The 72,089-nt window shown below is 39.1% G+C and overlaps 1 protein-coding gene across 1 annotated transcript; it reads left to right on the forward strand.

Moving 5' to 3' along the window:
* The first annotated feature begins 1,238 nt into the window (after positions 1-1,238).
* MDFIC (MyoD family inhibitor domain containing) lies at positions 1,239-31,124 on the forward strand. The gene is made up of 3 exons (XM_032221841.1): positions 1,239-1,446; positions 7,829-8,095; positions 30,318-31,124. The coding sequence occupies exons 1-3, from the start codon at positions 1,239-1,241 to the stop codon at positions 30,557-30,559; spliced, it is 717 nt and encodes a 238-aa protein (XP_032077732.1). The 3' UTR covers positions 30,560-31,124.
* Positions 31,125-72,089: the final 40,965 nt, after the last annotated feature.

Here is a 72,089-nt window from a genome sequence, read left to right on the forward strand (position 1 = left end):
AAAAAGATATTGAGACTTTGGAAAAAATATAAAGAAGAGCAACTATGATGATTAAGGGCCTGGAGACAAAAACATATGAAGAACAGTTGGGAATGGCCAGTCTAGAGAAAAGAAGGACTAAGGTGACATGATAGCAGTATTCCAGTATTTGAGGACTGCAACAAAGAAGAGGGAGTCAACTTATTTTCCAAAGCAACAAAAAGAAAGTCAAGAAACAATGGATGGAAACTAATCAAGAAGAAAAGCAACTTGGAATTAAGGAGAAACTTCCCAACAATGAGGGCAATTAACCAGTGGAACAGCTTGCCTTCTTTCAAAAAGAGAGACCGGAAGCGCCGCCACGGGAACAGTTGGGAAATAGCAGAGCTCTGATGGGCTTCGTGAAAATCCCAGCTGGACGCTCACTGTCAGGAACTCTCGGGTTGCAGCCTGTTCTGGAGGAAGAGGTGCAAAATATCTTGCAAACCAAAGAGCAAGTTCCTCGAAAGGTCCAAGGTAAAGCTCTTCAAACTGGCAGCGGAAGCAGCAGCAGCTTTAATGGGCGCTTTAACATCGGGGCCTTCGGACCAAGCTATCTGAGCAGGAGAGGTGTTGGAACAAAGTGCTGGACCTGGGAGAAACAGTGATCAACCCAAGGTAAAGAAACTTTAAATTTGGATTAAAAAGAGACCCAGAGCGGAATTTAGTGGCTATTTGACAGATGGGGGATTTAACAGAGAGCGAGAGAGCGAGAGTCCTAGAAAACTTTTATTCCCAAAAAGTGGACCTGGAAACATTAAAAACAATAAAATCACTCGGGGAGTATTTTCCTTTCTTTCTTTTGCTACCTTTTCATATATATCTTTTTGGAATAAAACGGATTTTGACAGCTTTTGGCAGCTAGAACACATTTGCCTTAAGCGGAGAGGGAGACATCTAGTGGTGAAAAGAGGATACTACAAGAACTAACAAAATTTGTCTGAAGACACATCTGCACAACCTTTGAATGTAACAAAAAAAGAGTGACTTTGAAGCTGTTAGAACTAGCAAGGAGGATTTATTTTTGCAACAGTGTTTGGACTGGACTTACTGTTTTGGTGGAAGATAAAATGCAAATAAAAAGTGGAAGTCGATTCAGAAATTGAAAATAATTGCAAATAAGAAAAAGGAAATAAGAACTCTGATATAATAGAGAAAGCTTAAAAATTTGGATGTATAATGAAATACTTGATATGTTAAAAATGCACATGAAACACTACATGGGAAAAATAGTGGAAACTCAGAGGGAACATTTAGAACAAGAAAGAGAAAAGGAGAAAGAAAAGGGATTATATGAAGATCAGGAAGATATCATAGAAGAAAAAGAGATTGAAAAAGAAAATAATTTAGATGATTATACTGGGATTTACAGTTATATACCCAAAGGAGACAAGGGAGAAGTGGCCCCCCAAAAGGAAAATAGCGAAGGTGGAATCAACGGGGAAAGAAGGGGAGGAAATTGGTGAGAGATACTGAAATAACACAAAAGGAGAAAAAAGATTGGAAAGGGAAAATACAGGAATTTTAAGATCAAGAAAAAGAAAAAAACTAGGCAAATGGCTGGAGAGAAGAGAATATGAGAGAAATGAAGTTCCTGAGAGAGTAAGAGAAAATGGTTGAAAGAAGGAATGAAAGAAAAGGATTTACTAATAGAATAGAATGAAACTTAGTAAATATAGCCAAAGGTATATATTCAATAAAATGTGTGGAATATAGATTAAAATTACTACTTGTGGATAACTAATTAATTGCAATGTTTACTATATCAAATTAAACTTGAGAATATGTATTATTAGTAAAACAGAATAATAGATGGAATTGGTATGTTAAATTTGATTAATTTTGAGAGGCAAAAGGATATTGTTTATATATGAAGAAAAAATAAATGAAGTGGGAGAATATGGAATAAAAATAAGATGACTGAAATATAAAATGGAAATGTGATGTAAAATATAATATGCATAATAGAAGATGTAAAGGGGGGGAGCAGGACAACACTTGTTCATAAAATAAATTAAAATATGTAACAAAAAATAAATAAAAAACTTTGTTAAAAAGTTGTAGGTGCTTTATCACAGAAGATTTTAAAGAAAAGACTGGACAGCCACATAACTGAAATGGTATAGAGTTTCCTGCTTGAGCAGGAGGTTAAACTAAAAGACCTCCAAGTTCCTTCCTGCTCAATTATTACATTGGCTTGCAGGGATGTACAATTTAGCTCCTACCCAGTCTAAATTGTTTTGCATCATGCATTCATTTCTATGATTTTGGAACCACTTGTCACTTTCTAGTGCTGCCTTTAGGGTTGTTTCTACATCCTTCCCTATTTGAGGCTTCATTTTGTCTTGTGCACAGGTGGTGACTGGTACAGCAAGTTGGTGGGATGGAATTACTGGTCAGATTACCTCCAGTTTGGTGCTGTTGTATTATGGTATCCTAGACAGGACATCTGCCAAGAATTTTTTTTCTTCCCAGGATGTACGGCAAAGTAAAATTAAAACAGTTAAAGTATTGAACCCAATGGACTTATTTGGGTGACAAGGTTGTTTTGCCTCCTCCTAGGAAATGCCAACAAGTTAGGAGCATGCAGCACATTGTGTAAGCCTCCTTTTCCCAGGCCTCCCACTACTGCTCAGTTTTGGTGAGTTTTCTGGAAATATTTGCACACGGTTGTGAGGCGCTTGCTTATTTTTCTGTAAGAGGTACTGCCCTTACAGCTACATCATTGGCATCTGCCTGAATGAGGAATGGAGTTGTCAGGTCCCATTTATCTGTACAAATGTTCAATCTGTTGGAAGGGGGGGTTGGGTTACGCTTGCATGGGGTTTTCTTTGTTCTTTTTCTCGACTTTGATGTATCAACTTTATCATCCCAAAGGTACAGGAGGGAATTAGAAGAAAAGCTATACTGTACCTAATTCTTACTAATAGAGAAAAAGTGATAGAGGGAGTTGAAGTTGCTGGAACTTTGGGCAAGAATGACTATGTCATATTGGAATTCAATATAATGCAACACAAGCAATAGAATATAATCTAACCAGCATCTTAAAATGTTGTGGCCCAGCAGGAGCCATTGAGCTGCCACCAGACTCCGACAGTGAGGGGCCCTATGAGTCGGCTCTGGAGGATGTGGAGGACCCTGGACAGGGTGCCGTCTCTGAGCAGGGCGCAGAGAGGCTGGTTGGCCACTAGGAGGCTCCTGAGCCTTGGACCAGTGGAGAGGAGAAAGGGAGTCTGATCCCGATGTCATGCATTGGAGCAGTGGGGAGGAGCCAAGGGAGTTGTTCCTGGATGCCCGGCAATGCCGGGCAGATCGACGTAGAAAGCAGCTACACAGTTACCAAAGATAATTGGACCCAGGTGATTGTAATTAGGCTTCTCTCAAGCTAGTATTTAAAGAGAGACTGGGAGGAGCCTGGTTTTGCAGGATTCAATGTCATTCCTAACGCTGGAGAAGCTGTTATCTGTCAAAGTCTGAGTTGCTGCCAAGGTTCTTATCTGTTTGTTATGCTTGGCTTTCAGCCCCTGAGGTTTTGGTTTCTTGCTAATAAAGTGCTGTGACATTCTAGTTAAGCTTGTCTCGGCATTCGTTACTGAACGGAGGAGGGGGTCAGAACATTAAACTAAAAGAGCTGATTTTAACAAACTCAGAGACAGCCTAAGAAAAATTCCATGGATGACAATCCTAAAGGGAAAACAACTCAAGAAGCATGGAAAACTCTGAAAAACATCATCATAAAATAAAGTAAGCACAAGGTTCTTCCTTTAGGCCCACTGTCACACCTGGAAGCCATCTTTTACAGCCAGTACTCTTCAATATCTTCATAAATGATTTAGATGAGGGAATAGAAGGGGAACTCATCACATTTGCAGATGACACTGTTGGAAGGCATAGCCAAACCTCAGAAGACAAGCTCAGGATCCAATAAAATCTTGACGGACTTGAACAATGGGCCCTATACAACAAAATGAAATTTAATGTGGGGAAAAAGCAAGCAGTTAGGCAGGAAAAACCAAAGGTACAAATACAGAAACCTCCCTAAAAAAATTAACTGTGAGAGGGATCTTGGAATCCAAGTGGACAATGACTTACATATAAGTCAGTAGTGTGCAGCAGCAGGCAAAAAAGATAATACAATTCTTAGTTGTATAAACAGAGGCATAGAATCAAAATCACATGAAGTATTACTGCCGATATATAAAGTCTTAGTAAGAACATGGAATACTGCATCCAGTTTTGGTCACCACATTACAAAAATGTATTGAGACTTTGGAAAAAGTGCAAAGCAGAGCAACTAAGAAGATTAAAGGCCTGGAGACAAAAACATGAACAGTTGCAGGATTTGGGTTTGGCTAGTTTGGAGGGAGGAGAGGGGGGACATGATAGTAGTATTCCAGTATTTGAGAGGTTGCCGCAAAGAGGAAGGGGTCAGCTTATTTTGGATAAGAGGGCATCAGAGGGCAGGACAAGAAACCATGGATGGAAACTAATGAAGGAGAGAAGCAACCAATGGAATTAAGTAGAAACTTCCTAACAGTGAGGACAATTAATCAGTGGAATTGCTTGTCATCAGATGTTGTGGCTGCTTCATCACTAGAAATTTTTGAGAAGAGACTGGATAGTCATTTGTCTGAAATGATATAGGCAGTGATGGCGAACCTAGGGCACGCATGCCACAGGTGGCACATGGATGCATTTGTCAGGGGAAGCGAGGCGCTGCCCTGTCAGCTGGCCAGTGCGCATGTGCACACTGGCCAACTGAGTTCACCCTTTTTTAAAGCCATTTTTCACCCTCCCCAGGCTCCTATAAAGCCTCTGGAGCCTGAGGAGGACGAAAAAAAGCATGCAAAAAATGGGGTGTGTGAGTACCTATAGTGCATGTATACGCACTGGGGGGGTTCGTGTGTTGCATTATGGGTGTGGCACACCTGCACACAACACCCCCCTGCACTCCCCCCACTTATGGCACGCGACCCAAAAAAGGTTTGCCATCGCTGGTATAGGGTCTCCTGCTTAAGCAGAAAACCTTGAAGGTCCCTTCCATCTCTATTCTGATTGATTGAAATTCTTGCCTACCTTTGTCCCTAGATGTTATCAGAGGTTCATTCAGGTCCTACTGAGATAAAAAGAGTCTCAGTGAAGAGACCATATTTTGGTGCTTGTTTAATTTATTTAATAAAGTTAATCAATGTTAATATACCAGTGTGTAAAATTTCATTTAGTTCAAAAGACTGATTGTAGGGGTACTTTTAAAAAAACCAGGGATGATTTGAACCAGCCCAACCCAACCTCTCAATATTTTTGCCTTTCTTCTCCACAATGAAGTTCTTACTATTCAGTTCTAGACATGCCTCACTTAAATACATTTCTGAATAACTCCATAGAAAGAATATTAAACCCTCAAAAAGAATGCAAAACTCCCCCCCCAGCAATTAATAGAAAGAGGTTTCTAATCTTGTCCTGTCATTTACTTTTTAGTAACTTGGAGGTACATCTGTAATATATGCAAGGATTACTTTGTGTATAATCCAGAAATTAGTGAATATATTCCACTACTATATGAAATATTTTAAAATATTTTCATCAGAACCTGTTTTCTTATTGAAAGCCCAAAGGATTTCTATCCTAGTTGTTTTAGGACGTGTATTTTATGAGGTCCACATGCATAAACCAATATAAAAACATTCCTAACGTAGATTTTCTATAATAAAAAATAGGTATGGTGGTTTCAAAGTTCTGCCTTGGTATTTTTTTCAAAGGCAACCAAAATATATTTTTTCTGGATTACCAGTATTTTTGGAGTATAAGACCCTCCGAAGTATAAGTGCCTAGCTTTTGGGGAGAAAAACAAGGGAAAAATATCTTCCTCTGCCTCCCAGCAATTTGCCTCCCTGCAACAAACAGCAAACAGTATAGACAATATACATTGTTTGTAGTGTTATGTTTCAGACTATAGTTGTACAGATGCTGTTAAAATTGATGTGCTTTCTGGAAGTATAGTTATTTTCTGCTATTTAAAAGAATAGCACTTTTTAAAACAATAGTACTGGGCCTCTTCAGATCAAGCATTTATTTCAAAAAGCTTATTCATTTTGTTAAGTTGTCTAGAATAATAAAGCAGTCTTTAAAAAATAAGTGTAATGATTTGAACATTCTATAGGCATTTATAGCAATTGACTTACCTCCTTGCAGCCAACAGCCTGATTAGCTGAGGAAAAAAAAATCTGCCTCTGCCTCCCAGCAATTTGCCTGGTGGAGCAAACAGCAAGTTTCACTTTCAATTTTTCCTGATCATCAGCTGTTTCAAGCTGCAGGGATTGCTATAGCCTATTGAAGCTCCCATTTGCTGCAAAGAGGTAAATTGCTGGGAGGCAGAGGCCAAAAGGTTCGGGCTGGTGGGTGGGTGGGGTTACATTCGGTGTATAAGGTGCACCCAAATTTTCACCCTCTTTTAGGGGAAAAAAAGGTGTGTCTTATACTCTGAGGTACTTCTGGAAATGTATATAATTATGTATGGTGTATTATATAAAGAGAGGGAGGGAGAGAGTCTCATTTATTTTGTTTTAGTTTTTATATTCTGCCTTTATAAACTCTTTTTTTGCACTTTTAGCAATATTGTCTTAATGGTTTTTTAAAATTCTAATTTTAGTTTAACAGTCATGGGAACTTGTTGCCTACAGATAAGTTAATTTTTAATCTATGCTAAGAGAAACTTGGTTTGACTCAGAATATTTAACAATCTCTGAGGTTTTAAATCCTTAAAGTATTAATTTCTTACACTAAATAAGTAAATCTCTTACCATGGTTTCACTTGGAGACCAAAATTAAATCCATAGTTACTGTTTAAAGCAGTGTTTCTCAAACATGGTAACTTAAGATGTGTGGAATGAATTACCCTGCGGATTTGGGGGCATTGAAGTCCATACAACTGAAAACTGGAATATCATCACTGATATATAGTAGCAATTGACCTCAAACTCCAGCCAGTATTATACCTAAATATATTTGTGTAATATGGCAGACCATTTGCTCCAATATCAAATGAAAAATAAAAAAGATTTGAGGAACTTCCTGGATGAGTCCTGGACACTCCTTATAGAAGAAAATTCCATTTGTAGTAAGTCCAACAGAAGGTATATTAGACATACTGATCCAATTAAAGTAGGAGAAAAACATATTTATAGAAAGCTTGATCGAGAAATTTTCACTGCACTGTATAAAATATTTTTCTCTGCATTCAGTGACACTGCTACAGTGATCTCAAGTTTTTTAAATATATATTCAGATCATTCATTAGTAATCAAATATGAGCAGACACTTGATGACTTTATCAGTCCTGAATAATGTGATTTTATAATCAAAGATAGCAATAGCAGTAGACTTATATACCGCTTCATAGGGCTTTCAGCCCTCTCTAAGCGGTTTACAGAGAGTCAGCATATTGCCCCCAACAATCCGGGTCCTCATTTTACCCACCTCAGAAGGATGGAAGGCTGAGTCAACCCTGAGCCGGTGAGATTTGAACCGCTGAACTGCTGATCTAGCAGTAGCCTGCAGTGCTGCATTTAACCACTGCGCCACCTCGGCTCTAATATAACTTATAATAAAAACCCCAAATGTATTAGTTAAAGCAATTTATAATCTAATCTATTGCAATCAGTATTTTTAATCTGATGAACTTTCATAGTCAGCAAGGTCTTTACTAGTGTTCTAGGTCATAGTTATGTAAACGTGGCTGAATGTTGGAAAACTTTGTTTAAACAGGTATCATTACAGCAGTTAACTGCCCTAATTCTTTCTTTTTTTAAAGCACAACCTCAGCGTTTGCCTCAGCCAAATGCTTTGCCGCTTGACAAGTATAAGGAAGGAACCAGCAAAAAACAAAATAGCCCAAGAAGTCTGAATAGTGAAAGTGGATTTTGCAGTGGAGTCAAAGTTGATGCACCAGATAACCGAATATTTTCTGCACCTGTTTCCCAAAAGATACACAGAAAAATTCAGTCCAGCCTGTCAGTCAACATTGATAGCAGTAAGAAAAGCCCTGCTTGTTCTCATAAACCAGGTCCTTCTCCTGAAGGTAAGTTGATAACAAAGCCCTGATAATAATTAAGCAATCGTCTAAAAATAATTGAAGAGTCTTGAGTCATGTTTCAGAAGGAAGTAGAAATCATTACTGTAAAACAACTTATTTTACCAAAGGAAAATGTTTGGTGGGAAATTGCAGCAAGTATTTGAAAGAAATGAAAAGTATTTCCTGCTTTCAGATATTTGTTCATCTCACTACTGATCTTGGAGTTTTCTTTAAATTGCTAACTGGCAGTATCTTTACAGAGACAAGAAATGCTTTGTATTTAGGAGATAGGCAAATATTTTAAAATGTGTAATAACTTGTATTTTTGTTATTGACAAGGGCTTAGTACATCCCCAAAAGTCCATATGCTGTATAGAAACCTAATCCTGGGTATGTATGTATTGTGTGTTTGTGTGTTTGTATTATATATATTATATATTATAGTATATATAAAAAAATCACACACACACACACACACACAGATGGAGAGAGAGACAGTTGTAAGTACAGACCAGTTGTAAATGACTTTTTTCAGCATCATTGTAATTGTGAACTTTCACTAAATGAATAGTTCTTAGTGGAGGACCATACAGTTCACAGTTACAATGGTGCTGAAAAAAGTCATTTACAACTGGTTGGTACTTACAACTGTTTCAGCCTGCCTATGTCACATGATTAACATTTGGGTGCTTGGCAACTGGCATGTATTTATGATGGTTGCAGTGTCTCAGGGTCATATGATTGTGATTTGTGACTTTTCTAGCTGGATTCTAAGAACCAAAGTCAATAGGGGAAGTTGGATTCACTTAACAACCATATCATTTGCTTAACTGCCTCACCAAAAATTTGGTCACGACTTACTTAGCAATTTAACGATGAACGTTCCAGACTCAGTTGTGATTGTAAATCAAGGATTACCTGTAAATGCTTATTTATTTCCATACCCTCAATATATAAATACATTTTATTCTTGCTTCTTTGGAACCTGTGAATAAACCATTAATCCAACTACAGTAGAAAGAACATCAGAAGTTAAAAAAGAAAAGGAAAACAAGACAAAATATCATTTTATCCCCTTTCATAATCTTCTCTCAACATTATTGTAAATATGCCAGAAACAATTGTTCTGGAAGATTGATCATCTTGGCAATTTCCTCTATTCCCTCCATTTCAAATGTACATTGCTTAACTTTATAAACCTCCTTTTATAGATTACTAGTTGAAGCAGTTTTTATTAATTGACTTGAGCACAGAATCCACACAATTTTCATTATAATGAGAGAAAAAACATTTCTTTCTCTCTCTCTCTCTCACACACACACACTCCCACTCTCACACACACAGACACACACAGACACACACCTCTCTATGTATTGAGAACCAATTTAGTGTACTGGTTAAGGCATCAAGCTACAAAACAGAAGCCATGAATTCTACTTCTTCCTTAGGCACAAAGCTGAGCTGGATAAATTACCCAGTTTAAGTAATTTTGACTAATCTCTCTCAGCCCTAGGAAGCAGGCAATGGCAAACCATCCCTGGAAATTGCAGAGACTAATCTAGGCAGTTGCTAGGAGCCAACACTGACCTGAAGGCACAAAATAAATAAATAAAAAGCTGTACTGTATACTATAGAATCATGTTATATAAATACCTTTAAATTGGCTTCCTAACAATTAGTTGGTTAAATCTTGATATATGGAACAATATCTTATGGAATTATTCAATACTGTAGTGAGAGAAGGGTTTGTCCTTTAAAATATTAGGAAAAACTAACCTAAGAAAGAGTAGAATAAATATTATGCAAATTATAAATGTAATGCAAATGATTTTCAAAACATTATCAATAAACAGTAATAAATCACAGGGAATGTTTCAAGGAATTAAAAAACAAACATGCATATACAATTGCATATGCATGATCACCAAATGTATGTAGCATCTTGTTTGTTTAGAAATGCATGTTTTCAGCTCTTGACATCGTGTCAAGAGGAGCTCTTGTTTGCTTGTGAGAATTATGTCACCTCACATCTCCTGTCTCCTTTTTCTGATCCTTCAGGTTCTGTATGTAGCTTTTATGATATGCCAATGTCTGAACCACTTGCTTTCAGCCTCTGCAAATTTGTACTTTCCTTCTTTCTTTTAGATACTCTGGTGCTTCCCATCATTCACTGAAGTAATTTAAATGTCACTTTTCTGCTTCTCTCACAGTATTCTCACAGTCTCACATCAGGTTTGTATCACTGCACCTCCTGCTGCTATAGTGCAATAATCATGTCTGATTTAAATTGAAAAATATAGGGTACAATGCATTTTCTAAAACAAAAAGAACATGTTGTTGACTTCTTGTATTCCTTAGGAATGGCAATTCCTGTATTCCCAATTGTCCTCGTTAACTGAATCCCACTGTTGTTAGGCAAAGCAAGTTCTTGCTGGCTTTCCACAACCAAAGTTAATGAGGAATCTGGCAGGAAGTTGCAAGTCCCAGGCCTCTAGGTAAGGGAGTGACTACTGCTAATGGGGGAGGGAGTGAAGGGGTATGGAGGAAGTCAAGGAGGGAGCACAAGAATTTCTACACAAATCGAGGAGTGAGTGGGAGAGTATAAGGAAGTATGCATTAGGAGGATCATTGTGGGTTGAACAAGTCATGGTGCAGATGTTGGGGAGGATGCACAAGAGGCACATTGTGAGTCAGGGAGGGTTCACAAGTAACATGAGTCATAGAGGGTGCATAAGGGAGTGAGGATTTACAATCGAAGTGTCGAGAAGGCTCCTCCCCTCTCAGAGCAGGTTCCTTTTTCTTGCCGGGAGGCTTCTCAGTTTTTTTCTCCCTCCGGGGGGGCGAACCAGAGTGGGTCAGCTTGACTCGGCAATTCACAGCACGGTGCCCCTCTTTCCCACAGCGGAAGCAAGCGGAAGGTTTGGGCTTTCCTGTGAAACCTCCCCTTCCCCCTTTCTGCACTTTTGAGAGGGGAGATTTAGTGGGGGGAGGGGAATCCTCAACTTCTCCCTCTTCCTTGTAATAGAGTCTAGCCAAATCAAGCTCAATATCTGCAGCGTGTTCTTACCAAGGCTCTAAACAGTGTGGAATTCATCTGTTTACCCTTTCCACGGCACTCTCTCGAGCCCGGCGTTCGCCCCATGCCTCTTCTAGGAGTTTCATGTCTTGGGACATCTTGTAGTCTTCATCCTTAGAGCCACACCAGTCAGCAGCTGGTTTCCTGGGCCTCCTCCTCATGACTCCATTTAGGGCTCATCAGGTTCCTCTTTCTGTCCCACTCCCCAAGTCCACCTGGGTCGAACAGTAGGTTCCTCCACTCTCAGATCGGCCAGCATTTCTGTTAATGATGGTGCTGCCGTTGCACCCATTTCTTCTTCCTGGTCGCTGTCGTGTAAAGACATCTTTTTTTTTTCTTCTGAGAGGGCACCCCCCTCGGAAGGTGTTCGCTCCGGGTTGGGTGCGAGGTGAGACTCAGCTTATTGTCAGGTGCTGCTTCATTTAATAATCAGGAAAGAAACCACTCAACTCCATTCTTGAAATTAAGTGTACTTTTACTAATTATAAACGATAAGTAGCAGAGCAAAGCTGAGTCTGGGTAAATTGGCGCGAAAGCAATAGATATCACGTATAGTTCACTCCCCTTCCCTTGGTACCCCATTCCATAGTCCAATAATAATTCACCCAACTGTCAGGTGGGAGATATCTTCAAAAAGCATCATCAGGGTGGAATGCTGGACAATTAGTCTTGGCGGGAAACTCCCTTTCTCCACATGCACAAAGAGATGGTCAGGACAGCTTCTAGAACACTCCACCAGTATTTTCAGTATTTCAGTATTTTATTGTCACTTATAGGCCGCCCTTTTCCCTGAGGGGACTCAGGGCGGCTTACAACTCATGGGAAGGGGGTGCAAGACAGAACGTAAAATAATATGTGAGTACAAATAAAAATAGCAATAAAACACAACATTCATTCAACATTCGGGTGGGGTGTATGAAGATCTTATCCCCAGGCCTGACGGGATAGCCAGATCTTAAGGGCTGTGCGGAAGCTCTGGACTGTGGTGAGGGTGCGAATCTCTACGGGGAGATCGTTCCAAAGGGTCGGAGCTGCTACTGAGAAGGCTCTCCTCCGCGTAGTCGCCAGTCGGCACTGACTGGCGGATGGAACTCGGAGGAGGCCCACTCTGTGCGATCTGATGGGACGAAGGGAGGTAATCGGCAGAAGGCGGTCTCTCAAGTACTCAGATCCACTACCATGAAGGGCTTTATGGGTGATAAGTAGCACCTTGAAGCGCACCCGGAGATCAACAGGTAGCCAGCGCAGCTCGCGGAGGATGGGTGTTATGTGGGCGTACCGAGGTGCGCCCACTATCACTCGCGTGGCCGCATTCTGGACTAGCTGAAGTTGCCGGATGCTCTTCAAGGGCAGCCCCATGTAGAGCACTTTGCAGTATTCCAGCCTAGAAATCACAAGGGCTCGAGTGACTGTTGTGAGAGCCTCCCGGTTCAGGTAGGGTCGCAACTGGCGTACCAGGCGAACCTGGGCAAATGCCCCCCTGGTCACAGCCGACAGATGGTGGTCAAAAGTCAGCTGTGGGTCCAGGAGGACTCCCAAGTTGCGAACCCTATCTGAGGGGTGTAGAATTTGACCTCCCAGCCTGAGCGATGGAACACTGGCCAAATTATTGGGAGGGAAACACAACAGCCATTCGGTCTTGTCCGGGTTGAGTACCAATTTGTTAGCTCTCATCCAGTTCTTAACGGCCTCAAGACCCTGGTTCATCACGTCCACCGCTTCATTGAGTTGGCACGGGGCGGACAGATACAACTGCGTATCGTCCGCGTATTGATGGTGTTTTATCCCGTGCCTCCGAATGATCTCGCCCAGCGGTTTCATGTATATGTTAAATAGTAGGGGGGATAAGACCGAACCCTGCGGCACCCCACAAGTTAGGGGCCTCAGGGACGATCTCTGCCCCCCAACCAACACCGACTGCGACCTGTCCGAGAGGTAGGAGGAGAACCACCGCAGAACAGTGCCTCCCACTCCCACCTCCCGCAGTTGTCGCAGAAGGATACCACGGTCGATGGTATTGAAAGCCGCCGAGAGGTCAAGGACAACCAGGATGGATGCATGGCCTCCATCCCTGGCTCTCCAGAGATCATCGGTCAATGCGACCAAAGCGGTTTCTGTGCTGTAACCAGGTCTGAAGCCGGACTGGAAGGGGTCAAGATAACTTGCTTCCTCCAAGGTCCGTTGGAGCTGGAAGGCCACCACCTTCTCAACAACCTTCCCAAGAAAGGGGAGGTTGGAGACTGGACGGTAGTTGTTAAGAACGGCTGGATCCAAAGATGGTTTCTTCAGGAGGGGTCTCACCACCGCCGCTTTAAGTGCGGCGGGGAAGTGCCCCTCCCGAAGGGAGGCGGTTACAACCACCTGGATCCAGCCTCGTGTCACCTCACTGCTGTTGGTAATCAGCCAGGAGGGACACGGGTCCAGTATACAGGTGGAGGCACTCACAGCTCGTATGGCCTTGTCCACATCCCACCAGCACACAATGATTCCCCTCCCAAATAACATGCCCCCCCTCCCCGTTTCAATGGCAGCCGAAGCAGCAGCAAAGCAGAGGCTGACAGCCGGATTTGGCATTGATTACTAGTCGGGCCCCACCCAGGGGCCTAGGACGTCATAATGTATTTTCGTAATATGCATGCAGTTCCAAGCAGTGCAGCTTTTTGCATTTGACTGATGGTGATTTTGTCAATTTTTAACTGTTTTAATGTAATTCCAGTGCTTTTGGAATAGGACTCTGTGTGCCAATTACCACTGGAATTACCACTGTTGGTTTGTGCCATAATTGTTGAATTTCGATTTTTAAGTCCTGGTATTTCGCAATTTTTTCATATTCCTTCTCATCAACCCTGCTATCACCTGGTATTGCAATGTCTATGATTGTAACCTTATTTTTCTCAACCAGTGTGATGTCTGGTGTATTATGCATCAGTATTTTGTCTGTTTGTATGCGAAAATCCCACAAGATCTTGACCATCTGAGTTTCAGTGACTTTTTCAGGCTTATGTTCCCACCAGTTTGTTGCTGTTTTAATATTATAATTTTTGCACAAATTCCAATGGATCATTTGTGCTACTGAATTGTGCCGCAATTTATAATCAGTCTGCGCAATTTTTTTTACAGCAGCTGAGTATATGATCAACAGTTTCATCAGCTTCTTTGCAAAGTCTGCATTTGGCATCATCAGAGGATTTTTCGATTTTGGCCTTAATGGCATTTGTGCGGATAGCTTGTTCTTGCGTAACCAGGATTAGTGACTCTGTTTCTTTTTTTAATGTACCTGTTGTTAACCATAACCAAGTTTATCTTTTATTTTTTCCAGAAATTGGCCATGCAATGCTTTGTTCTGCCAGCTTTCCATTCTTGATTTTATCACATCTTTTATGTATTCTTATCTGTTGGACCTTCAATAGATTTTTGTTCTTTACTTCGATTAATAGATGTTCTTGACTTTCTTTTAAATAATCAGCCAGTGCATGTTTTTCTTCTTCAACTATTTGCTTCACTTGTAATAATCCTCTGCCACCTGATTTTTGGGGCAGATATAGTCTATCAGTATCACCACGTGCATTGTCATTAGTTTCCTGGTTTTTAGGTCCAAAATGTCCAAATCAGCTTGTGTCCAGTTAACTATGCTAGCTGTGTATCTTATAATTGGTATTGCCCAGGTATTTATGGCCTTGATTGTATTTCCACCATTCAATTTATATTTCAAAATTTTCCTAACTCTGTTGGTGTACTCTTGCCTGACAATAGTTTTTACTTCTCCATGCTTGATGTTATCCAACTGCAGAATGCCTAAGTATTTGTAGACTTCATTTTCGTTGCATTTAATTAGTTGGCCATTGGGCATTTCAATTCCCTCACATGTAGTGATTTTGCCCCTTTTTATGGATACAGTGGCAAATTTTTCCATGCCAAACTGCATTGAAATATCGGTGCTGAATACTCCGACTGTGTTTGTTAGTGATTGGATTTCTATTTCTGACTTTCCATAGAGTTTCAAATCATCCATAAATAATAAATGAGAAATCTTTTCAGCTTCTTTGGCTGTTTGGTGGCCTAATTTCATTTTTTTTAAGATTACTGATAGTGGGATCATTGCGATGATGAAGAGAAGAGGTGAAAGTGAATCACCCTGGAAAATTCCTCGCTTGATATTAACCATTCCGTAGTTCTCATTCCCTACTGCCAACTCAGTTCTCCACTGTTTCATCGCCTTTTCAGTAAAGGATGTAATATTTTTGCTAATGCCAGTTGTTTCTAAGCATTTTATGATCCAACTATGTGGCAGTGAGTCAAATGCCTTTTTGTAATCAATCCAGACCATATTCAAGTTCGTTTTTCTGTTCTTACAATTTTCTAATATCATTTTATCAATTAGCAGCTGATCTTTTGTGCCCCTGCTTCTTCTTTTCTTGCCTTTTTGCTCTACTGGCAAGATGTTGTTTGTTTCCAAATAATTCATCATGTTATCTGCAATAATGCCTGTGAGTAATTTGAAGGTTGTTGGCAAGCATGTTATTGGTCTGTAGTTTTCAGGTATTGTTCCTTTAGTTGCATCCTTCTGAATCAAGTATGTTTTTCCAGTTGTCAACCATTCATCAATTTGACCATTTTGTAAAATTTCATTCAGTTGCCTGGCCAATATTGCATATAAACAGATCAGATATTTGAGCCATAAACCATGCAATTGGTCATTTCCAGGTGATGTCCAATTCTTTACTTTTTTTACTCGATTTTTGACCATCTCAGTTGTTATTTCTAACACTTGCATTTGTTTGTTGCCAATGCTTTTCTCAAAGTTATGTATCCACTTTGCTTCCTTATTGTAGTCCTTTGCATTTTCCCACAGTTCTTTCCAGAATTCAACTATGGCCTGCTTTTCTGATTTTTCACTTTTGGTGTAAAACGCCGTTGGTATGATCAAAATTGCTGATTTTGTTTATATTGGATGATTCGTGCCTCATATCTTTCAATTTTTCTAGCTGTTGCTGTTATCTGCTGTTTTACAATCTCTACAGCTTCATTGATGTTTCTTGGATCCAATCTAGATCTTCTGATTAGCTGATCTATGATTTTGCTGTTTTTAAGAACATGCACATGCACATGCATGTTCTTTAAGTTGCTAGCATCTGCCCTTAATTTTTTGACTTTTTGTTCTAATCGGATTTTCCTTTGGCTTTTCCGTTGTGTGACTAGGTGCTTTGATTTTAATGCCTAGTTCTTTAGTGACTATTACAGCTGCACTGTACATTAACTGATTTGTTTCCAAGATGGATCCTGGTTTAATTGTTGAAAGCACTGCATTAACCATTTTCATAATAGGGGCCAAAATTTTCTTAGGCACAGTTTTTAATGATGGTAAACATTGCCTTTCCTCATTAGACAGAAAATGCTCCATGATCTTGTCCTTCAATTCTTTTTGTTTTTGAGTTAGTTCATCAGTTGGTTCAATGATATCTGGTTCTGGTGGTAGTGTTGTTATTTCCTCCCCAACATCTTCTTCTGAGAGTTCTATTACAATGTCTTTAGTTGTGTCTTGAGTATTGGTTTTTTCCGCTTGTGATGTTGTTGTTTTTTATTTTTGCAAATTGCCTGAATTTCCTCAAGTTCAACTTCACTAAACACTTTATTCCGTATAATAAATCGCCTTTGATCTGCTAGTCGTTGTTCACTAACATTTGAATCTGGATATTGTTGTTTCCATAATTCATACATTCGCTTTAAATAGCCTCTTTTTTCTGGCTCTGAGTTGTAATAAAAGGCCATTATGGCACGATTTTCATCTGCACTATATTTTTGTTGTTTTGTTGGCTGGTCCACTTGTAGCCCACTTGTCGACAGATGCCCAGGGACCTCAACATCCGCCGTGGCCCTTGTTAACCCGCGCGACGACCGATGCGGTATAGAATTTTTATTCGTTTCTTTCACCATGTTATATGGGTTGGCAGGTTTTTTTTATGGGGTCAGGTTGCCAACCTGATCCCAACCCTCCTCCTTTCTCATCTGGGCTTGGGACCGGCAACGGCGGAGTTGTTGTTATTGTTCTTCTTCTTCTTCTTCTTCTTCTTATTATTATTATTATTATTATTATTATTATTATTACTGCATAATCCAAAGGGATTGCCAATCTTCCTTACATGGGTACCATTAGATATTCATATCCAATTATACTCATCATAACACTACACATTGTGTACATTAGTAACATTATCAGTTATTTATTTAAGCTATATCTATTGTCAATAAACTTCACTAAGTTTAACTAGTTTTAAATTATATTCTTTCATCTATCAACCTGTAACTTTCCAATAGCAAAACAGTCTCATATCTTCTGCCATTTGTGGTGCCACAAATCATCTTCTTGGTCAGCTTTGTATAGACTCCTCTTAGCAACTCCTTGCTTATAAGATCTCTCATATAATCTTGATGCCCTCTTTCTGTTTCCTTATTCAGCTTATCTTTGATTGCCAGCAGTGTTATCAATGCTTTTGCTAATAGAATTTATCTCTTTAAATCCATCGATTCTTTGGTTTTTTTCTTCTTCTGTATCTTTCCCTCTGGAATAAATTTCCTCTCCATTTAATTCCTCTTTCAGTATTCCATTCTTTCCATTTTCAGAGACAAATCAATCACCATAAATATCAGCAGGTTTAATCTCTTTATATTCATTTTCCACTTTGCTTTTTGAGTTTTTACCACCCTGTTTTGCAATTGATAGACATCCTCAATTTCTTCATCATATTTTGTTGTTATATGCTCTAAATCTTCCAGTTTTTTCTCTATTCTTTCATATGTATTTGATAATTTCTGAAAGTATCTTTTGCAAACTTGAGATTTCTATTTTCTTTTGAAATTGTGTAATTCTAACAAACACAGCTGCTCTAGCTTGGAAGGTTAATAAAATTAAAGCATAGATTCACAAAGAACATTTGTTTTCACTTTTCTCTGATTAAAAATATACTTCAAAGGGACATCTGTGTGCTTCCCTTCTTACCACTCTCTGTAGCCAAGCAGTGAACCCTTGTAGTGGCAAGTCAAAACAATCAGTGGAGAAAAAAAAGTGTTCCATTTTCAGTACACAAACTCCAATCAACAAACCCTCCCAGCCTCCGAACAGCAGTAATACTGTTGAAAATCGAATTTCCTTTTGTATCTTTTTTGTATTTCAAGTTAGAAAAAAGAGTCCAGTCTTTAAATGAATTAGAAAAATACCCACAGCAATGAAAGAGGAAAACTTTAGTCCATCCGTTTCAAAAGGCTTGCATAAATTCCATTCATGAAGACAGCACTTAAAAAGTAAGATAACCACTGTCCAAAACCATTCCAAATTTAATTCCGCCGCTTGATTCTTCTGTTCTCCAATTTAGATTAATTTTAAGTTTTTATAGGCAATCTCTTTTTAAAACAGTAAAAGTTCCTCACCAGCTGGAAACACTTTCTCTTTCTGTATCCTTCCGTTTTGGAGCCGCCCCGCCTTCGTCAGCCTTGGCTGGATTTTTTGTCGCAGGCTTGAAGAACTTCTCTTGCTTCTTTCAGGGATTTTGCGAAAACCCTGAGGTCAGCAAGACGTATTCTTCCTGTTCACTGTCTCTTCGAAACAGTTTAGGTCCGATTGGACCACCCAGCAGCAAAAGTATTGGCTGCAGTATCAGAGCATCGAGACCGCATGCCCATGTCATCACAAAATTGGCTCCTCCTCTGTGTATATAATTTCTTGATATGAAGATTGGAGACCAAGCATCTCCTTCAGAAAGCTTCAATTCCTGCATCCCAATTTCATTGTATTTATTTTGTACAATGACAATAAAGACTATACTATGCTATATTGTATCACCTTCAAAGCCTATGAGGCAAAGTTTACCAAGGTAATAGGGCATCATCAGAATTTCAGTCCTTACATACATTCTTCCAGTCATCCTCAAACACAGAAAAACTGCTGGGCTAAACAATGTGCCACCAACTATTTATCACTTGGTGAAAAAAAATGTAAAGAAGAACAGTTTTTTTTAATACCCACCACCTAAGTCTATTGTAGTGAAGGAATGTCAATAACATGGAGCCATGTTACCTGCGAAACCATCTTCCCTCATTACATCAGCCCATCCCACACAGTCAGGTAGAGAAGGGGCTGAGACATTGTCAGTTAAAATATTTTGTTGTGGCATCTAGAAAGAGAGCCTTCTGAAATTGGCCTCACCTTTGGAATATTTTCTCCCCAGAGGTGTGCCACCACTTTCTTGACCTTTTGGAAGAGTTTGAAGACAACTCACTTGGGGCTTACAGAGAAATATGCAACCTTGGTGTTGGTTAGTGTTTTGAAGGACCTCCTCCCTGCCTTTTTTCTAAACTTTAATCATCCTTTTTTAATTGCCTCTTTTTACTGAGATACTTTAGAAGGCCAGATCCTGAAGATGAAACTCAAATATTTTGACCACCTAATGAGAAGGAAGGACTCACTGGAGAAGAGCCTCATGCTGGGAAAGATTGAGGACAAAAGAAGAACAGGATGACAGAGAATGAGGTGGCTGGATGGAGTCACCAAAGCAGTCAGCATGAGCTTAAATGGACTCCAGAGGATGGTAGAGGACAGGAAGGCCTGGAGGAATGTGGTCCATGGGGTTATGATTGGTCGGGCACGGCTTCGCAACTAACAACAACAATTAAGATACAATATTCTACAAAACATGTATGTCAGTAAAAACACACAGCTTTTAATGTTTATATTTTTAATTGTACACAGTCTAGAGTCATTCTGTGACATGGAAATTTGATTAATAAAATAAAATAAAAATCCATCAATAATAGTAGGAAGTTATTCTATATTATTGGATTATAATTGGATTCCAAATTCGACTTCATTTTTCACAGGAAGTTTGGCTCCATGTTATTAGCTGTCAGAAATTCTGTCAAACTATACTACTTTTCAGGTGGATGAAAGAAGTTGTTTCTGTTTTTGCCTTATTGAGCATGTAAGGTTTCCCCAGGTTTTCCAAGTACAGACATGAGCTAATCACAGTTTATCGGACAATTAATTCAAAAGTTACTGTTTCTTGTTTCCTACCTTCCAATGAATGCTGAATCCCTCTTTTCTTATCACTCACAACACATTTAACGAAAGTGTTTATCTTTATCTTAATCCACCACCTGCATGATGTCATTCCCTGCTTATCCTCATAGTAAATAAGTGAATAAGAATAAATAAATGAGTAAATAAATAAGAACCTTTATAAATAATGGCTATCACTATTTCCCTTTATCTCTTCCCACTCTGTGTGTCTGTTTGTGTGTATGTGTATACATACCTACCTACCTACCTACCTACATAATCTATATATTCTACCTATATTTATTGAATAATGTTATTATGACTTTATACAGAGTTTACTTTAAAAATAACTTTAATTTTTTTTTAAAATTTATTTTTAAAAGAACTTTAAAAATAAAACTACCTAATACAAAAGGAATACCTAGAAAAAATATCACCTCTCAAATATCATCCCCTCCCCCCACTTCCCATCCAATCCAGCCAAAAGCTTAGGAAAAGTGCCAGGTCTTAAGGACTCTCTTAAATAAAATCACAGTGGGAACAGAACAGAATAGAATAAGAATTATTACAATTAGAACATAGAACTAGAACAGAACAGAACTCTTTATTGGACATGTGTGATTGGAATTTGTCACAAGGAATTTGTCTCCAGTGTATAAGCTCTCTGTGTACAAACAACAATAAAGTGATAGGTCATAAATCATAGAACTATATGATATATGGCATTATATATCATATAGATCTATGTTATGAACAAAGTGATAGTCATATATCATTAAGAAGATGATAATAATTAATGCTGAATCTGACTGACCAATTATGTACACTAGGCAATAACTAGGTAAGATGTGTGTATCCTGAAGTAACCAGGCCAGATGCTATGGAAGAGTTTAGTTGTGAAATGAGCATCTTAAAATTCCATCTGGAATGTTCTTAATAATTGGCAGGCTCAAGAGAGGAAAGCATGGATATTGCTTTGTCATATTTCTTTTCTCTTTAGAAACAAAATAATCCTTCACCCAGGTGCCTCCTCTCTTCAAAGCTCATTTCTGCATAAACATTTAGGACAACACATAATTTTTCTTCCCTTTTTAAGAAACATCTCAGTTCTGATCAAGGGGTCACTAAATTTCCTTGACTCTCAAAGAGGGTTTTCTTTCTATTTGTGCTCTGAATAGTAGAGTTTCAGAGAGGCTTATGTCTGTTTTTGACCTTTCAAGGTCATCCAAAGGGTTATTGTACCTTCTTGAGCTTTCCCATGACACTTATTTATTGAGAAAAGATTTGTATTCATGGATATCTATAAATAGACATGAACAAAAAATGGACAAATGGATAAACTAGAATTATTTTTTAAATGACGCTGATAGATAATAGGATTGTGCTAACAAAATGATACAAAATGTTATGGCATACACTGCCATCTGTTTAAATTATTTTTAATGCAGTTTTGCAAAAGTAAATGAGGAATGTACAGGTACCAGTAGTTCCTACTCAATGTTGGTAATCAGGATCATCAACTTTGTTGCTAAATTATTTTGGTGAATTCCTCTCCTTTTTTTTCTAAGTAGGTTTTTAGAAAAATAAAAACTACAAGTGGTCCTCAACTTACGACCACAGTTGAGCCGAAAATTTGTATTGCTAAGCAATATAATTTTAAGTGAATTTTGCCCCATTTTATTTCCTTTCTTGCCATAGTTGTTAAGTGAATCACTGCAGTTGTTAAATTAGTAACACAGTTGTTAAGTGAATCTAGCTTCTCCATTGAATTTGCTTGTCAAAAAAAAATCACAATGATTTGGGACATTGCAACTACCATAAATACACCCTAGTTACCAAGAAGCCAAATTTTGATCACGGTCATGATTTAATCATGATCAAATTTTTACCCTGGGGATGCTGCAGCGGTCATAAGTGTGAAAAAGAGTCATAAGTCACTTTTTTTCAGTGCCATTGTAACTCTGAATGATCATTAAACAAAGAAAGGGCCCGCAATCTGGGCGTCCTCCTGGATATGTGGCTTAGTTTAGAAGAACACCTGACGGCCGTGACCAGGGGGACCTTTTACCAGGTTCACCTGGTACGTCAGTTGTGCCCCTTCCTGGATCAGGATGCTCTGTGCACAGTCACTCATGCCCTCATCCTTTCTCGCCTGGACTACTGTACCGCTCTCTACATGGGGCTGCCCTTGAAGAGCACCCGGAAGCTTCAACTGGTCCAGAATGTGGCTCCATGGGTTATCATGGGGGCACCTAGGTGCTCCCATGTTACACCCCTTTTAGGCGGCCTACACTGGTTGCCGGTTGTCTTCCAGGTGTGATTCAAGGTACTAATTATGACTTTTAAAGCGCTCCATGGCTTAGCCCCAGGGTACCTGCGAGACCACCTACTGCCACCGGTAGCCTCCCACCGTCCAGTGCGAACACACAGAGTTGGCCTCCTCAGGGTGCCGTCGGCCAGACAGTGTCGGCTAGTGACCCCCAGAGGGAGAGCCTTCTCTGTGGGAGCGCCTTCCCTCTGGAATGAGCTGCCCCCAGAGCTTCGTATAATCCCCGACCTCCGGTCCTTCCGATGCGCCCTAAAAAGTTGGCTTTTCCAGCAAGCCAGCCTGGCCTGAACAAAACAAAATACAGTATTGATCATGTTAATTTTAATTCGAATTTTTTTTTAAAAAAAAATGTATTGTCAATTTTAATTGGGTTTGGGATATTCCATTTAATTTTTTTTTAACTTTTATATCATGTTTTTTTTTTAATTGTTGTACACCGCCCTGAGTCCTTGGGAGAAGGGCGGCATATAAATCTAATAAATCTAATCTAATCTAAATGGTTGTAAGTCAAGGACTACCCATGTTTTGGTATTATTTTTGTCCACAATAATTGTCCTACAGCTAATGTGTTAGTGGGTCCCTGCTGTGCATGCATCTTATTGTAATGGCTGTTTTTGTTGTTATGTTTATGTTCTTTTCTGTTACTAATTTTTAAATTTTATTCTGGATGTTATATACTACAGAATTTTGGAATGTATTGGCTTTAACAAATTAAAATATTAAGATGATGACAATGATGATATAATTATTTGTTGTTTTATTTTCACAATCATTGCTCTGCATGTAGTGTCATTGCCATTAATTTCATGGCCGTTTCATTTTCTTTAGTGGTAGTTATAATTTGTCGTAATTTCTTTCTTTCTTTTCTACCTTTATTTGGCGTTCATTGTCAAGATAGAGAAAAAAAGTTAAGCTAATCTTGAATTATCAATACTGAGACACCTATTTCTTCTTACCTATTCCTCGTTTACATTATTTTAAAAAAACTATAAGAGGAAATTGTTAGTTTTATTCTATGACAGTCTCCATGACAACAGTCTAATTAATCCCCATCAATCTCGCTTTGGTTCTCTTCACTGAACTTGTACTCCCCAGCTTCATTTCATGTGTCATATCTGCTAAGCCCTGGATGAAGGTCACTTATAGGTATGGTTATTCTTCATGAAAAACATCATTTAATATACGTAAGCATTCTTCTTACTAGCTGGTTCTTCTTTCCCTTTTTTTGTTGTTGTTACCAATGAACATTTTCTATTCATCATATTTATATATTACTGTCCAATATTTTTAGAAATGAGCTAACAATTAAACTAACAATTTAAACAAAAATGCTTATGTAACACTAAAATTAACCAGTGGCTAATTTCTTTTGATTGTGGATGAATCAAACATGCATCTCTCCCAACATTTTTTACATTACAGGTAGTCTTCGACTTACGAACACAATTGAGGCCAACATTTCTGTTGCTAAGAAAGACAGTTGTTAAGCAAACTTTAGCCCATTTTATGACCTTTCTTGCCACAGTTGTTAAGTGAATCACTATAGTTGTTAAGTTAGTAACCTGGTCGTTAAGTGAATTTGGCTTTCCCATTGACTTTGTTTTTCTGAAGGTCGCAAAAGGGAATCACGTGACCCCAGGATATTGCAACTGTCATAAATATAAGTTGGTTCCCAAGTGTCTGAATTTTGGTCATATGACCATGGAGATGCTGCAATGGTCTTAAGTGTGAAAAATGGTCATAAATCATTTTTTCAGTGCTGTTATAACTTTGAAGGGTCACTAAATGAAATATTGTAAGCAACGACTATCTGTACTCAGTTCATTTATAAGTGACAAACTGAATAATCTCTTTGGAAGATTTTGTTTTCATTTTTCAACCCAACTTGTTTTTATATTTTATAGCTAGCATTTCTTTATTAGCATAAGAGAAGATTGGCTTTTTATTTTGGGTTTGGTTTTGCAGATGGATTAAGGCCATGCATAATATAGGGTAGTCTTGAAGCAAGAGGGATAAGTGCATTGGTAAACATAAAAAGGATAGGAAATAGGAAAAGATTATTTAAAATAATAACTATCATTGTTCCTGTTATGGAGAACGAATAATTGGCATGCCAATAATAATAAAATCATTTTAGGTGATCAGGTGCGAGACCAAGATGGCTGTGAGGCTCCGTTCGTCATGAACTATCCGACGAAAATGCCGAAAAAAATCACGAGCAACAACTTTAAAATTAATATGAAAGGCTCGCCCGGGATGCTTAAGATCCAGGGGGCCCGAAAAGATCAGCCAGCGGCAGGGGTTACCATTTTGGGGACAACCCCGGACCGCAAAAGTTCCAGCACCTTTAGCGGCTTCCATGCTGGTTTGGCCGCTCGGCAGCGAGGAGAGGAATCTCAGCCTAAGAGCAACGACGGCATTCTTCGGCGGCTTCATCGCCTATTTCACCCCTCAACCTTGTCTGCCTACGGCGAGAACACCTTGCGACCGCGGGACCACCCCCGGGACCATCCCCAGACCGTACGGACTTTGCGACCGCGGACCGCGTGGACTCTGGCGGCTCCGGCGGCCTCCGTGCTGTTTCGGCCGTTTCAGCTGTTCGGCGGTGAGGAGAGGAGCCTCAGCTCAGCGGCGGCGGCGGCGTTCTTTGGCAGCTTCATCGTCTGCCCCACCTCCCTGCTCTGTCTGCTTGCAGCGGGGATGAGGAACCGGGGAGACCACCCTTGGGCCTTACAGACCTGGACGACCCCATTGGCTTTAGGGACTCCGGTGGTTCTCGCGTTGCCTCGGCCATTTAGTACTGAGGAAGCAAGTTCCATCCCGAGAACAGCGACGGCGTCTCCTGGCAATTCCAACGCCTGTTCCATCTCTTTACCCTATCTACTCTTAGTGGTGAGCCTTTGGGAATTCCTTGGAGTGGTTTTACCCCTAGAAAGAAAACTCCGGGACTGGGCTGCGGGTGGACAGATGATGGCAGCATTGTGTGTTCGCACTGAACCCCCGCAGGACCTTTTGACCAACATTGCCCGGCCTGTTGAACTCCCGGTCTCTTTAGTAAACCAGGATTATTTTAGAGGACGTGGTTCGGGTGTCAGTAGAGACTGGCCACCTTATGGGACTGACTGTGATAGTGACTGTGATTGTGACTACCATCATTACAACCCTCACAGATGCTCCTTTCCCCTGGCTTTTCCCCGTGACTCAGCTTTTGCTTTAACATCATTACTATCAGCTGCAGAACCATCTGTTGAGAGCCATGTGACTCTCTTGAACTCGCAATCTTAATTTAAAAGCTGCGCATTTTTATTTCTTTTTTTTAAACAAATTCTTTCTTTTCTTTTCTCTCCTTCCTTCTGCCTTAGCATGGGATATGTATGTGTATGCTTGTAATCGAGCGAATGCCCCCACTTTTATTGCAATTATCGTTGTATTTTTCTGTTTTAACTTTAACGTGGGGATTGCTTGTGTGAGTGAATGATTATGCCTGACTCGGAGGGCCTGCTGGGGAATGCAGGGGTCACCGGGGTGGTTGGGGGGACTACTGCCACAGGAGTGGGTCGGAGCATTGCGGTCGTAACAGGGAGGGGCAGATATGGCGGGGACTTTAGGGCTGGCCATTACCGGGGAAGGAGGGCTCGCTACATCACAGAGATCCCTCCTTCCGGCCCTATGAGTCCCACTCCGAGGCCAGATGGCGCGAGTAGTCAGGACCCTGGTCTCAGGCTGTTGTTGCTAAATGCCAGGTCTGTTGTTCACAAGGCTCCCCTCGTCCGGGACTTAATTTTTGACGAGAGGGCAGACCTGGCATGTATTACTGAAACCTGGCTGGGCCCAGAGGGAGGAGTCCCCCTCGTAGAGCTGTGCCCAGAAGGATTTCAGGTGCATCATCAGCCGAGAGCCCAGGGAAGGGGTGGTGGTGTGGCTATTGTTATCCGGGAGTCTTTAGCACCTCGTAGGATCCCTGCTCTGGAGCTTGTCGGGTGTGAGTCCCTGCTGGTGAAGTTGGACCTCAAGGGTCAAGTGGGTTTGCTGCTAACGTACCTGCCTCCCAACTGCGTTGCAGCAGCCCTCCCCTCGCTCCTCGAGTCAGTAGCCGAGCTGGCAATTGAGTTCCCCAGGCTTATGGTTCTGGGGGACTTTAATTTGCCTTCGCTCGGTGAACACTCTGACGGAGCGCAGGAGTTCATGGCCTCCATGACAGCCATGGGCTTGACCCAGGTAATTCGGGGCCCAACCCACTCAGCGGGTCACATGCTCGACCCACCATTCCTCTCGGAGCAGTGGATTTGTGATCTTGGTCTGAGGGGTAATGAGATCATACCCCTGTCGTGGTCAGACCACTGCCTACTGAGGCTTGACTTCCGGAGGCCAAACCCCCACCGTAGGGAGGAGGAACTGACCAGATGGTTCCGCCCCAGGCGACTTATGGTCCCCTTGAGGTTCCAGACGGAGCTTGGGGTTATTCCTGATACTCTCGCCCACAGTTCGGCGGAGACTCTGGTTGCTGCCTGGTACTCGGCGGCATCGGAGTCTCTGGACTGGATTGCGCCACTACGGCCCCTCCGGGTCAGCGGATCCCGGAGGCCTCCTTGGTTCACCGAGGAGCTCCGGGAGAAGAAGCGCCGGAGGAGACGCCTAGAGCACTTGTGGAGGTCCGATAAGTCCGAATCGAACCGAGCACTTTTGACAATATGCACCAAGGAATACATCAGGGCATTGAGGGCAGCTAAAAGAACACATATTGCCACCTTGGTTGCATCCGCTGAGTCCCGCCCAGCCGCCCTGTTTAGGATTACCCGCTCCCTCCTAAATAGGAGGGACGTGGGGGACCCCCTACAGGGTAAGGCTGAGGAGTATGCCCAGTTCTTAGCGGACAAAGTTGCTCGGTTTCGGTCAGACTTGGACTCCACCTCTGAAGATCCAGCCGAGTCACAAGGGGATTACTTGGCAAACCATATCTGGGATGAGTTTCAGGATGTTGCCTCTGGGGATGTGGACAAGGCCATATGAGCTGTGAGTGCCTCCACCTGTATACTGGACCCGTGTCCCTCCTGGCTGGTTGCCAACAGCAGTGAGGTGACACGAGGCTGGATCCAGGTGGTTGTAACCGCCTCCCTTCGGGAGGGGCACTTCCCCGCCGCGCTTAAAACGGCGGTGGTGAGACCCCTCCTGAAGAAACCATCCTTGGATCCAGCCGTTTTTAACAATTACCGTCCAGTCTCCAACCTCCCCTTTGTTGGGAAGGTTGTCGAGAAGGTGGTGGCCTTCCAGCTTCAACGGTCCTTGGAGGAAGCTAGTTACCTTGACCCCTTCCAGTCCGACTTCAGATCTGGTTACAGCACAAAAACCGCTTTGGTCGCATTGACCGATGATCTCTGGAGAGCCAGAGATGGAGGCCATGTGTCCATCCTGGTTCTCCTTGACCTCTCGGCGGCTTTCGATACCATCGACCATGGTATCCTTCTGCGACGACTGCGGGAGGTGGGGGTGGGAGGCACTGTTTTGCAGTGGTTCTCCTCCTACCTCTCGGACAGGTCGCAGTCGGTGTTGGTCGGGGGGCAGAGATCGTCCCTGAGGCCCCTAACATATGGGGTGCCACAGGGTTCGGTCTTATCCCCCCTACTATTTAACATATACATGAAACCGCTGGGCGAGATCATTCGGAGGCACGGGATAAAATACCATCAATACGCGGACGATACTCAATTGTATCTGTCCGCCCCGTGCCAACTCAATGAAGCGGTGGACGTGATGAACTGGGGCCTTGAGGCCGTTAAGAACTGGATGAGTGCTAACAAACTGGTACTCAACCCAGACAAGACCGAGTGGCTGTTGTGTTTCCCTCCCAACAATTTGGCCAGTGTTCCATCGCTCAGGCTGGGGGGTCAAATTTTACACCCCTCAGATAGGGTTCGCAACTTGGGAGTTCTCCTGGACCCACAGCTGACTGTCGACCATCATTTGTCAGCTGTGACCAGGGGGGCATTTGCCCAGGTTCGCCTGGTCCGCCAGTTGCGACCCTACCTGAACCGGGAGGCCCTCGCAACAGTCACTCGAGCCCTTGTGATCTCTAGGCTGGAATACTGCAATGTGCTCTACATGGGGCTGCCCTTGAAGTGCATTCGGCGACTGCAGTTAGTCCAGAATGCAGCCGCGCGAGTGATAGTGGGCGCACCGCGGTTCGCCCACATAACATCTATCCTCCGCGAGCTGCACTGGCTACCTGTCGATCTCCGGGTGCGCTTCAGGGTATAACTTACCACCTATAAAGCCCTCCATGGTAGTGGATCTGAGTACTTGAGAGACCGCCTCCTGCCGATTACCTCCCTCCGACCAATTAGATCGCACAGATTGGGCCTCCTCTGAATTCCATCCGCCAGTCAATGCCGACTGGCGACTACGCGGAGGAGAGCCTTTTCAGTAGCAGCTCCGACCCTGTGGAACGACCTCCCCGTCGAGATTCGCACCCTCACCACCGTCCAGACCTTCCACACAGCCCTTAAGACCTGGGTATCCCGTCAGGCCTGGGGATAAGTTTCTAATTTGCCCCGCCCGAGTGTTGAGTGTTGAATGAAAGTTGTGCTTTTACTGTTTATTTTATTCACATATTGTTTATGTCTTTGTATTGCACCCCCCTTTTCCTATGAATGTAAGCCGCCCTGAGTCCCCTCAGGGAAAAGGGCGGCCTATAAATCCCAAATAAATGAAATGAAATGAAAAAATGATATGAATTTGGTGATACATGTTCTTTAGGAGCTTAATAGCAATAGCACTTAGACTTCTATATCGTGTCGCAGTGCTTTAAACTTCTCTAAGCAGTTTACAGAGTCAGCATATTTCCCCAACAATTTGGGTCCTCATTTTATCCACCTCAGAAGAATGGAAGGCTGAGTTAACCTTGAGCCTGCTGAGATTCGAAGTGCCAAATTGCAGTCAGCCGGCAGTCAGCAGAAGTAGTCTGCAGTACTGCATTCTAACTATTGCGCCACCCCATTCTACTGATTTCTCCAAAGTCAGTAGAAAAAATCAATACAAAATACAAAATCTTCCAAAGAGGTTATTCAGTCAGTCACGTAATCTTAGGTCTGCTGCGCCTCTGAACTTTACTGCTGTGCCTCTCAAATCTTTTTGTAACATTTATTTATTGATTCATTTTTATTTATTTGCTTCATGAATTACTTTGCTCCAGAGGTTTTAGGCGCATATAAATCTAATCCAATATAAAACATAATATAATCAATCTATCAAACTAATCAATATAGACCAGTGGTGGGATTCAAATTTTTTTACTACCTGTTCTGTGGGCATGGCTTGGTGGGCATGGCAGGGGAAGGTTACTGCAAAATCCCCATTCTCTCCCGATCAGCTGGGACTCGGGGGGGGGTAGAAAATAGATGGGGGATGGCCAGTCAGAGGTGGTATTTACCAGTTCTCTGAACTACTCAAAATTTCTGCTACTGGTTCTCAGAACTGGTCAAAACCTGCTGAATACCACCTCTGATATAGACATATCTTAATCAGCAAAAGCAATCCCAAAAAGGTTTTAACTAAGAGTGGGTGCATTCTTCTTCATGAGTAGATTGTTGAAAGGAAGGTGAGCTAGCATGCAAAAGTGCTCCTCATATTATGCATGCATATGATGTAATGTGGGGGGGAAAATGGTTTTGTTTAAGGCTCTTAAGGTGTTTTGTTTTATCCAGAATGGTCATTCAGAATATAGTTTGAAATTTCTGTTCTTCTCTTTATTCCTCCCCTCCCTGTCTACTTTCTCAAGATTGCTGTGTACACTGTATTTTGGCCTGCTTGTTCTGTGAATTCGTCACCCTCTGTGGCCTCGTCTTGGAGCAAACCTCTTGTGGAATCTGCCCAGGAGTGGCCGGCTGCTGTGGGGAAGAAACAGGAGATGACTGCAACTGCCCTTGTGACATGGACTGTGGCATTATGGATGCCTGTTGTGAATCAGCAGACTGTTTAGAAATCTGTATGGAATGTTGTGGGATTTGTTTCCCATCATAGCTTTCTATTTATTCTGGTTTTTGCTGTTGTTGAGCTTTGAAAAACTAGAGAGGGCTGTTCTCTGCATCTCTCTATTTCTAAGAAATTCTTTCAAAGGACACTATTAAATGTGCTCACAGCAACCTGCTACACACTATTAATCTCAGTGAAAAATTGAAGAGAATTTTTGAATAGTAGGCCATAAAGAATACATGCAGGACAAATCATTCACACAAATGAAACAACAATTTGGTGACTGTATCTGGAAAAAGAAAGAAGGAGAACTTCTTTGAATTTTTGTTGTTATTTGATCTTCCTTTTTATAGCTGGATAATCAAGAAAATTTATTTTAATGATTCTTGCGTAGAGAAATTTGAAATTGTTTTCAAGCAAATACCATTTGTTATGTCTTAGATATATTTTATGTTAACTGTAATGCAAATTAATTTATCTGATCTAGTCATATTATTAAGGTCTGAAGAATAATCTTGTTCATATTTTATAGTACAGTGTTGTACATGTCTATTCTAAGTAGTGACTGCATCTTTAAAGTGCTATTCCAGTGATGGCGAACCTATGACACGCGTGTCAGTGCTGACACGCGTAGCCATTTGGGGTGACACGCACAGGATTTCATGCGATTCATCCTCGGCTCCTGCACGGCCGCCGAGGATGAAAGAATCTGTGCTGGAGGAACGGGGGGGGCGGGACGTGTGATCTCCCCCGCCCACACTCACTGTATCGCCGCCGCCCCTTTCTGAGCGCAGGGGCTGCTGGTAAGGCGTGCGTGCCGTGCGCACACACGTCATCAGCGCGGCGAGGGAGGACCCGCAGGAGAGGAGCGCGGGAACATGCGTGCCTCTCTCCAGTCAGGCCAGCACAGAGAGTCTACTCCTGGGACTGTCGGTTACGACCGCACCACACTTATCTCAGTTCACGGCAGGGCTGTGGAGTCTGCTGCTTCCAGCTCCACGTCCTCATCAACATGCCGCTCCGGCCCGCCCCCGCTATGAATATTCATATTCTTCGCCCTCGCGTCACTAGGAATATTCATAGCAGGGGCGGGCTGGAGCGGCATGTTGATGAGGACGTGGAGCTGGAAGCAGCCGACTCCACAGCCCTGGTTCACGGCACCCCAAACAAGTTCAATAATATCAAGGGCAACATACGAAATCGACTGATGAACAAAGAAGTTACTAAGCAGGTATGTTAAATAATTTGTTTTTGGTTTATTAAATACAATTATATATTGCAATTATACATTTTTGTAGTTTAAACTATAAATTGCGCAAAATTATGTTTTTGTCGAAGTGACACACAACGCGAGTTATGCTCGATTTTTTGCCAATTTTTGACACACCACGCCAAAAAGGCTGCCCATCACTGTGCTATTCTATAATTTTTGCATACCATTTGTAATAATAAAAAGAGAGCAGTGCAACATATCTGCTGCAAACTCCAGCCATTAAACGCTGAACCCCATCCAGTCAGTCTGATTCTATCCCAAATTAAGACACTACAGGATCACAAAAAGGGAGTATGTAATAGTCCCTTTTGTAAGTAAGAGTTAGGTTGGTTCTTCCTTCGTTTCTCTCATCTGGATGATAAATGGTGAAGTCGATACATTTAAGTAAATAATCAAGAATGAGGGAGAACAGATTATATTGAAAGAAAATGAAGCTAGATGTACAAAAAATGCTTTTCCATGCAAAGAAGAAAAAGGTTTAAATAGATTTTTTAGAAAACATACAATAGTATATGAAACCATTATGCAAGAGATTTAAACACTATATTTAGATTTCATACAGTATTTAAAGTTGTTTAATGGTGAAGGAATGTATTTAGAAAAAGGTAATACATATCTTGATTTAAATATTCCTGAATTCTTCTCATGGAGTAATTAAAATCTAGTCCAATGGTTTTAATAAATAACATAATTTTTGGTATTTTGGAATATTATGTGTATTCTGTCTCTTGGAATTTTTATTGTAATTAATAGCTTATATATATTATATAGATCTATTTAGCTGTTCTCATTTATGTCGATATTTTCTTGATCTCAGTCAATTATTAATTATTTCCATTTAAAGAATAATCCATTTTATGATCAATAAAAATGAAGTCTAAATTAGAAATAGTGATTTATCAATAATTACTGCTAAGTTTTTAGTGGAAAGAAAATGTACAGTATTCTCAATGTACCTGCTTGCATATGTTGAAAATTAAGTTAACTATTCTTATTTCATATTTATTGATGCTGCAACAATTGTTTCATTCTCAGGAGGGGCTTCTGTTTGATTTTTCATGATCTTCACTTATTTTTTGGTCTTTGATAGATGTGAAATACTTTTGATAAAATTCTTTGATCTTGAATTTTAGTGCATGGGCAAATGAGTTAGGGGAAGAGTAGGAGTAACCTCTGCCCAACTCTTTGATTCTGAAAAATGTGGGTGATACTGTGTCATTTATACTGATAGAATTTAAAGAACATTGTATAACCAACATTTTAAACAAAGTTTAAACAAAGTTTACACTGAGTAAAGAAGATCAATCTGTATGCTCTTAATTATAAATTTTGAAAGGTTGAAGCACATTTGTAAATGAGAGAGGCATTCTTTTCCTTTGGGTTATTGGTTTCTTAAGCATATCTCTCTATTATTATGGCAAGAAAGAGAGATTTGTTACATATTGGAAGATCTTTCCTATTACAAAGCAAACAACTGGACATAATCTTTGGATAAAGGGGAATATACTGTGCCCTGAGTAGTCATGCTTTCAGCCATCTATTTAATACCACACAATTATGTTTACTTTATTATTTAAAATAGATTAGCATTGCCAAACAAACATTACAGATTATTAGATGAAAGGAAGAACAAATGTATTGATTTTGTATTTAAGGTATGCTACTTTAGGCATTGCTTAACTTTGCCTTTTTAGAATGGTATTGTCAGATCCCTAAAAGTGATACTAAAAGCCATTCAATTGGGAGAAGGGGAGCCTTGGAGTTAAATCATTAGCTACATCTGAAACAACTGAGTTTTACAACTTTACAACTGGTTTCCTGTCATCGGGAGACTGAAGGTCCCAACATCTCTGGAGGGATGTTTATGGTAGCCATAATGTCTGATGTCTAATTAGAAATAGCCATGGGAACGTGTGCTTTATCGACTCCCATGGCAGAAGAGTTAAGGAACCATCTTCACACTTGTGCATTGGTCAGAATCTGCATTCGGACAAAGGGGAGGGGTCATTATCAGCTTAATCTCATTTGCATGATCTAAAGGTTTTCAGATGCTGCTTTGCTTCTAATGGTTTCCATCCTGCTTGATTAAATAATGGTTTCCATCCTGCTTGAAATAATCCGTTTCAAGTGTCTTTACTTTCTCACGTTAGGAGAGGAGCCATTACAGGTATTGTATATCAACTGTCTGTTAATTCAGACATATAAATAACTTTTGTGGCTAGCCTAGTACTATGTTTATCAGCTAAGACTACATTTTTATCTTCTTGTTGCTGAGGCATTTGCCATTTCCTGCTCCATTGAGTACTTTAAAATTGCATCATACCCTGGACAATTATGTCATTTTGAAATTAAAAATATACTACCATCCCACCATAGAAAGTGATTTTAATTTTTAAAGCAAATGTAAGGAAATGTATATACTTTTCTAAAATGTCAAAGTACTTAAATATAATAATTACATGTGTATTCTTCAAATGGCTATATTTTTATTAGTACCTACTTCATCTGTAAAAGTAGAAGTCTTCAGCTGAAACAGGAATACAGAAGGTTCCATTAAGTTTAATTCTCTCTGGACTTTCAATCTTTACATGAAGTATGCAGATCACTGAAGAAATTATACCAAGTTGAAACAAGCCAAATTATTAGGACAATATTTATCAATCTTTGGGACTTCAACTTCCAGAACTGAAGTTTGCATAGCTTAAAGTAGGCAACATTGTGATACAATCTTGTGAGTTGGAGTGATGTGTGACCTGGATTTTTGTCTGTAATGTTATTCTCAGTTCCTGCTAATCTCCCTCAGCAAATTGCAGTATGACTTTGATCTTTCCATGCTGTGAACTAATATCACTGTTCCACTCTCAAATTTTGGTATACTGTATTTTTGGAGTATAACACACACCTTAGTTTTTGGGGAGGAAAATAGGGAAAAAAACCAATTCTGCCTACCAGGTATTCATCTGGCTAGCATCCTTAGTCTGGTCAGCTTCAGCACATAAGTTTGCAGGGTTTGAGCATGCACACTTTTTATCCCCTGGACTATGTATTCCAAATGAGGCCACACTGATAAAAAATCATTTACAATCATTACAAACTATCATTCCTGAGGGCAAGTGAGAAGTCTATTTAGACCAAAAAGGAGTACACTTTCCTATCTAAACTCTATCTGAGATCATCAACCAGCATGATTGATTCTATTTCTATTCTGGAAACTTGGAGCAATAATACTGGCAAATTATCTACTCCACAGAAAAGTTGAAAGGCATACTCAAATGAGAAAATTCAAACAAGATAGCCACAATTTGTACAAGAATGTGTTGCATTGGAGAGAAGTAGATTTTCCATTTCTTGAAAAATTGTTTTTGAAGCACAGACTCCATTTTGTTTCGTCTCTACTTTTCCAAGCTTCACTTAGATGTACCAGTATCCAAAGGGATGAGTATGCTAAAATAAAAATATTCAAAGCTTTTTTCCAGCCCTAATGAGGCACTAACAGAGGGAGCAGCAATGAGACAAGCAAGCAAGTCATGGAAGTTGGCTTCACTCGATAGCGCCTCATTAGGGCTGAAAAAAAGTTTTGAAAAAACTACGTTTGGAGTATAAGATTCTCTTAAAGGGGAAAAAGTGTGTCTTATACTCCGAAAAATACTGTAGTTCTAAAATATTAGGAGTTGTTACACTTCAAGCTTTCTCTAAATGCATGTTATTTTTTTGCACTGAGATGTTTCCACACAAAACTATACAATTAAAAACTAAGCAAGAAGCTATATAATATGCTTAATACTTTACTTCCAGCTTCTGTACCAAGGCCAACCTTTATTTATTTAGAAGTAAACATTCTAATAGCATCTAAGAGGTAAAATATAACATGTACTTAGAAGCCTTTAAATGAAATGCAAAATCAGTTTAACATAAAGTGTTTTGGGGTCAGAGCCTTTGTGCCCTGTAATACTTGTTTTCGAATCACTCTGCCAACCTTTTGTTGCTTTGCTTACAACTGAGTCCTTGATTTGAAAAAAGATGAAGTAGGCTTCAGCTGCATTTATGAGAAATCATTGATTACTTCATTAAAAGTGTATTTTTAAATCACTCTAAGGTCAACCATGCACATTCCATTTATAATCCTAAATTGCATACATTTACATCACAAACATCTACCCTCCCTTTATTACCCATGTGTTTTCTTACAGTTTTATATGTTTACTAAGTAGCTGAACTGAATAGTAGTATCTAATATAGGGCAGTAATTAAATTTTTTCATTTGTAACAGTGGGGCGATGATCCCACTGTCGACACATTCAATTTGAGAAACTCATAGATTAAATTCCAGTGTTTGCTTTTTAACAATTGCATTTTTCCCAATGTATACTTCTATAGTATTTTTATTTCTTTATGTTACAATATTGTAATGTTGTATTTATAGAGCTGTTACTGGTTAAGAGTAACTTTTGTCAATCTAGTGCCTTTGAAATATGATTTTAAAAACCTAAATTAGCAACAGCCCTGTCATAACTTTACACTTGATTCTTTTCATGATGGGAATGGGTTATCATCTCATTTATTTACTACATTGATTTATAAATCTAAGATTTAATCTTAGAGATGCCTTGACTGGCCATTCTGCACATAAAATAGGAAGGCATTTGTACAATCTATTTTAAATGGTAAGCATATCATTTAGTAATGATGTACCATATTTTTCGGAGTATAAGACACACCTTTTTTCCTCTAAAAAGGCTGAAAATCTGGGTGTGTCTTATACACTGAATACAGCATTTTATGCCTCCTGAAGCCCTGCCCCTTCACCAAAATGGCCATGCATAGCCTTATGGAGGCTTTCAGACAGCTCCTGGGTTCTGGGGAGGGCAGAAATGAGCAAAAATGAGCTGTTTATGCCCCCCCAGCCCCCAGCAGCATTCTGTAAGCCTCCATAAGGCTATGAATGCAATTTTTTGACAAAAACAGGTCTGTTTTCATGAAAAATGGGCTGTTTTTTGCTTGTTTTTGGCCTCCCACCCCCCCAGGAGCAGTCTGCAAGCCCCCCCAAGGCTATTCATGCCTTTTTTTGAAAAAAAGGGTCAATTTTCACAAAAACAGGCCATTTGGGGGAGGTTTGCAGAGTGCAAAAAGCCCCCCCCCCTCTTTCGGGAAGCTGTTTAGTTAGAGGGATTGATGAGAATTACATTGATCAAGTGCTGTCACAGCAGAAAAAAGTTTTAGGTACTACAAGTTGTCAGCTATTTCCTTCTCCAGCACATGGATAAATACACCTGGAAACATCTACCTACCTACTCTCTCTCTCCCTACCCACCTACTGTATTTCTCTCTCCCTACCCACCTACTGTATTTCTCTCTCTCCCCCCTACTTATCTACTGTATTTCTCTCTCTCTATTTTCTCTCTCTATCCCTCTACCTACCAACCTACCTACTGTCTCTCTCTCTCTCTCTCCCCTATCAATCTACTGTAATTCTCTCTCCCTCTCTCTCCCTCTATCTACACTCTCTACCTACTTACCTACCTACCTACCTACTATATTTCTATTTCTCTCTCTCTATCCCTTTATCTACCTACTGTATTATCTACTGTATTATCTACCTACTCTCTCTCTCTCTCCCCCTCCCTACCTACTTTCTCTCCCTTTCTATCCCTCTATCTACCTACCTACTTTTTTAAAAAAAAAATGCCTCTTCAAAACCTGGGTGCATCTTATCCGAAAAATATAGTACCTTATTTTAACTCTACTTTAACTTTTCCCCCTAGAGAGTTTTTGTTTATTAGTGACTGATATCTCTAATGTGAGATAATTGTTAAACATTGACCTGTCTGATATGATGTGCTGTATTGTTAAACTGTTTTTAAGTTCATCAAGAACAATCCTATTTTAGTAAATCGATGCCATGAGTATCTGTATTTTTCCATTGTTAAAATGCCATGGGAAAATTCAACTGCTGTAGTCCAATCAAACAAATAAAAGTAAAGTGGATATAAATTGCAAACAGAGTAGATAAGATGGGGATAAGCCAGGGATGTTTATGGGGGGAACAGGTGGACAAGGCAGAGGTTGAAACCATGTGAATGAAGCCTCATCCCTTTTTGCACATATCATGCATGCAACATAGAGAAATTTAATAGCCATGATCACTCGTCTGACTTTTCAACCCCTGTCAGTGGAGGATTAGGGAAAGCAATCTAGCTATAATGTTGTTTGTTTATCTCTGGGATGAAAATGGTGGGGCACTCTGCAGATGTTATATAACGGTATATGTGATAACCTTGAAAGTCAGGATGAGATGCAGCCAAGGTAACAGTTAGATAAAAAGCAACTTAGCCCATAGCAGGAATACAGGTGAGGCAAGAATCTCATAAGGACCCTCCTTAGTTTCTTTGGCTATACAGAGGATAAGAGGACAAATGTACTTTCAGACTTGCAAGATTTTGTTAATATAACCTTACAATAAAGTAGAAATAAATCATTTCCCTGTGTTCCCTTTCTGGTCTACTTTAGAAGTTGACATCAGGAGAGAGTTTTATATGGGAATCTTTGCCTAATACAGATGTTTCAAAAACCTTAAGCCAAAGTAAAATCTGTATTGAGGCAAGGATTCCCATATAAAAAAACCTGTTGTTAACCTTGGTATTCCTTGACTTAAAACCATAATTGAATCCAAAATTTATATTGCTAAGTGAGACATTTGTCAAGTGAGTTTTGCTCCATTTTATGACTTTTCTTGCCACCGTTGTTAAGTGATTAATTGCAATTGTTAAGTTCATAACCTGGTTGTTAAATAAAACTGGCTTCCCATTGACTTTGTTTGTCAGAAGGTCGCAGAAGGTGTTCACATGATCCAGGGACATCATAAATATGAACCAGTTGCCAAGCACCCAAATTTTGGCCATGTGACCATGAAGGTGCTGCAATGGTCGTAAGTCACTTTTTTTTAGTAATATTGTAACTTTGAACAGTCACTAAATGGACTGTAGTAAGTTGAGGAGTGCTGTAGTATATTACACAATGAAAAAATATGACAACTACTTTCAGCTCATATTAAAAAAAGACAGTGTGTGGATGGTGTAGATTTCCAATGCGTTGGTTTGTTTGCAGAATCACAGAAGGTCCAGTTTGTTTGATTTTCAGACTTTGAATTATATTTGGATTAAATCATAGAGGTTCAAAACAATCTTACAATAGCATCAATGGTGCGTTGCAGGTGGTACACCCCGGTACGGGCGTACTGGAGCCTGCCTGGAGCACTGGGTATCATTCCGGTACGGTGCTCTGGAGGGCCCACCTGCCTGCCCGAGATCCTTACCTGTCCTTTAAGCCTTTGGCGCTTCCGCCCATGCACATGGCATGTATGGTGCCTGCGTGATGCTCTGGAGCATCGCAGAGGCTTGCGGAAGCATCGCAGACAAGTACAACACATGCACACGTTGCGCGTGTCCATGTGGGTGATGCTGGGGCCGTTCCAACCATACCAGTTGGAACAGAATCCAGAACCCACCACTACAATAACATTGACATTGCCTGCTTGCTAGGACTGAGAGAAAGTGGCTGGTCCAATGTCACTCAGCTGGTTTTATGCCTAAGACAAGACTAGGGGGAATAGAACTTCTGGTTTCTAGCCTAATGCTTTAACCCGTAAACAAAAGTAGCTCTCATAAAGAACGTAACATTCCTTTTTATGATCGGTAAACATTGTTTTCATACCATTTCCTGATATAAACTTTAAATAATTTCCAAGTGCAGTGTTTCAGCATGACCTCAGAAATTGGCAAACTTGCTCTTAAGAGAACTAGTGAATTTTTCTTAATGCTGGAAAACATTTTTTTTTTAAAAAAAAGTCCTTTGGAGTGTATTATAATGAAACTATTGAAGTATTGTCTTGGTGTTGCTTTAGAAAACAGCATATTTAGTGTAAAATGAATTATGATTAAACAATATGGTTTTGCCAGTGTACCTATAACACATAGCTTTTAATATACTTGTTTTGTGATGTGAAGGATAAACTCTTTGATTACATAATAGACTGCAAGAGATGGCTCATAATTTGCAATAACCTTCAAGGTCATGATCATCGTCTATAGCAGAAGACATTAGTTGGTAACCAAGATACAAGCTTTAGATGCAAGTAACTTTCTTAACTGGACTTTAAATATAAGTAAAATTAGGAATATTTAAATTGTTCTGAATTTTAAAAGAATGTTTAATAAAACATATTTACATAATTACATTTCGATAAACTATTATGCACTTAACAGTAACACACATTCTTATTAAAATATATATCAAAGTCCCATTCAAAAGCAAATTAGTTGTTGAAAGTCTTTATTTTTAATGTAATTATACTCAAATTAATGAAGAAATTTAAATTCCAATCACTGGGAGAAGAGTTAAGCAATGGTGAAAATCAGAATTACAGATTGCTTAAAGCAAAGCTGTGAATTGCATAATAGAATTAAAACAATCCTTTATTCAAATTCAATGCTTAAAAAAGAACAAGTCCATCATCTGGAAATTTGACTTGTAGCTTGACATTAAAAATAATATGAGTAGAATTTTCAGTGGGGTAAGCACAAAACTAGTTCAAGTAGTGTCACTCTCAATTAATGTACTCAGGTGGTATGCCCATTAAAATTCCCACTTGTGGGTTCTGTTCTGTATGCAAATGGGGTCATTACTCTGAGAATTTAATTGGTTATGACACAGGCAGTAGGAATTTTTCTTTTAAAATGAACCTACTTGCACACATTTTTCACTAAGAATTTTATGGTTATACATCTTTTTATTGTTTGGCTCTACAAATATTTACCAAAAATCTAGATTGTCTTTATTTTTAACAGGTGATTCATAATGCATCAAAATGGTTTTAGATTATTATGGATTCCTGTGCTTGCAAAACTTATTAAAATATACTTGATATGGAGGTGTGTGCTTTGTTTCACATAGTATTTCCCTTTAGTCATTTTTAAGGTGGTGGTGTTTTCTGTGAAAAGTGCTATAAAAATAAATTTTGAAAGGTAGGAAACCAAAGGCACATACAGAAGGTGTCATATTTGTAGTACTATTTTGTTATATATTAATTTTGGGCATCAAAACTTGTAAAGTTTATTTTTTTCTTTACAAGCAGATTTTTAAAATACGTTTTGTTTATATAAGCTACCTTAATAAAGGCTGAATTTAACAAAGTATAATAAATTTAAAATATGAGTGCACTTATAACACACTCTCTTTTTATATCCTTATGCAAACAAAAATGTATTTTCTCTTTTGAATTGTGCTATTATTTATTTATATAAATTGGGGACATGTATATGTAAACACTGAGTTAAAAATTTCAGACACAGTTTATAAAACCAGGCATTTTAATTGTCAAAAATGACATGAATTTATTATACATTAAATGATTGCTAATATGCAATTTTTTATTCATTTCATTTTTTAATTTTTATGGGTTTTTTTCTAATAAGTCTTCAAAATAGGTTATCTTTAGACATAGAATTAAATCAGAGATGGACACTGATTATTTTTAAATCTTACAAAAAGTTTTTATAAGTGTTCACAACTGCTCCCATCCCCTAAAAGTGTGGAGTTATGTAAACAGAAGGCAATTAGTTAGTTTCATGTCATAGGTCATGTTTTATTGTATTAACAGCATAAATGCTTTCTAATGAACAGAAAAATTCAGAATTTTACATTTGCATCTTTTAAAGCTATATGGCATTTCTTTTTTACATCAGTTGCTAACAGTATAAATTCTCATTCTAATAATCCATATTTTTTCTGTTGAAACTATAGACATAGTTCCTGTTCATAAGAGATATGCTGTACGATAATTGTATTTTAATCAATTCTCTTTTTAAAAATTTCTATAAGTTGTGATTGGGAGACTGTATATCATAACATACCTGTTTGTATTTCAACAAACTTTTCAATATGTTCCTTCTCACAGTTGGGTTTATATCTTTTCCCCTATTTGTTATTTTCTGTTGTTTGACAACAAAACAAATGCTCATTTTGAACTTTTATTTGACAATTCTATAACTGTTTAATGTGTATTTTCTTTGTGTAGTTTTTATTCTGGAAGAGCTGTTGCTGCCATCTTCACAAAAGTAACTTAACTTCCTTCCTTCCTTCCTTCCTTTCTTCCTCCCTCACTCCAACCAAGTCTCTAAGCAATTTACAGAATAATATAAACATTAGAGTAAAAACATGGGTAAAAGAAAACAACAAGATCCCAAGGAACTACCATGAGAAGCCAAACCCATAGCAGGAGAGGCTCTTCATCACAAATCTTTTCCCCTGATTCTGTGGAATACTCAGGTTTTAATGGCTTTCTGAAAGCAGAATAATCCATTGGGTATCAGGCACCTGGAGTTGAGTAATGAAATTAGAACATCCTTCCTGCAAGATCTGATGGCAACACTCATATCTATAGCAAAATGAGAGTAATCTCACTGTGACAAATTCAGCTGTTAATAGCTTTGACTTTCAAATCATGTGTGTGTTCTGAGACACAAAAAACAGGTCTAATACAAGGATGCTCACATGAATCAGGATCCGAATGATGTCATAGCATGCATGAACTTCTAGGCTGCTTCCAAACTCACCCCAGGGATATTAAATTGAAAGCCATCAAAACTCCAAAATAGTATTGTCAACCAGCTCTCTGCCAAGCATACCTTTATGGCTGGATACATTTTAGGCTGCCTATATGATTTGGAAGAAATTGCTTCAGAATGCATGGAAACGTAAGTGCAGCACATCATTAAAAACAGCAAGGTTTTTTTCCCCAGACTTTTCTGTGAGCATGAAAAAAGAGGCATCTGCCTTAATGAGTTACTGACATGTCAGCTTTGAAGAAATGCTAGGCTTGTGGTTCCTTATGATCCAAAGAACCTGTTCAAAATCATGTTTGATCCATGCATAACCTACAGAGTACTTTTTCATTTCTTGGTGTATGAACATTTTCTTAAATATTTCAATTACAGTCAGCAACCAACATACTCTGAAGCAGCCTTATTTTTAGATTCTTGTAAAATCTTGTAAAGGACTTGAAAGATTGCAGTTATATTGAAAGGACAGTTTTGCCCATCCCAAAAGGGATAAGGACATTTTATAAGGACTAGGGTAGCAAGTGGGAAACAGAATGGCTTCAAACTGGTAGGATGAACAATCCGGTGGGGCATAATTGTTTGAGTAACACTTAGTTTTTACTGCAGGAGGCTAAAATATGTGTTAGGTTAATTTGAAAGACAAAGCTAAATTGAACTCCCTAAGAAAATAGTTTAAATAGATGAACTTCCTGGAAAAATAAACATCATAAGTAAAAAGTGAATTTGATTAATATAAGAAGTTATTAAAAGGGGAGGGGGTTAAACCTTAACGCTTCGGGTGATGAGAGGGTCCTTTCATAGAGTAATAAAATATTAAAGTTCAAATATCCCACAGGGACTGATTGAAAATTTATACGCTAAATTCTTCTTCTTCTTTTTTGGTATAATAAAGGAACTTCTGGCTTTAGCCCCTGCAACTACTCTGACTTCATGTATTATTTGAAAAGAGGTTAGCATGTTGGAGGCACTCAAGACCAGCTTTTATGATACTTTTTTCTAGGAGCATTTCTTTGGGGGTCTTGGTTTGTACATGCAATGTCAATTGAAATGTAGCAGTAGACTATATCCCACCGTACTTCCCAGAATTACATTGTGGCATTGTATCATGGTTGCTGAATTCATTTGATAGTTCACTCTCCAAAGTACAGATACCTGTACTATATAAAATCCCTTGCTAAAATATTTCAGCTGAACCAAGGTTTTTCCATATTCTCTCTTTCTAGCTCATAAAGGATCAGCCCTGTGGACATAAGAAACTGTAGGAACATGAAAATTTCACCTTCCAGGCCCACCTGACAACAATGGATCCCGCTCACCGGTATTTTTTTAGTACTATTGTACTGATGTCTTTAAAGTTAGTCTAGTGACAAATATGATCCAGTCTTTGAAATATTTAGTATTCCTCTCTACATCACACACTGCATAGCTCCAAATTATTCACATCAGTTATCTTAGAATCATCATGTTTAGTCACTCATTGCTGTTATAAACATGGTGTTGACAGTATCCAGTCTTCCTTAGTGTTTCTTGCCCTGCAGTATTGCTTTTAAAAAGTTAAAGCCGGACCATGCCACAATTGTTCTTTAAAGATTCCAAATGGAAAATGTGCACAATTGGATGTAACCTTTGATGTTTTACATTCGTAAAATAAAATTGTATGATTTTTACTGGAGTTTGTTATATTGATTTTAACATGCTATGAATTGGAGTCATGTTCCCAAAGTGCTTCTTCAATGGCAAGTGTTTGGAGGTAAATAAATCTGCGTTCCATTTTGATCAGTGATTCTTACATGGCATGTATATTTTTAAAAGCCTGTCAGTTATTTCCAGTTGTGTTTACCATTCTGATCCTTGTTTAAAATTGAGTGTGCCTGAACTCATTGATCTGTATTTCCAAATAGTTCTTTTTTTTTAAATAGAAATCACTCTGAATACAGTTCTATGAAGTCTAGGGCTGACATCCACCTGCCTCAACCCAGGAGACAAAACAGGAAAAGGGGTCAGAGAGGAAAAGTGCAGTTGTCAAGGTACTATCTCCACACGTTTCCTCCCCGGCTTCGGCTGCAGCTATAAGAATGGGAGGCCAGCGAACTGGAGAGTTTCTTCCCTGTCTTCCCAGAAGTATGAGGCTTCTCCTGACCAGGCCCTGAGCTGCCCTGGAGGATGGGCTGCAGTGCCCCCACTTTGGCCCATGCCAGCTCTCCAAGTCACCCACGCCAGGATTGCTGCAGAGAGTCTCCCCGCTTTGGGTTCTTTTTGTGTGGGTGAGAGGGGGCAGAAATTTCGACTCAGAATTGGGGTCTGCTTCAGCCTCCTGGTGCAGGGCTTTGGGCAAAGGCTGGAGAGCACTGCTGGTGGGAAAGAGCCAGAGGACTTCATTCCAGTGGGACTGCGTCATGGCCTGGGATTGGCTGACCATCTCGGCCCGCTGAGCCTCCAGGTGCCAGCACCTGGCCTTGTACTCCCACAAGTCTTCCCTCTGCTTGGAAAGCTTATGCTTGTAGTCCTCACTGAGGTGCTTGTTTTGGCCAGATCCAATTTGAACGGAGACAGCTATTTTGCCAACTCTTTCTTGTGGCTGTTTAGCGCCAACAACTGTTTCCTGTTGGGGTCCTAAGGAGCCCATGCAGCAAGGTGAGGATTGGCTGGGAGGGGAGGGGTGAGGAGAGACCAGGTGAGGGAAGGGGCCTTGACGTGAGTGATGTTGAGTTGGTCGCCTACCCAGCCACACCCATCCAGTTGGTCATTATGGCAGAGAATCAGTTGTTAAATTATTTTAATCCCACCACTGCATCTTTATTATTTTTATAAATAACTCAAGGCGGCAAACATAGCTAATACTGCTTCCTCCTCCTATTTTCCCAACTACGGCACTCCTATGAGATGGTTTGGGCTGAGAGAGTATATCTGATCCAAGTCACCTTGCTGGCTTTTATGCCTAAACTGAGACTAGAACAGACAGTCTCCTGATTTCTGACTTGGTTCTCTAACCACTACAATGATGTTCTATTTACCTGTATTCATTTCCTCCTACTTGGTTGTGATCTATTTTAAACCACTGCCCTTATGCAACTCATTGAATTGTTATTTGTTTTTGTGGAAAAGTTATTAAATAAAAGTGAAACATGAAATTAAGCAAAACCAATAGTGCTGGTACCCAGTAACCCTATCAACAAAGGAAGGCAATGCCCAGCAATCAAAAGAGAGGGACTGGGCCTCTAATAACCTAAAGTGGCCAATAAGAGTCAGGCAGATTCTCATTCTTGGCTGCTTTAGCAACTAAATGGTCAGTTATGCAAAATCACACCTGTGTCAGAGAAAAGGCAAACTCTACTTTAAAAATGGAACAACTGAGCACAATTTTAAGCTGCTAGACGTTTGGGCTGGGGGTAGCTACATAATGAGGACATGGCAGAATAAGTGGTTACACAAAGCATCATTTTTGTGATAAAATTAGGGGCAAATGAAAAAGAGCCATTGATATGGTATTAGATACTGTGGGCAGAAGTCCTTCAAAATATTTCTAGGAATGGTATAAACAAGTTGGCTGCAAAGTCTATAAAGCATTCAGTGATACCTAAAATAAATACTAGGTGTATTGGGTATTCAAAGTTCATATTCATGTCTCATTTAATAATTCTCCCTTGACTGCCCCATAGACAAAGTCAAGATAAGTCATCCTTACTTTCAACAATTGAATTAGAGCTGGTACACATGTTACATACCCTTCAGCCTGACAGGTTAAATCTACTCTAAGTGCACTTTATCCTGTCCAGGAGAATTGAAAAACTAGGGCATCAAGTTGAATTAACAGACAAAGTAGAGTTTGCTCTGTAGACTTTCAGTGTACAGGGATTCTTATTCTGCATTTTAAAAAAACTTGGTGGAAGAAGAGCTAATGCATCCAGAGGAGCTCCAAGTGTGTACAGAATATTGATAGTCAAAGCTTGTGTAGGAAGAAACATCTATCTAGTTCAGTTCCAAGCTGGGAGAAAGTTATTGGAAATATGGAGGCTGATTGGAAAGATGTCTTATTGATGAAGCAGAACCACATGTGATTCTGGGCAAAATGGAATTGAGGGGGGGGGTATACCTTTTTGGGGCTTTGTGTTTGAGCTTCCTGTTCTTGTGCAAGAACATGTCCTTTAATTTTCTATTGGCTGTTGTCAGATTCCTATGGGGCCATGTAGGGGTTATGTAGGGGTCCTAGCTGGCTCTATAGACAAAAGAGGAAATGCAAATCCTAAGTGTGTTAGGATTCCAAATAGCATCCAAAATTAAATCAGAGTTCAAGGCGAAGTATTGCTCAAAGTTCCAATTTATTATTATTAAGATTTGGAAGAGATGAATATTACAGACCAAAATGAACAAATAAGCAAAAACACTCTTGAATATGCTACATCTATAGCACTGCCGGAAAAACACTTGGTACAGTCAAAAATTTGATTTAGTGAAAAATTGATGGGCAATGAAGTTTCACTAGTAAACTCGAGTACATTGAACTTTGCAAAACCATTAAGAAAATGTATCCAAGAAGAAACATGTCAGTTTAACATGAAGTTTGTGAAAAAGGGAGAAATGGGAGAAAACAAACAGATTAATAGAGCAAAATGTAAGCTTATAAATTCAAGAAATAAGGTTTTTGCATTAAAATGTGAAGATGGCTTTGTGTGTAGAACAAGACGGGAAACATTAGAAATAATTGGAAATTCTATTCAGAGCTATACAAAGATCAAGATCACTCAAAAGTAACAACACCACGAAAGAGGAAATGCCAGATGTCCCAGTGGAGGAAGTAACAAGTGCCATAAAATCAATGGAAAATGGCAAAGTTTTAGGAAATGACTGTGTTAAAGTTGGAAAGCTGAAAGCTGGTGGTCACAGTGGACACAGGATACTAGCAAAACTATACTCGAAATGCCTCAGAGAAGAAAAAATAACCAACGCATGGAAAAATGCTGAAGTGATTCTTATACACAAGAAAGGGGCTCAATAGATGATTTAAAGAACTATCTCCCAATAAGCCTTCTTTAAGTCATCTACAAAGTTTTCACCAAAATAATAGCAAAAAGAATAGAGTAACTAAGTGATGGCCAGCCAAAGGAACAGGCAGAAGTGGCTACAGCACAATGGGTCACATCCAGGTGGTTGAGCAAGTCATTGAAACACACAATGGGTACAACATGCTTCTGCATGGCTTTTCTTGACTATGTAAAGTTGTTTGACTCAGTATTCCAGCAAGCAATAATTAATGCATTGCTTAACTAGGCAACCCTGCTTACATAAACTTACTACAATCAATATATGAAAACACAGTTGCAACAATTTCCCTTAATGATCTTAAAGTGAAAATCAACATAGAATGAAGTTCACGACAAGGCAATACAATATCACCTATCCTCTTCTCAGCCTGCCTTGAAGAAGTGTTTTGCAAACTAGAGTGGGCAAAAGATAGAATAAAAATCAATGGCATCTATTTAAATCACTTAAGATTTGCAGATGATTTTGCTCTCTTCTCACAAGATTCAGAAGAACGACAAAGAAACATACAAAAGCTGCACAAAGCAGGACAATTATTTGGCTTACAAATAAACCTGAAAAAGAGACAGGATGTGTTTAATAAATTCACCAAAGAAAGGAAAATAGTTATCTGGAGAAGAACTAAACATAGTAGACCACTACATATACCTTGGGTAACGGATCTCATTGGAAGGTGATACAATAAAGTAAATTGAAAGGCATGTTAAATGTGGTTGGCAATCATTTGGCAAGCTAAGCGTAATTTTCAAGAATAACTTCCTCCTATGTCTGGAGGACAAAGTTTTAATCAGTGTGTCCTACCTGCTCTAACATGTGCTGGTGAAACATGGACACTAACCTCATAATCAATACAAAAGCTACAAGTGGCACAAAGAGTCATGGGAAGATAAATGCTCAGCATTACAAGACAAGATAGAAAGGCCTGCACATGGATTAGAGAACAACTGAAAGAATACAATATCATCAAGAGAGTAAAATATTTGAAATGGAAATGGGCTAGTCACATAGTAAGAAAAACTGATGGCAGGTAAACCAGGGCAGTCATAGAATGGATCCAACTTGATAACAAGCATCCATGAAAAAGACCTAAAACAAGACGGATTGACAACATCAGTAAATAAAGCTTAAGACCATATAGGTTAGAAAGATGCGGAGAGGTCTTCATCCTGTGGTAGATAGACAATAGATAAAATGACAATGATGAAAAATGATACACACACAAACACACACACACACACACACACACACACACACACAATTAGTCCTAACTGCTCTTTATCATGGAGGATAGGGGAAAAATGTATTCATTGTAAGAAAAACAACATGACAACATGACTGCAGATTTGCAATCTTGAATTGTTAATACAAGTTCCCTTTCTCACAAACTGAATACAAAGATGAATGACCCCTATGAAATATGTGCTTTGAAAAGGTTCTATCACACAAGGAAATCAATAAGGATCAAATCATAAAACAAATATATGAAGAAATAGTAATACCGTGTGAAAACAAGAGTGGACCAAAAAAAGGTATGGCTAAAGTTGATGAAATCTTCAAAGGCACAAAGGCAGTTTATGAAGCAGTGTTGGATAGCATAGAAGAAGGATCATTTTCAACAATAGAAATAGATTTGTGAATGCTGGTAGTTTAAATTACACTACCAGCCTTTCCCCCTCTAATTTACTGTTTTTAATTTCTTCGATTAGTGCTGCTCACACTTCATTGTTTTGCTGATGCTAAAGACAATGGTAATCAGATGTATTGCTAAATATTAGATATACTATCCTTAAATTTATTCTTAAATTCTGTTCAAATAAAGCATGTATCATGGAAAGATCTTACTAAAGGTGCCCCCTCCCCCCCGCATCATTTCTGGCAGCCATGTATATAGCATCTCCACACCATCTTCAGAACTGTAGGCCTTTTCACATTAATAGAAAACATATGGCTGTTAGTGGGCATGTCCCATGAAGTCATTGGTATGAGATTAATATGGAAACCTTTCATAGAGTCTTGCATACATACATGGAAGAGAGTGCCTAAATACTGTACATTTTTCTGTTCTCTACATTTGATCATTTGGGGGATAAATTCTTGGTTAATTCCCATTATTTGATAGTCATTTCCTATTCAATATCTACTTTTCAAGTCATCATTTCTGGGAATTATTTGGAGATGCTACTTCTTTTAGCTTGAAATTAAATTTAAGAACACTCATGTATGCAGGCACACATAGTCAACATATTTTTCTTTGCATTTTTTAATCCCAATAATTATCTTTATTTTCAGTGCCTCTGAGAACCTCATTTCATGTTTATTTTAGGGCTTTTCAATGACATACACCTTGAATCATTGGAATAAATCTCTTTTTATTTAAATCAAAAGTTTCCTTTATAATCAATGACCTCCTTATGCAGTGGCAGATTGATTCTGCATATTTAGCTGCTGTGTTCATCATATATGGAGATGGTCTATTATACAAAATCATGATTCAAGGACAGAATTATTTCCTTGGTTGGTCTTTAAATAATTTATTATTTTTTGGTTTTCTGATATCGAAGTATCTCAGTAAACATTTCTTCATTTTATAACAGTGATTCACAAGTCAATATGTTTTGGGGTCAGTTAGCATAATTAAAAATGACAATTCGTGTCTAACATTTAATTTCAGGAAGAATTTCTGTAAACCGCCTTTTTCTGCTACAGTTGAACATCTTTAAATGACAGCCTGACCACCTAATATAATCTTCCCTAGGCTGTCAAGATTTTCTTAGTGTTTTCCTATTTTTAGTTCAGGGATATCCTACTAAGTTATGCAACAAACCAGCAGAATGGACAAAACCTTACAATTATGATAACAAAACCAAAATCTATTTGTGTAAGGTCATAGAGAGAAGAATGGCTATGTTTAAAACAGAAAAGATATGTACCTGCTGGCAGAGTTTTATTCTTCTTTATGATTAAGTGAAGAAAGAAAAATAAATGTGGGTTGTTAGGGTTTTGGTTTTTTTTGCCGAAATGCCTATGTTCATTATAGCTTCTACTTTTCCTAATATTTGAAACACTTGTCTGTATTGCTAATAAACCCAAGAATTTATATGATTTAAACAAATTTAACATATTTTAAAAAGATTTACCCATTAAATGGTGTCTTCTGAGGTTGGAGCATTTCTAGCAGTTTTTGCTGCTGTTCCTGATATACACTACTAAGATAGATATGTGACAGGCAAAATATGCATCTTTCATGAAAATTCTGTTGTGAATTACATCTTTTAAAACATTACATAGGAACGTCTCCCTACTGCACTGTCTTTAGGGTCTCAACTATGCTCTCCCGTATTTGGGTTTTTTGCTTTTGCCTATGCTCAGGTGGTTCCTGGCAGCGCAAGCTGGCGCGATAGGAGGACCAGCATCCTGGATAATATGTCTGCTAGGAAAATTTCCCCCTGGTAGGTATCAGAGAGTGAAATTAAAGACATTAAAATACTGAGCTCGCTGGACTTGTTTGGGTGATACTCTATGAGACTTTTAGAGGTTCTAGGTTTTTATAGTCAGCCCACACCTCAAAAGTTATTTTTCTCTCTTCCAAGAAGTGCCTCCAAGACTGGTCAGCGCACTGCATAAGCTTCCTTTTCCCACACCGCCCATCGCCAACATGTTAAAAAGTCAAGGAAACAATTGGTCCATTGCTGGAAGAAAGTGGCAAGAAGGTGACAAGCAATAGGAAGAAAGCAGAATTACTTAACTCGTTTTTTTGCATCTGTCTTTACACAAAGGGAAAAAAGCAGTCCAACTTATCAAAAACTGTACCACAAAAACAGATTAGGAACAAATATAAAATAAATAAAAAAGGGAAAATAGGGAAAAATGGTATGTGAACACCTGTCCATCCTAGACAAGTTCAAATCACCAGAACTGGATGGATTACACCCCAAGGTTCTGAAAGAACTGGCAGATGAGATTTCAGAACCATTGAACTATATCTTTCAAAGATCCTGGAGCACCGGAGAACTGCCAGAGGACTGGAAAAGAGCTGATGTGGTTCCCATCTTCAAAAAAGGGAAAAAAGTAGATACAGGAAACTACAGACCTATCAACCTGGCCTCAATACCAGGAAAGATTCTGCAAAAGATAATCAAGCAATGAATCAGCGAACACCTAGAAGCAAACAAATTAATAACTATAAACCAACATAGGTTTGTCAAAAACAGATCATGCCAGACTAATCTTATTGCATTCTTTGACAAAGTGACAAAATTAGTGGACCAGAGGAATACTGTTGATATAATTTACTTGGACTTTAGAAAGGCATTTGATAAAGTAGACCATAACCTACTACTAGATTAAGTAGAAAAATGTGGGTTGGACAGCATCACTACCAGATGGTTTCATAATTGGCTGACCAACCACACTCAACATGTAGTCCTCAATGGAACTACATCTACATGGAGGGAAATATGCGGTGGAGTACCACAAGGCTCTGTTTTAGGCCCAGTATCCTTCAACATCTTCATCAATGACTTGGATGAGCGGATAGATGGGGAACTCATCAAATTCGCAAATTGGCAGGAATAGCTAACACTCCAGAAGACAGGCTTAAGATACAGAAGGATATTGACAGACTTGAACATTGGGCGCTATCTAACAAAATGATATTCAGTCTTGAAAAAAGTAAGATTTTACATTTAGGCAAGAAAAACAAAATTCACAGGAACAGTATATGTGGTTGCTCAATAGTAGTAACTGTGAGAGGAGATTTTGAAGTCCTAGTGGACAGCCATTTAAATATGAGCCAGTCATGTGCAGCAGCTGCCAAAAAAGCCAACACAGTTCTAGGCTACATAAACAGAGGGATAGAATCAAGATCATGTGAAGTGTTAATACCACTTTACAATGTCTTGGTAAGACCACACTTGGAATACTGCATTCTGTTTTAGTCACCTTTTTTGATGTAAAAAAATATTGAGACTCTAGAAAGAGTGCAGAGAAGAGCAGCAAAGATGATTAGGGGACTGGAGGCTAAAACATATGAAGAATGCTTGCAGGAACTGGGTGTCTAGTTTAATAGAAAGAAGGACTAGGGGAGACATGATAGTAGTGTTCCAATAAGTCAGGGTTTGCCACGAAGAAGAGGGAGTCAAACTATTCTCCAAAGCACCTGAACAAAAAACAATGGGTGGAAACTAATCAAGGAGAGAAGCAACTTAGAACTGAGGAGAAATTTCCTGACAGTTAGAACAATTAATCAGTGGAACAACTTGCCTCCAGAAGTTGTGAATGCTCCAACACTGGAAGTTTTAAAGAAGATGTTGGATAACCATTTGTCTGAAGTGGTGTAGGGTTTCTTACCTGAGCAGGGGGTTGGGCTTGAAGACCTCCAAGGTCCCTTCAACTCTGTTGTTCTATAAAAGATAAAGTCATATTTCGGTATTACCCCTACAATTTATTCCAATCAGTCCAACATATGCCAATCTCAACTGAACCATTTTGCTGGCTGCAAATAAGATACCATACTTTTTGGAGTATAAGACACACCTTTTTCCCCTCAAAAAAGAGGCTGAAAATCTGGGTGCGTCTCATATACTAAATAGAGCATTTTTTGCCTCCTGAAACCCTGCTCCCTTCACCAAAATGTCCGTGCAGAGCCTTAAGGCAGCTTCCAGAGTGTTCTTGGGGGCTCAGGAGGGCAGAAATGAGTGGCAGTTTTTTGCTCAATTTTGCCCCCCCCCCAGTCCCAGGAGCATACTATAAGCCTCCTAAAGGCTATGCATGCCCTTTTTTGACAAAAAATGGATCCATTTTCACAAATAATGGGCGGTTTTTTTGCTTCCCCCCCCCCAAGAGTACTCTACAAGCCTCCTAAAGGCTATTTATGCCCTTTTAAAAAAATGGGCCAGTTTTTGTGAAAAACAGCCCATTTTTGGGAGGTCTGCAGAGTGAAAAAACTTTTCTTAAAAATTTTCTCAAAATCTTGGTGCGTCTCATACTCTGAAAAATATGGTAAGTTGTTTTGATATGGGAATCCCAATGTGTCATTTGATATATAGACCAAGATATCTGTCCCTCACCCTCTTATACAAGGAACAATCAAATGGGATGTGAGCCAGGTCTTCTACCTCTGCTGCTATGTAAATGCAGAGACGTCAATTGTAGGATATAGAATGGAATCTCCCATATCTGATCATTGTGTCAAGCTGTTCAAATCTCTCTCACATAAATATCTCCCTAAGATGTTTTGACGGTTGTAACTTTAAATAGCTGTCTACTTGAAAAGTACATTTGTATTTACTCAGCCATTTTAGTTACCCACCTTACTAGGGATAGTTATATCATTTTGTGCTTCTATATCCTTAATTCTTTGGGCAGCTCTTTTTTAGAAAGAGTTATCCTATTACACAAGAGACAGGGATGGCACAGCTTCTTAACAACGTTTGTTAGTTAGGAGATTTGTGATTGTGATTTTATTCGCTCTAGTAGACATAACTTGGGGAGTCTATCAGTCTCCATTTCATTGACTTTGTGCCAGTGGTGGGATTCAAATAGCAATAGCAATAGCAATAGCAGTTAGACTTATATACCGCTTCATAGGGCTTTCAGCCCTCTCTAAGCGGTTTACAGAGTCAGCATATCGCCCCCAACAACAATCCGGGTCCTCATTTTACCCACCTCGGAAGGATGGAAGGCTGAGTCAACCTTGAGCCGGTGAGATTTGAACCGCCGAACTGCAGAACTGCAGTCAGCTGAAGTAGCCTGCAGTGCTGCATTTAACCACTGCGGTTGTTAAATAATTTAACAACCGGTTCTCTGTCCTAATGACCAGATGGGTAGGCGGGGCTTAGCGGTCATGTGACCGTGTGAGCTCAACTCAACTCAACATTACTCAGGTCGATGGGCACTTTGCCTTAGCTGTTACAATGTAATAAGGATTAACCGGAGAGGCAGTTTCTGTAAGCAGGGCAATAAAGATCAGGCTAGAAAAAACACCAGAATGTTTCCTTCCTTCCTTCCTTACAAGATTAGCACTGTAAAGTGGAAAAAAACAAAAAGTTTTCTTCTAACAAGTTAAGAACCGGTTCTGCCGAATAGGTGCGAACTGGCTGAATCCCACCACTGCTTTGTGCCATTAGTTATATGCTAAAATTTTGGATAGTGCATGAATTGTATGAATTCCCAATTCAGCTCTAACTGCTGCAGGAGATGTTCTTAGATCTATACCCAAAATACATCTCAAATGCTGGAACTGTTTTTGTTCTAGTACTGTAGTTAAGTATAGATCCCAAACTTCTGCTCCAGAGCATGGGGTAACCTTAACTTTATATACTTTAATTAATGGGACTAAGGACCCTGGGTAACTTTGATTGTTTAATTTAAGCAGTACATTTAACTGAGCTTTTGCAAAAGGTGACCCTAGAACAATGCAACCATCATAAATATGAGTCAGTTGCCAAGCATCTGAATTTTGATCACATTACCATGGGGGTGCAGCAATGATCAGAAGTGTGAAAAGCAGTCATAAGTCACTTTTTCAGTGCAGCTGTAACTTTGAATGGTCACTAAATGAACTGTTGTAAGTTGAGGACTTAGAGTCCTCAACTTTCAATATTCCTTAGAGTCTTCTTCATGCTTTCCTGTGATTAGCAGAAGGTTTAAAGCAGAGAGGGGGGAGGGACTTTTACTTCCTATATCATATCCTTGCCCTATACATTCCTGCCCCATGCCATGACCACAATTCCAAATCTTTTGTAAAAAAAATGTATGGGATAATGGGATAAGGTTGCCAATTTTATGAAAAGGAACATGACCAATATACAATATATAGCATTTTCAATTTTAACCCTTGCATATGTTTCTGAATTCATTGTCAACACACGTCACAGGATGCTACTGCTCTTGGGTTATGCTTTTCATGAAGTTTTAAGCTGGCTTAGAGGTTTAGCTCTTGCAGGACAGTGTTGAACAGTGTTACTCAGAAGCAAATCCTAAATTGTTTAGAACACATATAAACATGAGCAGTATATAATTTTATTTAAGGTTCGTGGTGGGTTTTTTAATTTTAGCTAAGAGTGAAGAAGAGTGAGATACAATTGTTTTAAATAAACGAGTTTCATGAGTCAGCATGGCACCAAACCCATCTAAGTTAGTTGCTGGGGAAAAGCTGAGCTTTTTCTTCTGTTACTATTTATCATGCTCTTAGTATTTTTAGTTTTTCCATCTTTGATTTCTGATTGTTGCCATTGCATAAGAGCATCACTTTCTATTTGTGCCATAATTTTAATTAACTTGCAACTTGAATTAACTTTGATGCCCTTTCTTTAACTTTCTCTGATTTCTACTTGATGCTCAATGTCCCTGTTCAGTTGTTCAATTTTTAACTGAATAATCTGGATTTCATGTAAGAATTCTGGTAGTTTCTCAAAAGGACATGTCTCTTGTATAAAAGCTTTCTAATATCATGTTTGCTTCTTCAGATGCTCTTGTGGAAAAAACACTATTATTTCAAGTTCTTATTTGAAAATCCTGCAGGTGTAGCTATCCCCCCCTTCTAGACTTACATTTCAAAGCCAACTGCTTCTTGTTATCATCTTGTCTACTTTCCCATTATAGTTATACATTATGATATTGAAAGAGCCTTTGATCATTTTATAGTTTGCTTAGGTCCTTGTGTAATACTCTCCCTCACTTGTCTGGGAGCACGTTCACATGCTTTGCTAGAAGACTGTGTGTCAGGGAGGAAAAAAGCAATATCAGTCTAAACTTGTCAAATGATTAAAAAATAGACATGTTTTGTCTGGTGTACTCTATCTGCTTTTCTTCTGTGTTTTAAATGAGTCTTGATAATTAATATATCTACACTGGGGACAATAATTAATGCATTTCCTTCATTCCTTTTCCATCTTCATTCTTTGATGCTGCAAAATAAAACCCATTATTATTTTTGATATTTTTTTCTTCCCAACAATACCGTTATCTTTCTGAAGTGAGCCCAAAGCATCAGCAATTTATTTTGATGTAATATAAATTGAAGCAGTTTGGGGATTTTAGCTTACGTCGGTGTTTACCTTATATTTCAGTAGTAAAACACTTGGGTATATTTGTTTATGTTTCAGAATATTTGATATTGTTTATGATAGCAATTGTAATGCTAAATTATTTCACTGTACAGAACGTATTCAAAGTTAGAACCAATTCTGCTACCCTAAGACACTGACTGGGTTTACATATAATGCTAAACCTTTGTGTAGCTTTAAAAGGTTCTTGCTCCTTTAATGCATCTTCCATTGATTAATCTTCTACTAACCAGTTTCCAATTACAGATAGTCCACATTTAGTGACTTCCCTGTTTAGTGCCTATTCATAGTTGCAACACTGATGAAAAAATAACTTTCTGATCCATTCTAACATTTACAGGCTTTGTAGCTCTCTAAAGTAAAGAAAAACTGAAGTAAGATCATAAGCAGAGTCATAGTTTTACTTAACAACTCCTTTGCTTAACAAGTTGGCAATCTCAATCATATATTTAATTTATTTATTGATTTTTGTTGTGGCCCAGCAGGAGCTGTTGGAGCTGCCACCAGACTCTGACAGCGAGCAGCCCTATGAGTCGGCTCTGGAGGATGTGGAGGACCCTGGACAGGGTTCCGACTCTGAGCAGGGCGCAGAGAGGCTGGTTGGCCACCAGGAGGCGCCTGAACCTTGGACCAGTGGGGAGGAGACAAGGGAGAGTGATCCGGATGCCAGCAGTGAGTTGTTCCTGGATGCCCGGCACCGAAGAGCTAATAGGCGTCAGGAACAGTTGCGCAGTTACAGGAGGTAATTTCACTCAGCTGGTGGTCATTAGGCTCCTCTCCAGACTATAAAAGGACTGCTTGTACACACGCCCCTCTTGCAGAAATCAACGCAGGAACTAATGTCGGAGAACATTATTGTGAGCTTGGCAGGCTGGATTGCTGCCAAGCCTTATCTGTGCCAGTTTGCTGCCAAGGACCTGTCTGTCTGTTAATTAAATGCCATAACTTATCTTTGGCTCAGAGTGTGTGTTGGTGTGGGACAAGGCGGGTCAGAGCAGATTTTTATCCTGCCTTTATTACTTTATAAGTAACTCAAGGTGGCCAACATTCCTCTTCCCATTTTCCCCACAAAAATTGGGGGGGGGGGGTTTGAGGGGCTGAGAGAGTTAGCAAGTGGCCCAAAGTCATCCAGCTGGCTTCCAGGGAACTCATCGTCTCTGGGTTTCTAAGCCAGTACCTTAACTGTTACGCCAAACCGGTTGCTGAACAAGACCTACCTGTACATTTGAACCCCAACATTAATTGATCATTATTAAATTATTTAATTATTAAAGCAGACTAGCTTCATAAACTTAGTATGGGAGTTTATTTAATTTAATTTGTATCCCTTTATTATTTTTACAAATAACACAGTAAACATATCCAACACACTTTCCTCCTATTTTTCCCACAACAATATCCCTATGAAATGGGTTGGATTGAGAGAGAGTGGCCCAAAGTCATCCAGCTGGCTTTCATGGCTAAGGTGGGACTTGAACTCATAGTCCCCTGCTTTCTAACCTGCTGCCTTAACAACTAGACCAAAGTGGCTCCCAATTTCTTCATTTCTAGTAACATTAGTTAACTTTAACTTAACTACTCCACTCTTTAAATGGACGAAGAATTACAGTTAATAAAAAAATGAAAATAACAGTTCCAGCCATGTCCATCCTAACAAAGGAGAATTCAAGCAGTTCTTCCTCTTAATGATAAATTATAGTTTAACATTTGGGGCAAACAAGACCACTGAGTAATTGTGTTTTGGGGAGCTAGAAGTGTGGGGGGAGAGAGAAACCCCCAAACAATGCTCCCTAGCTGAATTGGGCTATGATTTGAGGCTTTGAGTGATAACATCCAGCTATTCAAGTAGCAGATGCCAGTCTATTACTGATAAGACCAAATATATTATGGTTTCACAGTTTTCAAATATTTGATATCAACTGTGAGCATTTATGCAAGCAAATTGAAGTGCATTTTTTCCTCAATTGTTTAATTGATCTATTGAATGCGCTGTTGAGATTGCATGAGTTAGAAATGAATGCAATGCTAATGTTCCGTGGTTGCAACAGTACAAAATATATTAAGATAACTTGCATCTCAAGAGCAATGAACTTTGAAAAATAATTTGAGTTATTTCTATGATGGCTTCCAGATCACCTGCAGGGAATTCTTTATGTGCTGCTCTTTTCTGTTGGAGTATTTACTACAACAAGCATAGCAGGATTCTATTTAGTTTAATATAAAAATCTGAGTTAAAAATTACAAATTATGTCATGCTGTTGCATCTCTTAAATTATTTTAATGAGATGGGTCTCTCTTAAAATTAAGCTATTTATTATTTCCTAGAGAGCAGCTATGGGAGCCATTAATGCATGTAAGTGATGTAATTAGAAACATAGGGTAGCAATAATATTATGCAATTGCATTTTATAAACTACATCGGGAATATTTTCTGCCTTGGTAAATGATTGATACTTCTTCAGTTTGTCTATGAATCATGATATTTTAAGCAGTTAAGTTGCTGGATAATGCTAATTGTTTTATATGCTGCATATTAATAATACTTTTTCAGGTCAATACCTCCCCATTAGAGCATTTTATTTCTTTATTTACAAAGCAGCCTGCAAAACTAAAACTATGGCGTGCAGATATATCCCAATTTGGCATGCAGATATTTATCAGCATGTATATCCCAGTTTGGAAATTTAAAACCAAAACAAATCTATCCATGATCACTTATAATTAAAAAGCCAATATAATTTCCATATAATTAATGGAGTAAGGATGACTGAAATATATGCAACAGTTTTCCTATTGGACTGGTTTTCTCTTTAATTGCCAAGCGTTTTGTTTTTCTAAGTTGTTATTGTGCTAGTTATATATGATTCTTTCCCCTCCCCCCACATAATGATTTCAAACCATTCATTTATGGACATAGAGCTGTCAGCATACAATGCTGTGCCATCCTTTCTACTTCCTCCTGCATGCCTCTTCAGGGAAGTAGGATATTTTTCTGATCAGTAAGGATAGAGCACAGAAAGCTGCTGGAAAAGGGAAGGGTACTTACCTGGGATGCCACACAAAGTGAATACATAGTTTCTCTTCCAAAAATTGATTTTGGCAATTTTTGAAGTGTAAGGTACTACCCTGAAGAGAAAGAATTAGCAAATATCCAATCTCCAAGGCCCCTTTTTGTTTCACACGATCCTATTGATGCATAATTTGACAGTGATTATGCTGTTCTCAATCCTGCTACTATTAATCTTCAAGGCTGAGTAGATGGGCCTTCTCTCATTTGAAGAACTGATAGCAATAGCACTTAGACTTATATACCGCTCCACAATGAACAGAGTCAGCATATTACCCCCAACAATCTGGGTCCTCATTTTACCGATCTCTGAAGAATGGAAGGCTTTGAGCCACTCAGGTTTGAACTCCTGTCAGTGAGCAGAGTTAGCCTGTAATACTGCATTCTAACCACTGTACCAGCACAGCTCCTTGGTGTAGTAAACCAAGGGCCTTGACTTGTATGCAGGGCTGGACATCCTCATATGCCCTCTAGCAATCTTAAAGCAGGTGACAGTTCTAGACACTCACAAGAAGACCAATGTTAAGTGGAACACATATAGACCACAGCTCAACAATGATGGGAAGGAAGGAGATCACTAGACATGCCTTGGGTGCTTCATCTTAAAAACAATATAGGAGAAAAGGTGCTAAAAAGAACAGCCATATAATGAAGAACACCTCAATAGAAATCAAGGGTTAGATGAAACTTATAGATCAAACTCCTGCTCAGCCATTACAGAAGTATAGTACCATCTTGTACCAATTATCTGGACATACCTCTAACAATCATTGGACCATTATGTTATTATCCACTTTTAATGTCAATACTTTTTAATTATGTTTTAATGTTAGTATTTTTTAATATAGTGTAAAAACTAATGTGTATTGCTGGTCTTTGACCGTAATAAAGATTTTATTTCCTTACTTACTCCTGCTCAGCCAAGTATCCATTATTACATCATCTCAGTATCTACTTAAACATGTTCAACAAAGGAAGATACATAAGTCAGTAGATGCCATTTGTGAGTAGCTCTTGGGTTTAGGAGCTATTTCTAGTGTTCAAATGAAATCTGCTTTCTTGTAATTTAAATCCATTTTATTTGTTTTGTCTTCAGCAACAATTTTCAATGATAGCATTCCCTCTTTTGTATAGAACAGTTCTTCAAATAGTCATTTTCCTTTATGCATTCAAGTATGTTGTTTCTTAGAGGTTTTAAAATAAATAAAGGTGTTCAGAATAATAAGAAATAAAACATAAAAAATATTCAGACAATCATTGTGTCTTCTTGTATTTCTTTCCTTTTCTCTAGTTTGACTATAACTAACAACTCTAACATTTTCTTGAACCTTTTTCCTTATGGGCACTTTAATACCTTGATAACTCTGCTGTAGACCTGCTTTGTTTGTCAATCTCTTCTCTAAAATGCAATTCCCAGAATTAAATGTAGAGTCCATGTGTGATCTAACCAAAGCAGAATAAGAGGAATAGTTACTGGTTTTATCCTTCCATTGTTGATGCAGACTAGGATTATATTTGCTTGCACTTGGCTCGTTCTGATCTACCAAGGTACACATATATATTTTTTGCATGTATTGCTAGTACCCAAAATACATTTCCTCACCATGCCTTTCACTTTTCCTATCAAGATCCTATATACAGATATACCTGTTACACTTATCTTGTTGGTTTTTGCCAGTTCCTCCTGCTTCTCAAATAATTTTTAATCCCAAATAATTCCCTCTTGTCCCCTAAAATTGGAAAACTAGACAGAGTCTTGGGATACAGAGTCACTTTAACAGTGAGATGGATACCATATAAATTTAATAAATAAAAAATATGAAAATACTTTGCTCCATACATTCTTGGAACCAGTGAAATACACCTGTTGTATTTTGTTCAACCAATTCTGATTCTATCTGATGATAATTCCTGCTGCACTCATCTTCTGATGAGGAAGAGAAAGTAGAACCAAGGGCTTCTAGGGATACTAATATGGGAGAGGGAGTTATGCCAACAATGTTAAAATCAGTACCTCTACTCCTCAGCTTATCATAAATATCAATGTGGAATTATTACACAGAACTTTTTATGAACTTGTAAGTGACATTAATTCTCTGTATCTCTCAAACAGGAAGAAAAGAATTTCATTTGCAACGATTGTAGAATAGCTGGAATAGCTGCTAGCACATCTTGCTAGAGAAATCAAGATGGAGCAGATTATTTTTCTAATTACCACTGGGACCTAATTATCATTTATAACCACATAACTCTTTATGAACAGGGATGTGCATAACCATGGAATCTGGATCAGAAATTCACAAATACACTCTATTTCTAGAAAAGCTGGAAGTAGGACATTCATACTATTGTTCTTAGATGTGCCAACTACAGTCCTGCATACAGACATTATGGCTATAGCTTTTTGAGAAATGCATCCTCCATAAAGATATTTAAGGGATGAGACTTAAAAGATCTGAACACCGAAGAACAGAAGGGAGCTGGCAGAGAAAACAACAAGAGGCCAGAGCAACGGATGATGGAAATGAAGGCAATAAATTAAGCCTGAGGTTCCAATAGGCAGGGAGAAAAGACTCCGGTAGACAATAAAAATAAATACTGGACAGAAAATAAAAGAAAAATAAATAGGCAAATAAGGACAAGAGTAGAAAATTAAAAATCAAGGAAGAATCAGATTAATAAATATTAATCAAATAAGGCAAATCTTAAATAATAAAATAGGGTGGAATTGGTGCTCAAACACTTAAAAATATAGGGAAGAAAAGGATAAATAAAAGTAACATAATAGTAAGCAAGTAAAATGAATAACAAGGTATAAAAACAAGCACAAAAAAGACAGAAAAAGAATAGGAAAAAAAAATACAAAACTTTTTACCCTTAAAAGAACCAGCAAAAAGAAACTCATGGACCAGGTGGCTGATACTATTGTGGTATGCAATATATGTTCCATGTATGTATTTATGCCCAAAGAACACCCAAATTATACATGCATTAAATGTAAACTATTTGAACTACTAGAAGAAAAGACGCCTAGAGAGTGATTGGAGGACCAGCCGGTCCGAATCCAATCGAACACTAGTAAGAATTCATATTAAATCCTACTTAGTGGCGATAAAAGCAGCAAAGCAACAACATTTTCTCGCTCTTATTGTGTCCGCAGATAACTGCCCAGCCACCCTGTTTAGGGTGACCCACTCCTTACTTAACCAAGGAACTGGGAATGACCCCTTGCAGGGTAGGGCTGAAGAATTTGTTCAGTATCTGCAGGATCAAATCACTCAGGTTCAGATAGGCTTGGACTCTGACTGGGTAGATTTGGGCGAATCAACTCTCTGTTGTGATAGCGCATGCATGTGCTGGCACCATAATGCAAAGTGGCCCCGCCACATGCACATACACGCACAACCCGCCACATGCTCTCCCCTCCCAGGTGTGCCACACTGTTTGCCTCCAAGCTGAGCATGGTATTTCCTCCAGGGGGCAGAGGAAGCCATTTTCGCCCTGCCCAGGCTCCAAGAAAGCATCCTGAAGCGGGGGAGAGTGAAAAGCGGGTCCAATGGGTCTTTCCTGAAGCCTGGGGAGGGTGTGAAAACTGCCTCCCCCGGCGGCCCTCCGGAAGCCAGAATTGGATCATTTCTGAACTTCTGGATTTTTTTCGCCTCCCCAGGCTCCGGAGGCTTTCCTGGAGCCTAGGGAGGGCAAAAATAGCCTCCCCCGACACTCCAGAAGGCCGAATATCAGCTGGCTGGCATGTGCATATGCGCTGGAACTGACAGGTCATGTGCAAGCAGATATGGCTCTGTGTGCCACCTTTGGCACTCATGCCATAGGTTCGTTATCACCGCCCTAGATGATAGGCTCAAGAGCCAGACTGGAATCTGAATCCTCCTGCATCTAAACCAGCATCTTAACTGGTACATGTTATCAGCTGAATAATATTGTTCAGAACTAATGTTGTGTGAAAATATCAGATATTTTCCCATTGAACCCATTGATTGGGATTCTTACAATTTCAATTTCTGGTTGATTTGTTTCTAGTATGTTCTGTAGCAGACTGGAGACTAGATAGATGGATAGAATCAACTTTAGTATGTGTGTCTACTTAATATATTATTCACCAAATATAGCATATTTATATCATAGCCTTATATGTAAATCAAGCCTCTGTTTAAATCACGATGGGGAAAAAACTGGTGGCTTAGCAAAGTATGTGAAACCAGCCCTTATGTTACATGTTATTTGATCTTACTACAAATATATCAGTGGTGGGATTCAAATAGTTTAACAACCGGTTCTCTGCCCTAATGACCAGCAGGGTAGATGGGACTTGGTGGTCATGTTACTGGGTGGGTGTGGCCAACTCAACATCACTCACGTTGATGGGCGTTTCACCTTGGCTGTGACAATGTAATAAGGATTAACCGGAGAGGCAGTTTCTGTAAGCAGGACAATAAAGATTAGGCTAGAAACAACACCAGAATGTTTCTTTCCTGCCTTCCTTATAGGATTAGCCATGTAAAGTGGAAAAAAACAAAAGGAGATTTCTTCCAACAACCGGTTTTCTGAACTGCTTAGAAAGTTACTAACCGGTTCTCCCGAATAGGTGCAAACTGGCTGAATCCCACCACTGAAATATATTGATGGTAACACAAATGTTTAATACACTTCTTTTTTGTTCAGGTATTTGTAATGTGGTACAGTTTTCTGACATAAAGATTTATCTATTTAGCCATTGATAGTAAATGCAGTATATTCATACAGTAGCTAGCATTACATGAAGGTTTTTACCACATTACAAATATTTCTTATGTTGTTATTGTAGCTTTCAGTTTCATTTCAGTTTGTATCTAGGAAGAGCTAATTCTTTATTGGCCTTGTAAATACTGCTCTTTTTGCATTATTCAGGGTAATTCAGAACAGGTTCCTTTGAAGCATGACTTCACATTATTAACAATAATATAAAAATACTGAATGTTCATTTTCTTTGTTTTTGAATGTCTTACTTTTTCCTCTGCTTCCTTATTAATGCCTTTGTTTTAAAAATGGGGCATGGAGACTCATGATCTCAGCAACTATCTTAGTGAATATACTTTTGCTCTGGGGCAAGCAGAATTTAATATTCATGGATCTGGCTCAACTTGAAGGGAATCAATGTGGATTCTCAAGCTTTAGGTACTGGGGCTAAATATCAGCTATGAACAACTTATCAGAGGCTTGGCAACATTATTAAAGCATCATGTTAGAGCAAGATATATCTTAAATTGAAAAAATCCATTGAAACAAGCTACACCATTTCTAGTTGACAGTCCAATAAAATATGGCTAAGAATAAAATACTTTGTTTAAAAAGCAGAGATCTCAGCAGGGAACTGGAGAATAAAACAAGACAAAGGAAGGCAAAACAGTAACATAAAAACAGAATCTCATAACTTACTGTTGGTGGGTCTCTATTCAATACTGTTAGCAGGTTTAATTTCCAGACAGTACTTAGATCTTTTATTGGACACACTGGTTGACTGCAAAAACCAATATGCATAAATACATAAGCATAAACAGCTGGTTTTAACCTCTGGAATTGTTTTTGTCTGCCAAAGTTTTACACCTGAAACAGAAGCCTCATAATAAAAAGATAAAGTCTGAGTTCCAAACCAACCCATAACAAGTTTATAAATACTGTATAAGTCTTTTATTTTTATACCACAATCTTTCCCCAGAAAGTATAGTTAAGAAATAACTTTTTGCTTAATTTTGGCATGTCTTTGGAAAAAGGTTAGCCATCACTGCCTTAAAGTTTTTAAAGCTTTGATTGACCACAATCAAATCAATGTAATCTACTTGATTACATTGGTGGAACATCTTCACATTAGCATTTTAAAACATATGGTAACTCCTTTTCAATGATCAAAATAAACCTCTGGAATATTGAATCATTTGCCATCAGTAGGAGCACAAAGCAAGAATGCTTAGAATCTCTCTAGATATTTCTACTTGCTTTTGAAGGTTTTGTATGCGGATTGTGATGTCAATCCATAAGAAGCAGAGCTTGTATTGCAATAACATTATCAACACTTTAATAAGCTCTTCAGATTGATTCCAGTTTTAGGTCCAATTCTCTTTTCATACAGTCAACAACTAATTCAAATATATCACACAGAGATAAGGCTGGTTGGTAAATGTAGCATTTGTTCTCATTTGGGGTCAGTGAGAACTACTGCCATGCTTAATTAAATAAAAGTCTGATACAGATGATGATTTGATTTTATCAGAGCCAGAGAGCAAAGCAGTTGTAAGTAGTCTCTGTTCCCAATTGTATTCTTCCAAGTTCATGAAATACTTTCTCCACAAGTTAATTTGCATGTGAAATAGAAATAGTAAGGTTTTGCTGTATTTAATGGAATTTTATTTCTATGCTTTCTATGTTACACTTTACTGCTATTCTGTATGACATTTTACACATTGTCTCTTCTGGAAAATATTGATGCAGCATTTCAAGAACAGGACCTGTTGTTATGGTAACTCAAGTTGTAAAATATGTAAATATGTGTTGCATAGATAAAGCAGACTACTTTTTTATGGAACACTTATGTGGAGAAAAAAAATCCATATCTTTTAAGTGACTAGTTGCACTCACTTTTAGTTTCCTTTGCAGCACCTTTGTTCAGGCCATATTGTGTTCTACAATCACTCAGTTCATCCGTATCCTAACCAAAGCATTCTGTTTTATTATTTTCTCTTGGGAATATCTGCCAAACTTTTGGAAGCAAATTTATTGCTATGAACAATAAGTAATTGCCACTCAATGAACAAACCAAAGCTTATAAAGTTAGGTTGTTTTGATCTAAAATGGTGTATCCAGGCCTTTTCTGTAGCATAGCTGAATTGGAAACTGTTTTAGTATATTTTCAAACACTATTTAAGCGTCTCATGAATACTGAGCTCGTTGATAATCATAAAAAAATAAGTGAACATAATGTTGTTTATTGAAAATTCAGATTTAGCACAGGATGGGGCATTTACAGTTGTCTTAAGGGAAATTTAATCAGGATTTCCCATAAGTTAAGAAAACATAGGTTTTATTTAGATGAGCAGAATAACATAATAAAAGAATTGGAAGGGACCTTGGACATCTTCTAATCCAACTCCCTGTTCAGGCAGAAAACCCTATAGCATTTCAGACAAATGACTGTCCAATCTCTTCTTAAAAATTTCCAGTATTGGAGCAGCCACAACTTTTCAATTATTAATTATTCTAACTGTCAGGAAATTTTTTCTTTAGTTCTAGTTGTTTCTCTCCTTGATTAGTTTCCATCCATTGCTTCTTTTTCCTCCTTTCAGCTGCTTTGGAGAATAGGTTGACTCCCTCTTCTTCATGGCAACTCCTGAGATATTGGAACACTGCTATCATGTCACCCCTAGTCCTTCTTTTCATTAAACTAGACATACCCAATTCCAGCAACTGTTGTTTATGTTTTATCCTCCAGCCCCCTAATCATTTTTGTTGCTCTTCTGTACTCTTAAGAGTATATTTTTTATGTTATAATGACCAAAACTGGATGCAGTATTCCAAGTGTGGCCTTACCAAGGCATTATAAAATGGTAATAACAGTTCACATGATCTTGATTCTATCCCTCTGTTAATACAGCCTAGGACAGTGTTGGGTTTTTTGGCAGCTACAGCACACTGCAGCTTCATTGTCGACTAGGACTCCAAAATCTCTCTCACAATTATTATTATTATTGAGCTGGGTGCCATCTATACTATACCTGTGCATTTGTTTTTTCTTGCCTAGATGTAGCACCTTACTTTTTTCATCATTGAATTTCATTTTGTTAGATAGGGTCCAATGTTCAAGTCTGTCCTTCTATATCTTAAGCCTATCTTCTGAAGTGAATCATCTGCCAGCTTGGTGTCATCTGCAAATTTGATGAATCCCACATCTATCCCTCATCCAAATCATTGATGAAGTTATTGAAAAGTACTAGGCCTAAGACAGAGTCTTGGAGTACCCCACTCCATATTTACATCCATGTAGATGCAGTTCCATTAAAGACAACATATTGAGTGAGGTTGATCGGCCAGTTAGGAATCCATCTGGTGGTGAAGCTGTTTAATCCACATTTTTATCTCTTATTGAGTAGTAGGTTGTGGTCTACTTTATCAAATGTTAAAGTAAATTAGGTTCACATCATTTGTCTGGTCCACTGATTTTCTCGCTTTGTCAAAAAATGCAATATGATTTTTCTGGCATAATCTGTTTTTGACAAATCCATAGTCTAGGATGGACAGGTGGTCTCTTAACATTTTCTTGTCTATTTAACTTGTATTCCTAGTCCATTTTTATGGTACTGTTTTTTCCTTTTGTCTAAATACAGATTCAAAAAATGAGTTAAGTAGTTCTGCTTTCTCCCTGTTACTCATCAGCTTCTTGCCATTTTCTCCCATTAATGGACCAATCATTTTCTTGACTTTTTTCCTGTTTTATACATGTTGAAAGAAGCGTTTTTATTATTTTTTATTTTTGCCTTTTTTATTTTTACTTACTTCATTTTGAGCCTTAGTTTTCCTGACTTCATCTTTGCAGGCTTAGGCTGTTTGCTGATATTCTGCCTTAGTTATGTGCCCCCTTTCCTCACTTTTTATATGTGTCCTTTTTATCTTTCAATTTATCAGAGAGTTCTTTATGCAGCCATGCGGGGTTTTTTGAGAGCTGTTATTTCTCTTCTCCATTGGAATTGTGCTAGAGTCAGCTTTTATAATCTCACTTTTCCAAGTTTTCCAAACTTCTTGGGTTGTTTTTCACTTGAGAATTCTCATTCTCAAGTGAAACCCTTCCCAAGCTCTTTCTACGTTTACTGAAATCAGTTCTCTTAAAGTCCAAGACTCTAGCTTGACTTTGTTCTACTTGCATAATGTTGAATTCCAATATTGCATGATCACCCCCCCCCAAAAAAAAATTCCTGTAACTTCAATACCTTCTATCATTTTATTTCAATTAGTGAGAATTACTGCAAGTTCAAAATGGCTGATCCCCTTGTTCCCTTCTCTACTTTTTGGCAGTTGTCTAATAGGTTTGTCAGGAACCTGTTTGATCTTCCACTTGGTGCAGAGTCTGTCTCCCAGTGAATGTCAGGATAGTTAGTCCCCCTTTACTATTGTGATGTGCTTCCTACATACCTTAGTTAACTGACCAACAAAAAGTTAACCTATTTCCTCTGGGTGGATGGGTGGGTGGCGGGTGGCCTATAGTATACACCTATGGCAATGTCATTTCCCCCCTTTTTTAAATTGACCCAAATACATTTAAGAGGGTTTCTAGCATTGTTCTGCTCCATTTCTGTAGAGATGTAGTTATTTCTTACATTTAGTGCAACTCCACCTCCTCTTTTATTCGGCCTGTCACTTTTAAATTATTTAAATCCTTCTAGTTCTATATTCCATTCATGGATTTCATCCCACCAAGTTTCTATAATGGCAACAATATCATATCTGCCCTCATTTACCTGAGCAGGGCAATTCATTTACTGATTTAAATGAAAAATGCCAGTACAGCTCAATGAAATTGTAAATATTGAGAATTTTATTCAAGAAACCATGATTAGCTATGTCATGTGAACCTAGTCAATATCTACTTGTGATGCAAAGGCTGGTACTTATAATTAGATTCTTAATGCTATCTGGATAACTATGCCAATGAATTTTATTCTAGGGTTAGATATATATAAACACAAGTGACTTTTGATTTCCCCTTTACATCTAGGCATACTGTCTTTTTAATGGTATGTTCTCCAAAATGTTTTACAGCTATTAAGAACTTAAAAGCAGTTGGATTCATACAGCATCCTAAACTTTAATAAATCATGGTTTATGATTTGGCATGCATTGTAAACATATCAAATTGTAATTTATTCAGTGTTGTTTGACAATTGTTGACAGCCAAATATATTGGTCAGTTCATTCTATACTCTATATGGAAGGCATTCTATCAACTCAGAAATGTGTTTGCTGACCCTCATGACTCAAAGGCCAACAGATATTTTGCCTAATATTTTCATACTTTGAATCCAGATATAGTCTGCTTTGAGGTACCCTTTAGATCAGTGGTCCCCAACCCCCGGTCCGCGGACCGGTGCCGGGCCGTGGAGTACCTGGCACCGGGCCACGCAGTGGCCGGGGGCCATGATTGCTGCAGCGGCCGGGGGCCATGATCCCTGCTGCCTCTTCACCCACACGCGCAGCCTGAGATCAACCCCGGGACTCGAACCCGAGAGCCGCCTCTCCGGTCCAAACCCCACTCCCACCCCGGCCGCCCGCCCGGCCGCCTTGGTAGCCCGTGGAGACGGAGTGCGTTCGGTTCGCCGCTACCTGGGGGCGCCGTCCCCATGACATCACCGCGGAGTCCTCGCCTCCTTCCCTGGCGAGGCTTTCTCCCCGCCAGCCAATCAGAGGCCAGTCCCCGGGCAAGCGGGGACAAGTTGCTGGCCGGTCGAAGCAGAAGCGGGAGATTGGAGGGGGGGGGGAGAGAGAGAGAGAGAGAGAGAGAGCGCTGGGCGGGTGGCAGCGCGTTCCACAGCGGACTAGGCGTGCCGCGGGCTGCCAACCCCCCCCACACACACACGTACACACACTGCCTCTCTGGCAATTGGCTGCCCAGGAAGGGAGCGGGGAGCTTTCACAGATAGGAACGTGATGGGGTTTGTTTCCTTCCCCCACTCCTGAGCCCCCCTTTTTTTTTTTGCTTGCCTTCTGGGGTCTCCGCCGTGGAGCAGCCGAGGTCAGATGGGGAGGCGGAGAGAGAGAGAGAGAGAGAGAGATGGGCAGGTGGCAGCTGTCTGTGAAACATCTTCCCCTCCCCACCTCCTGGGCAGCCAATTGCCAGAGAGGCACGGTGGGGGTGGTGGGGGTGGTAGGAAATAAAAAGAGAAGTTGCCCTTTCATTTTGCAATCTCTCTCTACGACCTTGTTTCATTCTCTTCCCTTTTGTTTCATCCTCATTTCTCAATCTCAGCAACTTTAACACTTTTGGACTTCAACTCCCCAAATTGCCCAGCCAGCTAGAATAGATAGATAGATGGTGGATAGGTGATTGATAGATAGAGAGGGATGGATGGATGGATGGATGGATGGATAAATAGATAAATAGATAGATAGATGATAGATAGATAGAGGATATATACACATACACGCATACACACATACATACACAGAGAGAGACAGAGACAGAGACAGAGACAGACATGGATGGATAGATATCACAGAAGTGAGTACACCCCCTCACATTTTATCAATATTTAAGTATATCTTGCAGCAGTTTAGACATTAATGGCTGGGGGCCATGATCGCTGCAGAACAACGCCCCCCCACCCCTGCGCGCGCTCAGCGGGCCACGGTAAAATTATCAAAGGCTGACTGGTCCGCGGCGATAAAAAGGTTGGGGACCACTGCTTTAGATGATATTTTTTGTACCTGAACTATATATGTTTTGCTAGTGCTAGTCAGAGAGATAGATAAGAGATATAACCAAGAGATAGATAGTAAAGATTTATTTTCCTTAGCCTTATTTCCTTATTTCCTTAGTTAATAAGTTTTAATTTTTATAGTATTTATGGTCATTGTCATTTTGTATAAACATTTTTTTAAACTGAAATCATTTCTATTTTAATTCTGATCAAACCAAGAAAAGTTATACAATTTTGCATAAAACATTCAAGAGATTTCAAATATTTCATATAACTTTTCAGAACAATTGTCTTATTTTTCTTTTTAAATCTTTATGTCTGCATGGATATATCTCCTGGAGTTGTTCACATTGTTTCTTCTTGTAATGAAGGTTCAGTGATTTTAGTGTGTGCAGGATGGTTGCATATGCCAGTCTCTTCTGCCAAAAAGTGACAGAGACACAGCAGGGTGGGGAGAAAGTTCAGTCTTCAAGTCATTTTCTACTGCTTCTCTTGATGTCCTTAATTTTCATATAGCAAGTGATAACTAAGATGGTATTTTTATATTTGGTCACACTGTAGCTAACAAGCCATGCCTCTGATTACTGTATACAGCTAGCAGACCTTAATATGGCCAGTGTGAATATAAAACTATTCAGCAGAAAGCATAAACTACTGAAGATGAGAGCTTTTGCTTTCCAATTCAGAGAACTCAGAGATAAGTTGGTGACTGCTTAACTTTGCATGTTACCTTTATCCAGTTGGAAAGAGAAAAGCTGAAAAAGAAGCATGATACACCTTAACCAGATACCTACATTATATATTTTGCATCAGGCGATGGATTGTAGCTTTGTTTCTCTATGTACAGTGACCATACGTCCTTTATCATAAGAGGGATTCATTATTTTAGATATTTTAATTAGAATATGCCTTTTGAAAAGCTTTTGTTGATTTTGGTCTTGAATTTTCTTTTGTAAAACAGAGTTACAAACATAAACAATTACCAGTATTTTTTTTAAATCCTTGAGAGCTTCTTTCAGATTTGTTGATTTTTCAGGTTTGTCCTGAAAATAATAAAA

The sequence above is a fragment of the Thamnophis elegans genome, chromosome 7, assembly GCF_009769535.1.
Source record: "Thamnophis elegans isolate rThaEle1 chromosome 7, rThaEle1.pri, whole genome shotgun sequence".
Taxonomy (NCBI): Eukaryota; Metazoa; Chordata; class Lepidosauria; order Squamata; family Colubridae; genus Thamnophis; species Thamnophis elegans.

Excerpts from the sequence above, each read along its gene's own strand:
- MDFIC (XM_032221841.1), top strand. The coding sequence starts at position 1,239 with ATGGGAAAAATAGTGGAAACTCAGAGGGAACATTTAGAACAAGAAAGA. Across the intron at positions 1,447-7,828 it reads CCAAAAGGAAAATAGCGAAG|CACAACCTCAGCGTTTGCCT; the intron begins GTGGAATCAACG and ends CTTTTTTTAAAG. Across the intron at positions 8,096-30,317 it reads ACCAGGTCCTTCTCCTGAAG|ATTGCTGTGTACACTGTATT; the intron begins GTAAGTTGATAA and ends TACTTTCTCAAG.